Source organism: Manis javanica, chromosome 11 (genome assembly GCF_040802235.1).
Source record: "Manis javanica isolate MJ-LG chromosome 11, MJ_LKY, whole genome shotgun sequence".
Classification (NCBI taxonomy): domain Eukaryota; kingdom Metazoa; phylum Chordata; class Mammalia; order Pholidota; family Manidae; genus Manis; species Manis javanica.
This window is the reverse complement of record NC_133166.1, coordinates 116,948,740-117,010,916: the sequence shown is the minus strand read 5'-3', so window position 1 is coordinate 117,010,916 and position 62,177 is coordinate 116,948,740. Positions and strand designations below refer to the sequence as shown.

The 62,177-nt window shown below is 53.0% G+C and overlaps 2 protein-coding genes and 1 long non-coding RNA gene across 12 annotated transcripts in view; 2 read left to right on the top strand and 1 right to left on the bottom strand.

Annotated features, from left to right (window-relative positions):
* The first annotated feature begins 3,063 nt into the window (after positions 1 to 3,063).
* On the top strand, positions 3,064 to 16,737 carry CCDC88B (coiled-coil domain containing 88B). Of its 6 annotated transcripts, none has more exons than XM_036995579.2 (27): positions 3,064 to 3,187; positions 3,495 to 3,637; positions 3,795 to 3,906; positions 3,990 to 4,059; positions 4,136 to 4,194; positions 4,282 to 4,365; positions 4,450 to 4,593; positions 4,785 to 4,930; positions 5,078 to 5,159; positions 5,309 to 5,467; positions 5,943 to 6,089; positions 6,268 to 6,379; positions 6,571 to 6,707; positions 6,791 to 7,924; positions 10,197 to 10,324; positions 10,403 to 10,520; positions 11,316 to 11,405; positions 11,501 to 11,641; positions 12,435 to 12,691; positions 13,004 to 13,147; positions 13,285 to 13,471; positions 13,597 to 13,742; positions 13,992 to 14,090; positions 14,280 to 14,304; positions 14,974 to 15,180; positions 15,343 to 15,411; positions 16,258 to 16,737. In XM_036995579.2, the coding sequence occupies exons 1-27, from the start codon at positions 3,128 to 3,130 to the stop codon at positions 16,552 to 16,554; spliced, it is 4,497 nt and encodes a 1,498-aa protein (XP_036851474.2). In that variant the 5' UTR covers positions 3,064 to 3,127; the 3' UTR covers positions 16,555 to 16,737. The 6 variants fall into 6 exon arrangements, 2 of the variants coding, with proteins under 2 accessions (XP_036851474.2, XP_017532506.3); XM_017677017.3 differs by having other exon boundaries at positions 14,280 to 14,446; positions 16,258 to 16,525; XR_005055164.2 differs by lacking the exons at positions 14,280 to 14,304; positions 16,258 to 16,737 and having other exon boundaries at positions 15,343 to 15,412.
* Positions 16,738 to 18,452: 1,715 nt separating this feature from the next.
* RPS6KA4 (ribosomal protein S6 kinase A4) lies at positions 18,453 to 28,895 on the top strand. 3 transcript variants are annotated; one of them, XM_036995580.2, is made up of 17 exons: positions 18,453 to 18,605; positions 18,711 to 18,782; positions 19,469 to 19,687; positions 19,781 to 19,896; positions 20,461 to 20,568; positions 20,790 to 20,870; positions 20,946 to 21,049; positions 21,142 to 21,292; positions 23,581 to 23,745; positions 25,463 to 25,591; positions 25,763 to 25,896; positions 25,992 to 26,085; positions 26,480 to 26,653; positions 26,731 to 26,925; positions 27,229 to 27,388; positions 27,551 to 27,714; positions 27,971 to 28,895. In XM_036995580.2, exons 1-17 carry the CDS (start codon positions 18,551 to 18,553, stop codon positions 28,163 to 28,165), a joined length of 2,316 nt encoding a protein of 771 aa, XP_036851475.1. In that variant the 5' UTR covers positions 18,453 to 18,550; the 3' UTR covers positions 28,166 to 28,895. The 3 variants fall into 3 exon arrangements, with proteins under 3 accessions (XP_036851475.1, XP_036851478.1, XP_036851479.1); XM_036995583.2 differs by having other exon boundaries at positions 18,491 to 18,605; positions 18,711 to 18,736; XM_036995584.2 differs by lacking the exon at positions 19,781 to 19,896 and having other exon boundaries at positions 18,491 to 18,605; positions 18,711 to 18,736.
* An 18,773-nt stretch (positions 28,896 to 47,668) lies between these two features.
* LOC140844317 (uncharacterized) overlaps positions 47,669 to 62,177 on the bottom strand; it is a 24,850-nt gene continuing 10,341 nt past the window's right edge. For 2 of the 3 annotated variants that reach the window (XR_012122472.1, XR_012122471.1), the window contains exons 4-5: positions 48,447 to 48,706; positions 47,669 to 47,893 (exon numbers count right to left, since the gene is read on the bottom strand). This is a non-coding gene — a long non-coding RNA (uncharacterized lncRNA). The remainder of the gene's footprint in view (positions 47,894 to 48,446; positions 48,707 to 62,177) is intronic. The other variant, XR_012122474.1, reaches the window with a different exon arrangement.

The window sequence follows — 62,177 nt, the reverse complement described above, 5'->3', positions numbered from 1 at the left end:
GCATTTGAACCCTCTTAAAAACTGCCAGAAAAAGATACCTGAGAAGGGTAGTCTTTATAGGACTGTACTAATGGCAAAAAATGCAAGTATTTAAAATATCTGTTGACAAGAGACAGGTTCAATAATGATGGGAGAGCAACACAGTAGAATACCACCCAGCCATTAAAAAGGGCAAGGCCGATGGTTCTGAACGGAAATCTGAAGCAGACTGCAAAATACTGTGTGGAGCATGGAGGTGCACAGTTCTGTGTGTGGCTGCAGTCACCTGCTATAGGCACTTGCATCTCAGCAAGGACACAGAAAATGCTAACATAGGGACTGGTGACTCGGGGTTGGGAGCAATGAAGGGAGACTTGATTTTTTTCTCTATACCCTCTGCAGTCTTGACATTTTTTGATCCTGTATCTGGAACACTTTTTTAAAGGAAAAATCTAGCTGAAGAGACCACTGCCAGATTCCAATAAACATCCATCAACAGCTAACTGAGCCTTGAAATCCCAGGATCTCTGTGTCAGCTGCTGAGGGAGCCCCTCCCCTGCTTCCCTGTTCCCCCAGCGCCCCTCTGTCTGACTCAGCTGAATCAAGTCAGAGAACTAGATTGAGGTGCAGCTGGGCATGTCTGGGGTGACAGATGTAAGAGCAATTGCCAACATGGCCCCTGCCTCTGAGGCTGGAGGAAGGGTGTGACTCAGATGTTGAGCAAGGCAGGGGCCCTTGGTCACCAAGAGATGAAGCCAGTCATCACACTTGGCTAAACCAGAGAAGGTGACTGAAAGACTTTCTGGGCTAGAATCCTTAGGGGATGCAAATAGGAAAAAGATTTGCAGAGGGCCAAATCTGGAGGGACCCTTGACATTATTAATACTAAAGATAATAACCACCCCAGGGACCATTTAATGTGCGCTTACACTAGGCACCAGCTTTGGAATCCTCTAACAACTCTCTGGGAGGATTAGCTACATTTCCAGATGTGTCTCAGGAGAGTTAAACAAGCAGATGTGCTCTTCTGCTAATAACCCTGCCTGGCTGCCCATTGTCTGGTCAGACGCAGCTCACCTTGACCATGAGTGAGCAAGCTCAGTCTTGCTCTTTGCACTCTGGCTGCATCACCTTCATTCAGTTGGTTCGACCAGTTAAAGCTGTGTGACTTTGGGTGAGTTATTAACATCTCTGAGTCTCCGTTTCCTCCTCTGTAAATTGGAGATAATCTATAGTCTTTATTTCATAGACTAGTCCATGAAAATCATAAGTATAAAGCACTTGTGACCATAACAGGCTCATGGTAAGCCTGTGTTTGCCATGATTGTTGTTATGATTTACCCCATGCTTCATCAAATCTAAGATGTCACCGATCATAAAATGTACTAAGGAAAAAAAGAATGTTGCCAGTTAACTCTGTCCCAAGTCTGTTCCATCACTAGAATATTTATCTTATACTTCCCAAAGGAGCTTTTTTAAATTCAGACATAGATTCTCATCATATATAATTCTGATGCACACATAAAAAGGAAAATAGAAGCAGAATAAACTGTTTATTGTGTCTGGAAACTTCCTTCACATTCAGAGCTCAACAGAGGGGTGATGTCTCTGGGCTTCGCTGCTGCCTTTCCATGTGAGCCGTCAGGAGTTCTGGAGAGCAGCCCACCCCGAACACTCATCCCTATGACAGTATAAAACCACCAGCAGCCACTAGATTGCAATCGGCCCCTAAGCCGGCTTTGCAATTGACTTCTGCTTTGGGGGTGTTACTGGGAAGTGTGCTTCCCTTTCCTGGGGGCTCCCACCGTTTGGGTTCTGAGGTTAAAAGGGCACTCCACTCTTGCCTCTGGGCTTTTCTTCCAAGCTGCTGACGCCCTTTTGGCAGGGTTTAGTGCTTTTGAAGTGTGGGCACGTGCAGGTAATGACAATTATGTCAGGACCGCAGCCAGCCAGACAGCAGCTCTATGGTGAAACCTGACTTCAGAGATTTAAATGTGAGAAATAAAGTGTCTTGGAATCAATGAAACATGAATAATCTCTGAAATTAACACTGGTCATGCTTCCAGATGCCACAGAGTCCTTGCATATTCTGTTCCCGCTGCCTAGAATGCCCTTCCTTCCTCCCCGCTTGCCTAGTTAACCCGATCATCTCTGTTCTCAGCATCATCTATAGCCCCTTGGGGACGCTTCTCCAACCATCTGTTCAAGGTCAAATCCCTTCCCCATTAATGCAGGTGGTATAGCTGCCACATTACTTTCTGAGTATATGTGTGGGTTTTTAGGTAGCTGTCCCCCCAGTTACTGTTCAGCCCAGCGGGGCAGGGACTATGTGGCTTTTTACTACCAGCAGTGTCCAGCATGGAGCCAGAATGAAGGAATGAATGGAGGCCCCCAACACTGAGCAGCAGTGGGGGGTGGGGGTGGGGAGGGTGAAGGTGGGGCATGGGGACCTGGAATGTCCTCCTGGCCTGTGGGTCTACAAGACACATGCTGCTGGTCTGCGCGCTTCACTGCTTTCCCGGAGGCGGCCCGCTTCTTTTACAGAAAGGAAGCCAAGGCCCATGAAGTCACTCGCCCACGGCCCAGGTGTCCTGTCTCAGGCCAGTGTGCAGAGTATGGGGAGGGTAGGGGCAGAGCCGAGTGCTTGCTTCTGGCTTTGGTTCAGAGGAGGCTTGCTGGTGAGGCAGCATCTGACTCAGGCATCACAGGTTGCGAGGGCAGTTCGGGTAGGTTTGAGAAACATCAAGGGAGAGAGAAGCTGGTCAAATTGGAAGATGCAGGCATGGGTACCAGCCTTCCCACACAAGGCTCAGAATCCCATCAGGGGCCCTGGAAGGGGCAAGGCTTAGGCCACCCTCCATGCTTTCCGGTTGGGAAATTGAGGCCCCAAGAGGCGAAGACTCACCCACCATTGTCCTTTGAGCCAGGAGGGCTGTGGGCCTTGCTCCTGCTGGGGATGCTGGGAGGACGCGGGGTGGCGAGGTATGGGCTGAGGCAGGACTCTGGGGGTGCACTGCCTGCCTGCATCCGGAAGGAGGAAGCTGCACAGGGTGCCTGTGGCTGGGCTCGGGATCCCCCACCCAGGGACTTCCTCTTCCTCTCAGGGCAGGTGTAGCTGCCACAGCGGGACCAACACTCTGACCCCGCCATGGATGGCAGCAAGGAGCCCAGGCTCAGAGACTTCCTGAGTGGGAGCCTGGCCACCTGGGTGAGGGGCAAGCAGGCGGGTGGGGGTGGGACTGGAGAGGGGAAGTGAGCAGCAGGGAGGGGCTAGTGCTGGGGTGTGGGGTAGGCAAAACCGGGGGCCTAGGGTGAGGGGTGGCCTCCAGTGGGGCTCTGGAGGAGTCCAGGCTGTGGGGCAGGAAAAGGGTCAAGACCCCGGGCTGGAGGTATTCATGGAGTTGGTGAGGAGGGGGCTGCGCGGGCTCAGGGGGCAGGTCAGAGGGGCTCAGGAGTGACTCTGCTGGTGGGGGCTTTCCACGCAGGGCCAGCTGACCCATCTCCCCTTCCCACAGGCGCTGGGACTGGCTGGGCTGGTGGGAGAGGCTGAGGAGCCTGAGGAGGAAGAGGAGGAGGAGGTAGAGGGGCCCTTGTGCCCCGAGAGGAGGTTCTTGCATCTCAGCAGCGGGGCCCTGCTCCTCCGGGTGCTGGGCATGATGTAAGGGGCATTGGGGATGAATCTAGGCATCCGTGGGGGGGTGGGGGGGTGTACTGGGACAGCTGGTGGGGCCAGCCTAGGGCCGCTGGGCAGGGCCTGGTTGGGGGGACGCTGGTCCCAGATTACCCCACCCACCTATCACCCCCTGTGCCCACAGTGCCCCCAGTTCCCGAGGGGGACCTCAAATGGTCAGGGGCCACTGTGGTCCCGCAGCCACAAGGGTGCGGAACCTGAGCCACCTGTGGGGCTGCCTGAGGGACTTCTACCAGGTGAGGAGCTAGTGTGGGAGGCTGAGCGCGGGGGTCCCCTGAGGGAAGTGCCCTTGTATATCTCCGGACCCCTCCACCCACAGGAGGAGCTCCAGCTGCTGATCCTGTCGCCGCCCCCAGACCTGCAGGCCCTGGGATTCGACCCCTTCTCAGGTGCTCTCTCTCACGACCCCTTCCTGCTTCCACCCTCTCCCCTCACCTGTTAACCCCCGTGGCTTGTGCCCTTCAGAGGAGGCGGTGGGGGAGCTGGAAGGCGTCCTTCGGCTGTTGTTGGGGGCATCAGTGCAGGTGAGCAGGGGAGGGAAGGATGGGTCCAGCTTTGGGTGCAGAGGTGGGGGCCTCCTGTGCCAGCTTCCCTGCCACATCTCCCTGCAGTGTGAGCACCGAGAGCTCTTCATCCGGCACATCCAGGGCCTCAGCCTCGAGGTCCAGAGTGAGCTGGCTGCTGCCATCCAGGAGGTACAACTTTGGACTTGCAGTGCTACCCGGGGACACCTTGTCCTCCACCTTCATTGGCTGAACTGCTCTCCCTGTGCCCCCCAGGTGACCCAGCCTGGAGCTGGCCTGGTGCTGGCACTGGCTGGGCCTGAGCCCGGGGAGCTGGCGTCTCCTGAGCTGGAGATGCTGTTCCGGAGCCTGATGGGGACCCTGCTGAGGCTGGCGAGAGAGCGTGATGCGGAGGCCCAGGTGAGGGGTGGCAGGGGCATCACGGATCTGGTGGGGATGGGAGGACCGTGGGGTACCCAGATGTGTGGGTGAGATGGGGGTTGGGAGTCTTGGGCCAGGAGGGCTGCAGCAGCCAGATTCATCTTGTGGTTGGTGCAGATGTGGGGGACTTGGATGGGTTACTCCTGACCCCTGACCCTTGACCTCCATAGCGACTGGCTGAACTGCTGCTGGAGCGAGAGCCAGCCCCTGTATTGCCTCAGGCTCCTGCTAGGACTCCCCCGGAGGGCCCTTCACACCATCTGGCCTTGCAGCTAGCCAACACCAAGGGCCAGCTGCGGCGTCTGCGGCAGGAGCTGTGAGTACCGCAGGCTGGGAAGTGGACACGGGCGGAGGGCGACGGATTAGGAATGGGGGGGTCCAGCCCCAGTGGGGATGTCAGCTCAGGCCTGGTAAGGGTTGGGGGTTACGGTCCTCAGACTCCTCCAGCGTCCCTTCCCTCCAGGGAGGAGAAGGCCGAGCTGCTGCTGGACTCCCAGGCAGAGGTGCAGGGCTTGGAGGCCGAAGTTCGAAGGCTCCGCCAGGAGGTGCGCGCAGAGGATGCTCCCGCCATTGCGGCATTCCCTAACCCTCCCCCGCAGCCCCCCGTCCTGTTGCCTTCTGCGGCCCGCTCTTTCCCACCCCTAATTCCGCTGGCCCGCGCTGGCTGTTCCCAGCCCCGCATCGTCTGGCCCAGGCCCAGGCGCTGTCAGGACAGGCCAGGCGGGCCGAGCTGTACCGCGAGGAGGCAGAGGCGTTGCGGGAGCGGGCCGGCCGCCTGTCCCGCCTGCCGGAGGAGCTGCGACGCTGCCGGGAGCGGCTGCAGGCTGCAGAGGCCTGCAAGGGCCAGTTGGAGGTGCGGCGCGGCGGGGCTGCGAAGGCTGGGGGTGGGCCAGGAGGAGGAGCGAATTTGAGCCTTAATGGAGGGAGGTCACCTCTGGGAGAAATGGGTGGGGTGGTATCTGGGGAAAGGCCCTCTGGAGGGTGGGGAGGATGTGGGGGGCGGGGGGAAGAGGTACAGGCTGTAGGTACGATCGGTCAGGGAGAAGAGGGTGGGGCCAAATGCAGGGGACGTGGGGTCTGGAGAGAGCCCTCGGGCGTTGGGGCTGATAAATAGCGCCTAGAGGGATACCACCTAAGACGCAGTTGCTGGGGAGAAGGGGCGGGACCTAATAGAAGAGGAGCCTGCCCGGGGTTAGGGAGGTGGTACCTGGGGGGTGGGGCTGATGGAGGGGAGAGGTGGCGCCTAGAACGCCATGGGCGTGCAGGGTCAGAAGGAAAAGGGCAGGCGGGGTCTGTGGCACCTCGGCTTCTCTTTGCTTCCTCACCAGGAGGAGCGGGTGCTCTCCGGGGCCCTGGAAGCCTCGAAGGCTCTGCTGGAGGAGCAGCTGGAGGCTGCTCAAGAGCGCTGTGCTCGGCTGCATGAGACCCAGCGTGAGAACCTGCTGCTTCGGACTCGGTTGGGCGAGGCCCATGCGGTGAGATTGACAGAGAGATCCTTGGTTACTTTGAAATCTGTGAGCCCCAGCGACCCCAGTGGTCCCCCAGGGTTCCGTAGTGACCCTGTGGCCCCTAGCCTTCTTTTAGTGACCCTCTAGGCTACACACTTGGACTGGCCTTGGTGGGGAGGGCTCGTCTGATCCTGCTTCCCACCAGGAGCTGGATTCTCTGCGGCATCAGGTGGACCGGCTGGCACAGGAGAACGTGGAGCTGGAGCTGGAGCTTCAGCGGAGCCTGGAGCCACCACCCCCGCTCTCTCCTGGGGAGGGTGAGTAGGGCCTCAGTGGAGGGGCTGGGGCTGGGGGCTGCCTGTGTTTTCCTGCAGTTATAGTGGGTTCGGCTTCTGACGTCATCCTCTTCTCCCAGGCGTTAGGGGATGGGGGGGTGCATGTGAGGAGCCGGGGAGCAGGGCGAGACCTAGCATTGGGAGGGGTCCTGACCTCATCTCACACGCCCCAGAACCCCTGCCAGGAGCTGCCCCCTCGCTGCATGATGAAGTGAGGGAGGCAGAGGCTGGGCGACTGCGGGTTCTGGAGCTGGAGAATCAGGAGCTTCGAGGTCTGCTCCAGGTGTTACAGGGGCAGCCAGATGGCCAGGTGAGTCCCCTCCCCCAACCTTCCTAGTAGGTCCTTTTTGGCATCCTCCTCTGGGCTTGAGCATCCCTCTCATGTGCCCTCAGCACCCCCTGCTGGAGGAGCAGAATGAGGACTCCTTGGTTCCAGAGCTGGACCCGGCTCCCCAGACTTGCCTGGCCTCGGACCATGACACCCATGGCTTGGCTGGCCTGGTGGGGGATGAATGCCCCGAGGCCTCGGATCTGGCTCCCTTGGTATCAGGCTCAGTCCCTGAAGGACTTGCTGAGTGTTCCCAGGCATCAGATTCAGACCCACAGGGGATGGAGAGATCCCTTCAGACGGCTGCCATGGCCCCCCAGACCTCAGACTTGACCCCCCAGGAGTCGGGTCCTGCTGCGGAGACAAAGGAGTCCTTGGAGAAGGCTGGCCATGGAGCCCCTCTCCAGACCTCTGCCTCTGTGGCTCCACTTCAGGATCCAGAGATCAAAATCCAGGCCCACCTGATGCCGGGAGGAGAGACTGGGGAGTCCGGGCCTGAGGCCCAGGGGCTGAGACAGGCAGGCCCCAAGAACAAGCCCGGACCCTGGGGACTCAGCCTCCGTGTTCAGCAGAGGAAGCAGGAGACCCCAGGCCAGGGGCTGGACCCACCCAAGGGGCAAACAGAGGCCAGAGAGCACGAACAGGGGCTGGAGGGGACGGTTGGAGGCCCAGACCAGCAAAAACGACAGTGGAAGCTGGAAGGGGCTCCTGAGACCCAGGCCTGGGAGAAGCCCACCCCAGAGGAGACCCTGGCCAGTGGTGTCCCACAGCAGGGGGCTCTCAGGGAGGAGGTGGCACGGCTGAGGAGGGAGGCTGAGGCCTGTCAAGCTGAGCTGGAGGCCCTGGCCCGGAGGCTGGAGGCCCGAGGCACGGAGGCCACCCGCCTCTCTGAGGAACTGGCTCAGGCACGGAGCGCAGAGGCTGAGGCTCACCAAGAGGTGGAGGCCCAGGCCCAGGAGCAGGCCCGGCTACGGGAGGCAGTGGAGGCAGCTGGCCAGGAGCTGGAGGCTGTGTCGCGGGAGCGGGAGGCGCTGGCAGAGGCACTGGCAGCAACCGGCCGAGAGCGGAGGCAGTGGGAGCGTGAGGGGCCCAGGCTGCGGGCCCGGGCTGAGGCAGCTGAGGAGCGGCTGCAAGTGCTGGAGGCTGAGAGCTGCCGGCATCAGCAGGAGGCCAACAGGGAGAGGCAGGCCCTCAGGGAGGTAAGTAGGGGCCTCAGGGTGTGAAGAGCCTGGTTCATGCTGGGCAGAGGCTCAGGACACACCGGTTATTGAGAGCCAAGCGTGCTGGGAGCCCCTGGAGAGGGAGCTGATGCCAGGGTGCGGGAGAGCAGGCTTCGGTGGGGGGATTCTGAGGAATGGTAAGATTTCAGTCAGCGTAGGAAGATGTTCCAGAGGCTGCAGCACACGCAAAGATTTAAAGGCCTTAAAGATGCTCAGGGACCCTGGGAGGAATAGGGAAACAGAGGGGTGTGTGGGGCCAGCTTTGTGGGTTTTACTGCCGCATCCCCAGGTGGGGAAAGCCATCCAAGGGTGTTTGCAGACCCGAGTTTGAGGAGGGTCCCCTAGGTGTGCAGGGAAGCCTGGGACCATTAGGAGGCAGCGCCAGTGGTCCAGGTAGCAGGTGAGGCTCTCTGGGGCTGGGATGGGGGATGGAAGAGAGAGACCTGGACACGCCTTCATTCATTTATTTAAGCATGTTGACGGTCAGCTCCTTGGTGCCAGGAGCTCTTTGGTGCCAGGCAGCCAGCACACCTGTCTGTGGGGAGGGGCTCACAGTCTGGGGTGGAGACAGGACAGTGTAGGGAGCCGTGGGGGTCCAGGAAGCACACTGGACTCAGGCTGGAGCGTGGCAGGGAAGGCTGCCTGGAGGAGGGGAGGGAATGGGAAGGGTGTTTGGGCCAGTGGGGCCCAGGGCTTTGGGGGAGGGTGTGCCAAAGACGAGGAATCAAATCTACAAGTTTGTAGTTTCATCCCTGTGAAACTCAGGGAGGAGGAGTCATTGCTCAGATACCCTGGGATGGAAGGAGTGAGGAACACACCACTGGGTGGACACAGGGTTATGCATCATTCAGGGCAGGCCTGGGGAATGGGAGAATGGGCGTTGTGGGTGCCAGGGTGGGCTGAGAGGTTGGGTCCACTCTGTAGGATGTGACTGAGAGATACTATTAAGCAGACCTGGGTTGTGTCCCAGATCCCCTACTTATCAGCTGTGTGGCTTGGGGCAAGTTACTTAACCTCTCTAAATCTTGGTTTCCTTACCTGTAAAACTGGAATAAAAACTACCTGCCCCACAGGATTCTGCAAGATAATGAATATAGAGAGCTTAGAACAGTCGTGGAGAGGGAATGCCAACAGGTGGCAGAGAAGGTGAGGGTGGGGCTGGCTGGCTGGGAGAGTAGCTCTGAGGACTGAGAGGGTGAGAGAGGCTGAGGACAAAGGGGAATTTGGGGAAATTTCCTGGTTAGAGCAGTTCCTGGTGATAGCTGGGTGTGGCTGGGGGAGGTCAGGGAAGCAAGGGCTGAGAGAGCTATCCCTGTTGGCTGGGGCAGGGCAGAAGGTGTGATGTGGGGGCACTGAGGCTGTGGCCAGGGCCTGGAGGGGGCCAGCGTAGGGTCTGGCCCAAGGTCAAGTCTTCATCTGTGCCACCATTTTTCCTAACCCTTAGCCCTTAGGTTGTAGTGGCTACTGGCCAATGGGCAGCAGGGTCTCATGAGACTTGTCATTCAAGTGAGACAGTGGCCAAGGGTGTCCAGGAGTGAGGTGACCCCAGGAGGAAGCTCGGGTGGGGTTGCTACACCAGGAAGATCAGAGCAAAGGCTGTAGATCTGGTTTCCAGAGGCAGGATTTTGCAGTGGCTGGTCAGCCTTGGCCCTTCCATGTGGGGGCCCCCGCAACTCAGAATGGTTTGGTCTACTTCCCTTTGGGGCCCACAGACCAGAGTGGGCCTCTTAACCCCTTCTACAGTGGTACGGCTCAACTGCCACAGGATGCCTGGCTAGCAGCATCCCAACCAAACGCCTCCCAGCCCCCACTGTGGTTAGGCCTGGCATTCACTAAGTTCCTGCCCTGGGCCAGGACTGCTCTCCAGACCTGTCTCTTTCCCTCACATGTCCAGGGTGGCCTCAGCACACAGAACGGGTCTAGCTGTCACTAGGCACATGGGGAAGTATGGGCTCAGAGAGGTAAAGACACTTTCCCAGCATATGTCTCTGACTCTTGGCCCACGGGCCATACCCACACTCTGCCAGCTCTTCCATAGCCACTCTGCAAGGTGACCAGGCTTTACTCCCATTTTACAGATGGGGGAATAGAGGCCCAAAGGGTTAAAGATATTTGCCCAGGATGACAGAGCCAAGACAGAAAGCCAGGTCTCCTGAGGTTTCTCAGCCCTCTGTATCCAGCTCTCCCCTGCCCCCTGGGTGAGGGCGGTGGTCTGCTGTTCTGGCTCTGAGCCTGTTCTGCTTGCCCTCAGGAACTTGAAAAGGCTGTGGTGCGGGGCCAGGAGCTGGGGGCCCGGCTGGAGCGTCTGCAGAGGGAGCTGCAACAGGCGGCTCAGGAGCGGCATGAATTTGTGCAGGACCAAGAGTTCCAGCAGCAGAGGTGGGGACATTGCCGGAGGGGCAGAGAGAGGCAGGCAGGGTCTTGGGGAAGGGTAGGTGCCACAGCTTCTCGTGGTAGGTACCAGGCCCTGGAGCAGCGACTGGAAGCTGAGCTGCAGGCGGCGGCCACCGGCAAAGAGGAGGCACTGATGGAGCTCGAGACGAGGGCCTTGCAGCTGGAAGAAGAGCTGCTCCAGGTGAGTCCCCGGCCCTGGGAGCTGGGGGCCTCCTCTCAGCCCTCCCAGCACCCTGCATGCAGGTAGCCAGACCTGCACAGACGCCCATCCCACCAGAGCTAGTGTTGTTCCCTGATTCTTGGCCAGTTGCTTGCCTTGTGTGTGTGGGATGGTTAGAGGGAGCACTGTGCTGAGAGTCAGGCCAACTGCCCTGGCCACGTGGTCTTCTCAGGACCTCATCTCCCCCATTCCTTAAATGGACAGAACCTGGTGGCTCTGCTCTGAGGTGACTGATGTGTCTCTCGCTTGGACCCCACAACTTCCTAGTGGGCTCAGTTACTGTCATCGGTAATGGTTTCTGATGGCTCTGCTGCATGCGGGCTCACTGCCCAGTGCTCTCTCAAGGTTGCTGGGGGTAATACAGGCCACTGCCCTCAGGGAGCTCACAGTCCACCTGGGACAGAGGCAAGGTCACAGGGTGCTGGGGATGGTGGGCACCCAGCTGACCAACTAGCTGGCTATGTGGGCTTGGTGGCAGAGGTTTTTTGGGGAAAGTGGCCCACAAACCTGGGACAGAAAGAGTGCTCTGTGCAGAAGCTGTGGCACGGGCCGAGGCCAGAACTGAGGGAAGTCCAGACGGGTGGGATGGAGGGTGCTGGCCTGCAGGGGTCAGGACCCAGGGGTAGGGGCGTGGGTGGGGGAGAGTGGACAGTGTCAAATGCTGACGAAGGGGTGAGGGTCTGTTGGTTTAGGTCCCTGCGCTGCCCCAGGCCTCCTGTACTGCCCCAAGTGACCTCCCAGGGCCTCTCCCTGCAGCTGCGAGAGGGCCCTGTGGGGCTCAAGGAGCACACCGATCCCAGGATCACGGGGGCCCAGAGCGGGCGGCTCATCGAGGTGGAGCGCAGTGTGAGTGTGGGCCCGGGTGGGCCCCGGGAGGGGTGGGGTTGTCCGATCTGCCTGGCCCCTCCTAGCCAACTCCCCACCCCACCCCTTCTTGGCAGAATGCAACGCTGGTGGCTGAGAAGGCAGCTCTGCAGGGGCAGCTGCAGCACCTGGAGGGGCAGCTGGGAAGCCTGCAGGGACACGCACAGGAGCTGCTGCTGCAGAGCCAGCGGGCGCAGGAGCGCAGCAGCCGCCTGCAGGTGGGTGGCGGCCTGGTGCCCAGCCTCTGCCCCTGCCCCTTGTGTATCCTTCCCTGCTCCTGCTCCTGTCCAGCTGCCCAGCCCTGTTCCCTGGTCACATGTATCCATGCCCGCTGACCGCAGCCACCCTGTTCTGCACCTGTCGTCTGCAGCCACCTTCCCACATCTCCCCTTAACCCCTCCTCCTTCCCCTGTTCCTTCCTCTTCCCCCTGCGTCCAGCCCCCACTGTGCCCCTTTTTGCCCCATCTCCAGCCCTCTCCTCCGCAACCAGCCATTTGTCCCTACCCGCTTCCTGCTCCTGCCTGCAGACCCGTCTGTCCCATCCCTGCCCTGGGTCTCCTGCCCCCCACTCCACAGCACCTGCCTCTGTGATACCTCTCTGCTCTCCTTGCACATTAACTTCTTTTCTTTTTGCCTTAATTTTAAAAAATTGAAATATAGTTGACATGTAGTATTATGGTTTAAGTGTACAACATAGTGGCTCAACAATTATGTATATTGCAAAATGCTCAGCATGATAAGTGTAAATACCAGCTGTTGTCACACTAAGACTTGACGATATTACAATCAACTTTACTATGTTCCCCGTGCTGCACTTTCCATGCCATTTTAACTTCAGCCCCTGCCTTCGGCTCCCTGCTGCCCCCACCCCAGCCCTCTGCCTCCTCCACAGATCTCTCTCCTTGTTCTCTGCCCTGCGCTCTGTCTTTTGTCCCCATCCCTTGCCCCCTTTCCGCCCCTTTCCGGCCGGGGATTCCACCCCGGTGGTCCCTGCTCTCTCCTCTGCCCTAGGCTGAGAAGTCTATACTGGAGATGCAGGGCCAGGAGCTGCACAGGAAGCTGGGGGTGCTGGAGGAGGAGGTGAGGGTGGCACGGCGGTCCCAGGAGGAGACCCGAGGACAGCAGCAGGCCCTGCTGCGGGACCACGAGGCCCTGGCACAGCTGCAGCGGCGGCAGGAGACCGAGCTAGAGGGACTGTTGGTCCGGCACCGTGACCTCAAGGCCAATATGCGGGCACTGGAGCTGGCCCACCGTGAGCTGCAGGGCCGGTGAGCCTCCCTCAGACACCCAGCTCCTCTCCTGGGCACCCAGAGCAAACTCCCTTGGTGGGTCTGACCCACCAGGGAGGCACCACTGCCCAGCAAACCCATCTCTGCCCCTTTTCCCTCTCGTGGGGCTGGAGTGTGCTCACCCTGTGGCTCATCTGTTGTTGGGAATGGTGGGCATCTGGCATGGCATTCTCTGTATGGCTTTGCCTGGGGGCCTCTGCTTAGGAGGCAGACCCCCAGGTCTGAACAGTGCAGCCACTCGTTGCCCTGGCCCCAGGTCTTTGCAGCCCTCTGAGCCCCTGTCCATCCCAGGCATGATCAGCTGCAGGCCCAGAGGGCCAGTGTGGAGGCACAGGAGGTGGCCTTGCTGGCAGAGCGTGAACGCCTGATGCAGGATGGGCAGCGGCAGCGGGGCCTGGAGGAGGAGCTGCGGAGGCTCCAGAGTGAGCACGACAGGTACCAGCCCTCTCCTTGCAAGCCAGACCTCAGTGCTCCCATCTGTGAAGTGGGTCGGTGGTGACAGTCACTGTCCCTGTGGGGGTCTGGGATGGGCGGCAAGTCCTTTTGGAGAGCAGCTCTCCTCGCCTCCTCAGAGCGCAGTCACTGCTGGCCGAGGTGTCCCGGGAGCGCGGGGAGCTGCAGGGTGAACGCGGGGAGCTCAGGGGTCGGCTGGCACGGCTGGAGCTGGAGCGGGCACAGCTGGAGGTGCAGAGCCAGCAGCTGCGGGAGTTCAACCAGCAGCTGGACCTGAGCACCTGCCGGCTGACCACCCAGTGTGAGGTGTGCTGAGGGTGGGCAGCGGCCGGTGGCAGGTGGAGTGGGGGAGGCGGTGGGGGCAGCGGGGGGAGAGGACGGTAGCCACCGGCCCCAGTAACCCCTCCTGTTCTGCTGCCGGCCCCCCCCAGCTGCTGACAGAGCTGAGGAGCGCCCAGGAAGAGGAGAACCGGCAGCTGCTGGCTGAGGTGCAGGCGCTGAGCCGGGAGAACCGGGAGCTCCTGGAGCGCAGCCTGGAGAGCCGCGACCACCTGCACCGGGAGCAGCGGCAGTACCTGTGAGCAGGCCGTGGGCGGGCTCGCTGCCGACTGGGAGCTGCAGCTCTGGGGACCCCGAGCTCGTGGGGAGACGGCCGGAGGTCCAGGGGCAAGGGCTGGGGCTGGCCACCAGGGTGCGCTCATCAGCGCAGGCCGTGTATGTCAGGGTGGGAACCATCAGCAGGGTTGCACCAGTGCGCACCTGCTGTGACCTGAGCCTCGCTGCCGCCCCAGCCGCGTGCCTGCCTCCTCTCTGCCCATCCTTCCAGGGACCAGCTCAATGCCCTGCGCCGTGAGAAGCAGAAGCTGGTGGAAAAGATCATGGACCAGTACCGTGTGCTGGAGCCTGGGCCCCTGCCCCGGACCAAGTGAGCGGCCCTTCCACCCCTTGGGCTAGGGATCCCCACAACCTCTGCCCCTGCACTGCCCTCTGACCCCTGGCCCAGTTCAGCTCTGGTCTCATTGAGGGTTTGCCTGGCTTTTGCCATCTCTGACGTGGCTCTCAGGCCCTTCCTTCCTCCCTGGCCTTACCCCTTCTTATGCCCTCTTGCCCCCAGGAAGGGCAGCTGGCTGGCAGACAAGGTGAAGAGGCTGATGCGGCCCCGGCGGGAGGGGGTACTCCACGGGGGGCCACGCCTGGGGGCCGATGGGGCTGGCAGCACCGAGAGCCTGGGGGCCCCCGCTGAGACGGAGCTCTCCGAGGGCAGGGAGGCGGATGGGACAGGTGGGTCTGGGGGCCGGGTGACCAGGATAGTCCCTACCCCATGTCCTCTACCCCTACCCTGGTGTCTGTCAATGCCTCTGGTCTCTCCCTGCGCCGCTTGCGCACGTACCTCTGGCCTTCCCTGCTGCAGCCCTACCCTGCCCACATGCTTCGAGTGGCTCTCTGTCCTGCATCCCTGCCACATCCCTCTCAGCCCGCACCTCCCTCCTGCCTAGGCTGCCCATCCGCAGCTGCACCTAGAACCTTGGAGCAGCAGGGGACTTTAGTGAGAGGTCATTTATCCCAGTCAGCAGATGAGGAAGCTGAGGCCCAAGGAGGGAAAGCACCTTGCCCAAGGTTACACAGTGAGTTAGTATCAGAGCCAGCACAGGGCCCAGCCTCCGTTGCCACAGCCATTCACCCAGACCCCCTTCCCACCTCCGCAGCCTTTTCTCCCTGCCTTGCGCCGCCTCACCCTGCCGGCTTCCCCTCTGTGCCCGGCCCCGCCCCGTGCTGCTCTAACACGCTCCCTGCCTGTGCCTCTGCAGGGTGCCCTTCACCAGCACCCGTGCGCCGGGCCCAAAGCTCCCTGTGCCTACGGGATGAGACCCTGGCAGGTGGGCAGCGACGGAAACTCAGCTCACGATTCCCTGTGGGGCGAAGCTCTGAGTCATTCAGTCCCGGAGATACGCCCCGACAGCGATTCCGACAGCGCCGGCCAGGTCCCCTGGGCGCACTCAACTCCCATGGCAAAGGTGAGGGACAAGGGTCCCTGCCCCCAATAGCACTAACTCCCTACGGACCCACCAACTCCTTGGTTGGGGGAGCTTCTCTCCTGTCCCCTGTGTCTCCCCACAAGCCCTGCCGATCTCTGCACTGGTCCCTGTGGCCCAGTAGGCTGCTTGTACCTCCTCCAGGACCTGGCGTGGGATGGGATGGCTCTGTTGAGACCCTGGCCGAACACGAAACAGATGTTAACCGAGAGGGTGAGTGAGGGTATTTGCCCTACCCGGGTCGCTGACAGACCTCATTCATCCATTCACTCATTGGCAATGAGCCTTTACTAAGTGCCAGGTGACATGCTAGCTGGGGTTATAGCAGAGAATGTACTGGTATGGGAGGCAAACAGTAAACAATATGCATAAAAATAATAATTATCGATAACAGTTCTGTCCAATAGAAACGTGATGAGAGCTACATGTGTCACTTAAATTTTTCTAGTTGCCTCATCAGGAAAAGTAAAAAGAGACAGGCAAAATAAACATTTTATTTAACTCAATATGCCTGAACTATTGCTGTTTCCAACATGTAGTTGGTGTGAAAAGTCACTAATGAGATATTTTATATTATCCTTTTCATATTAAGTCTCAGAAGTCCAGTGGGTATTTTATACTACAGCACAAGTATGTAGCCACATCTCGTGTGCTCAGTCCTGGGCTGGGCAGCTCAGCCCCAGGACATTAGGAGGCAGTAATGCTCGGGCACAAAGAACAGGCTGGGGGCGATCAGCACTGGGCGGGCAGCTGCAGTTTTAATTGGGGTGTTCAGGGTAGGCCTGAGAGAGGAGGTGAGCTTGGAGCAAAGACTTGGAGGTGAGAGGTTGGCGTCAGCATTATCTGGGAGCAGTATTCCAGCCCAAGGGAGCGTCTAAAGCAAAAGCCTGGTGTGTTTGTGGACTGGCAAGGTGGCTGGTGCAGCTGGAGTGAGGAGGGGGAGAGCCGAGAGGTGAGAAGGGCATGGGGGGTCACAGAAGGCGTTGGGCCCTGTGAACCACCCTGAGCCCTGGCAGTCCCCCACCGAGGAGCAGGCCTGAGCTGAGCCCTTCCTTCCAGGCCTCAAGGTGCAAGAACCGGAGAAACGCGCTCTGGCCCCTTCCCTCAGCCAGTGAGACCAAGACGACAGGGAGCTTGGGAGTGGATTCTTCTCACTGCTGGAGTCTCAGTGGGGGCCCCAGGCAGGCCAGGATTGTTGGAGTTAAGGACACCTGTGGTCAGTTCTTGGACAAGGAAGCCTGGGCCTCTGGATCCCCCAAGGTCTGCACTAGGGTCTTGAGATGGAGCTGGGGTGAACCTGTGGACCGGGAGATGGCTGGCACCCACAGACAGCTCCTTGCCGCAGCACGGGGATGAGGCCCTCGCTGAGGAGGTGGGCCATGGGGGACCCCCCCAGGAGGCAGGCCCGAGTGGGTAAGAGAGCTCCCTGCCCCGTCTAGGTGGGGAGCTGAGGACCATTCCATGGAGACAGTGGCCTGGGCCCGTCCCTGAGCCTTATCTGGGTTGTGAGGCACAGGAGAATAAAGCTGGGATACATTAGTCTGCGTTGTCTGTCTACTGGCTGCATCAGGAGCCTTGAGGTGCCAGAGACACACGTGGCCTGGAGTCATCCTCTGCTGGCAGGGGTCTGGGCCCTTGCCTTCCTGGCCCTCCACACGGCAGCACAGGGCTTTCTGCAGAGGAGAGACCCAGTGGGCTTGTCTGGATGTCCCAGGGGTGTGGGGAGGTGGGGGCTCTGGGTAGCCAGCAGTGGGTGGGGCCCAAGTCTAGGCTCAGCCTTTGCTTAAAAAACGGGGTCTGGGCTATGGGGCAGGGGGCAGTGAAGCCTCAGAAGCCCCGCCTCCCCCTTCTCTCTGTCATTTCCTGCCTCCTCATCCTCTCTCCTCCGCCCCTTCAACAGTGCACCCCTTCCCAGGGAGTTCACAGTTCTGTGGGGTGGGGGCCGTTTTGAAGGGACATGAGAGGTAGGAGGGACACGGGGTCTCTCACCAGGGCTCTAGGATGACAGTCAGGAAGGGGGCAATTAGACTGGGTGGCAGGACAGACGTGAGTCAAAGCACCTGGGGCCACCCAGGAGAGGGCAGGGCTCCCTGCCCTGTGAGGCATCCTGAATCTGGGGGTGGGCCAGGCCACCTGAAGCTGGGAGGGGTGGTTAGGCCAGCCTCCCAAGGTGACCTGTAGCACCTGACTCATGGGATTGCCACGGCCCACCTTGGGAATAGTCCACCCTCTGCCCTCTCCGGTCAGTCCAAGCCCCAGAGGCCGGGACTGCCTGGCCTCCAGCTGTGCTGAGCCACTGAAAGTTCCCTCCTTTGGCCTTAGGGTGGGGCTCTGATGGCTGCCCTACCTGCCGGTGGCCCTTGTCAGGCGTTGGGGAAGGGGGATGAGGCTCCAGAGGACAGGTCAGCCAAGGGCTCTGGGCCTGACTGGGAGAGTAGGCCACCCCTCTGCTTGGGGACCGCAGGGGCCAGAACCATGTGAGGACTGTGGCACTGAGCAGGCTATGAAGGGTGCCTGGGTCCGTGTGTTAGCGGGTCCACTCTAAAGAGATTTATTGGAATCTCTTGGGCCTGGTTCCTGCACCCTCTCCGCTCTCTGTGGGTAGGGAAGTCCAGAGACAGGGCTTGGTCCTCAGGGGGGCTGAGCCCATGCCCTCCCCTGCAAAGGCGAGTCCACACTGAATGAGAGGTGCAGGGTTGTGCTGGCAGCGGCTGGACAGGGCTGCTGTTGAGGCTTCAGGCCACTCATCGGTCAAGGGGACCTACAGATGCCCTCCCCGATTTGCCCTGGTTAAGGAGGGATTGATCACAAACCACCTGAGTGGGTTGATGTTTATAAAATTCCTCACGCGTGCTGGTGGTTAAGAATTGCACAGAGATGCTTGCCTGCCCTTCCCGCTTGCACCCTGGAGGGCAGGCCTCTAGCGCCTGTGTGTGGGCCCCCTCCCTACTTGGAGGGCGGCTCGGGTGTCTCACCACCACCGGCCTCAGCGGGTACCTGGCTTTGAGGGTATCCGCCCAGTAGAGGCCCCAGGTTATTCATGGACTCCAGGCATGGATCCCAAGGGGTGTTCCCAGGTCCCTAGGAGGGTCGCACGGGGCCCCGGAGCGCACAGCCTTGATGTCCGCCACGCGCGCCCGCGGGAAACCGACAGCCCCCGCTCGCCCGAGCGGCCGGGCGCTGTCACGTTCCAGCCTCCTGACTCAGGCCGCGCGGGGCGGGAGCGGGAGGCGGCGCCGGCGCCCGCCTCGGCCCCGGAGGCGGCACCAGGAAGCGCCCGCCCCGGCAGGAGCCGCCATGTAACCGGCGCCACCCGGAGCCGAGTCGCGCGGGCTCCGGCGACCCGCCCGCCATGGGGGACGAGGACGAGGAGGAGGGCTGCGCGGTGGAGCTGCGGATCACGGAAGGTAGGGCGGAGGCGGCCCGCGGCTGCGGGGCCGGGTGATGGCTGCCCAGGCTAGGCCTGGAGGGGGCATGCAGCGGCTGGACTTACTTGCCTCTTGTGCCCACAGCCAACCTGACCGGGCATGAGGAGAAGGTGAGCGTGGAGAACTTCGAGCTGCTCAAGGTGCTGGGCACGGGAGGTGAGGACCCCTACCCTGCAGGCAGGTGTCCCGGGCTTCCGGCCTGCACACCGTCCTGGGCCTGGGACAGGGCCAGGCCATTAGCAATGCCCCCAACCCGTTCCCGGCACAGCCCGCCTTGCCTGCCCCGCCCTGCCCTGTCAGGGTTTGCATGCCCAGTCCCGGGGACATGCCCACTCTAGGGCTGTTCCACCTTGACATCACTCCTCCCTGCGAGGTCTTCCTGCATATTCTAACACCCTCCGGGGGCTTGTAGTACTCTCAAGTGATTTGCACAGCTCCTTCCCTTGTGCAGTAAGAGAGCCCTGTCCCTGCTTTGCACACTCCCCAGTACAGGCGTCTGCACATCCCTGTACCTCTGCCACCCTTCCTTGGATCTGCATCCTTCGCATATCTCTGACTGTCCTCAGGTTTGCATATGCCCCGCCCCTGCTTTGAGCTGCAGGCTTCCTGGAGTTGCATTCCCCCAGCGTGGTTTGCACATTCTCCCGGTTTTGCTGAGCATCACCTGGGGTGTGCACACCTTTTCCTTAGAGGGCTCTGCCAGCTTTTTTGCATATCTGCCTCCCAAGCCCAGCTCCTTCCCCAATTTGTACACCCTCCTGGTTGGCATCACCCCCACCCCCACCAGTCTGCACCACCCTTCTGTTCACGGCCTACCCTCCGCCCACTTGCTGTTCCCACAGCCTACGGGAAGGTGTTCCTGGTGCGGAAGGCGGGTGGGCACGATGCGGGGAAGCTGTATGCCATGAAGGTGCTGCGCAAGGCAGCGCTGGTGCAGCGCGCCAAGACGCAGGAGCACACACGCACCGAGCGCTCAGTGCTGGAGCTGGTGCGCCAGGCGCCCTTCCTGGTCACGCTGCACTATGCCTTCCAGACAGATGCCAAACTGCACCTCATCCTGGGTAAGGGCAGGCACCTGCCAACCTTGGGGGCTGTGAAGGTAGGTGGGGCTGTCCAATGGGAGGCTGCTTGCCAACCTCCATTCCACTGCTCAGACTATGTGAACGGTGGAGAGATGTTCACCCACCTCTACCAGCGCCAGCACTTCAAGGAAGCTGAGGTGCGAGTATATGGGGGTGAGATTGTTCTGGCCCTGGAACACCTGCACAAGGTGGGTGAAGACCTGGCCACCTGGCTGTTGAAGTGGGGACTGAGCCTGGGTCTTATAAGGGGTCTCCAAACATGGCAGCCTAGGGGTCTCTCTCCCTAGGCATCCTGGGGGTGGGGGGTGGCCTTTGTGGGGACTGGAGATGCTTCCCCAGGCTTCCTGAATGGGGGGATCGCCCCCCAGCACCTCCTCGAAGGGGCTTTCCTTTCACAGGGAACTCAGGGCTGCCTCCCGGGGCCACGTTCACAGAACTTCCTCAAATGGAGACTTAACGCCGTGGCTCCTGAGGCCTTTTCACAGTGGGGCTCTTCGCACGGCTTCTCTCTCTCTGAGACGTTGGAGCCTCCCCAGGGTGCCTGTCTACAGAGTCCTCATTGGTTGTTTTTCCATCTGAAATAGCCCTTCCAATTGAATGGCCCAGTTCCACCCCAGGCCTCCTCCTGCACTGGTGACCCCCTTCTCCAGGGTCCCCCTTATCCTGAGCAGGGCCTGGTTCTGGGGGCATAGCTGTAGGCGGTGGGGCGGTGTGCAGGGAGGAAGCCTCAGTACCCCTCTTGCTCCTGCTAGCTGGGCATCATCTACCGAGATCTGAAACTGGAGAATGTGCTGCTTGACTCCGAGGGCCACATTGTCCTCACAGACTTTGGGCTTAGCAAGGAGTTCCTGACGGAAGAGGTGAGTGAAGGGCGAGCATTCTGCCTACCACACCCCGACTGGAGTCTTCTCCTGCCTCCTCCTGCTCTGTGCCTGGCTCTGCGTTTCTCGGGGGTACAGAGGTAAATAGATCCAGGCTCTGCCTTCAGGAAGTTCCCACTGCTCCAGTCCTACCGAGTCCAGCAAGTTCTCTCAGCCTTGGGGGCTGCTGGGTATCCACATGGGTCCTCTTGCCCTCCCAGAAAGAGCGAACCTTCTCCTTCTGTGGCACTATTGAGTACATGGCCCCCGAAATCATCCGCAGCAAGTCGGGGCATGGCAAGGTGGGTTGGCAGGGGAGTGGGGGGTGGGGGGAAGGCAGAGCAGCTGCAGGCCCTCACCCTGCTCTGCCCCGACAGGCCGTGGACTGGTGGAGCCTGGGCATCCTGCTCTTCGAGCTGCTGACGGGGGCCTCGCCCTTCACACTGGAGGGCGAGAGGAACACACAGGCAGAGGTGTCCCGGTGAGCGGGGCTGGATGTGGAGGGTGGCAGAAGGGCCTGGGCAGGGTTATGGGGGGGGCTCGCTGCCCCTGACGCCCCCCCAATCCTCCCAGACGGATCCTGAAGTGCTCCCCTCCCTTCCCCCCCCGGATTGGGCCAGTGGCGCAGGACCTGCTGCAGCGGCTACTTTGCAAGGACCCCAAGAAGCGGCTGGGTGCGGGCCCCCAGGGGGCACAGGAAGTCAAGAACCACCCCTTCTTTCAGGTGAGGCTCATGACTCACCGCTGTTCTTCTCTGCACACACCCAGGCTGGGCTGCTGCTCTGGGCTGGGGGACACTAGGGATGGCATGAGATAGGCTGCTTTCACTTGATTTGGACAACCCCCCAGATAAAGACAGCAGGCCTGTCTTCTCATCCATCTCTACTGAAACTTGGAAGATGCTCCTGAGGGAAAGAATTCTAGGTTCATTGGCTGTCAGGACTGGCAGGGACTTGAGAATGGACTCATTCGGTCTTTCACTGGATGGGTTCAGAGAAGGCAGGTGACCTGCCCCAAATGGCATGGTAAATGATGTAGACCTGGGAACAGACCCAGGTCTCCTGTAGGTCCACATCAGTACTGAAAGTCACATGGCTCTTAGCATCTGTCCAGGTGCTTTGTTCTTTGTCCCTGTATTTGTGCTTTTAATTCTGAAGGACAGTTGGCTAGCCACTTGGGTTTTGTCCACTTGTTAAGAGCACGCACAGATAACAGTGCCATGCAAAGTGAATTCTGTCTCCCTGTGAGGTCTTGCGGCTCAGGTGCTGTGCCTGGTCAGTGTCATTGCCTGGCAGGATGTTGTAACAGTGAATACTTACTGTGTGTTGACTCTTTGTTTGCATTATTTCATAACCTTCAGAAACATTCTGATTATCGCCATCTTAACAGATGAGGAAACTGAGGTTCAGAGAGGTTAAGTAATTTGCCCAGGATCACCCAGCCAAAAATGATGCTCACATTCAAACCCAGGACTGGGTCACTTGAAGGCCCACACTCTTGACTGCTATGTTCTATTTACATGTGGGTATCAGATTTTCCACTTGTCTGACATTGTAAATAAATACCCATTTATGGCACATTTGTGCCTATAAGTGGGCATTTTTGTGGGCCAGGCACTCAGTTACTCTTGCTGTGAGTGCCATCTCCTTGAATTTTCCCAGCAAGTACCTGCCTGGAAGGGATCTTGGAGATGCTTTCTCAGACAGGAATCTCGGTCTCTATGGTGAAGGTGCCCCTTTGTTGGGGAAGGGGCTGAGCAGTGTCAGTTTCTTTAAGTGAATTCCTCCAGCCTGACCTATATGCATGCCAGGCCCTGGGTGCTGGGAGTGGGTTGACCTGTAGCCATACTGGAGAGGCCCAAGGTCTTCAAGGCCTGATGCTCAGGAGTGTTTCCCTCATTTCCCTTTCTCTTGGGACAGACTCTTTGGTGATAGCAATGCTGAGGTCCCTAGTGCCAGCACTGGGGCCTTTAAGCCCAAGGCAGGCCTCTTGGCTGCAACTAATATAAAGTCCAACAAATCAAAATGGAGATTTTAGTGGAATAGTTTGGTTGCTAAGAACAGAGATCAGAATGAACAGGGGTCTAAACAAGATTCACTTACTTATTTTTCCACATACAACAAGTCCAGGCGTTGGCAGGCCAGAGCTACTGTGGTTTTCGTGAATCCAAGCTCCCCCCCTTTTTTTAAAATAAAAAGCTCCTCCATTAGCATGTAGCCTCCATTCATAGGCTTGCCTCACAATCCAAGATGACTGCTGAAGCTCTTGCCATCTTAGCTGCTGTCTAGGGAGGAAGCAGGAGGAAGAAGGAGGGGAAGGGCAAAAAGGCAGTTGCCAACTGTTCACCCACCTCTTAAGGCTCTTTTCCCTGGTCCTACCTCACAATTTTTACTTACAAGTTACTGGTCACCCCTAACCACGAGGAAGCTTGTGAAGTATCGTTTTGTAGTTGTGTATATTGCTTCCTGGAATAAAATTGGGGCTGTGGTACTAAGAAAGATGGAGGATGTTGGCAGTTAATGAACAGGCTCTGCCCCACTAGCTTACACATAAAAAGGCATCTTCTGTAAGTGAAAGTCCAAGGAAGAGTGGTCTGACTTCAGGCAAGGGTGCATCCAGGTGCCGAATCTGTCATTAGGAATTTATTTCTTTGTCTTTTGGTTCTGCTTCTCTGCATGGGGATCTCATTATTAGACCCTGAGGGGTTTCTCAGCAGTTGTAGGCCCATGTCCTCCCAGTTTTAAGTCCAGTGGGAGAAAGAGATTTGTTTGTTGTGTATGCCAATCTATTAAAAGTCCTGAATTGACTGCCTGGGGTGGAGGGGTGGTTCTCCAAAGTTGAAAGGGACTCTGTTATCAGAGGGAGAGAGAAACAGAAGCTGAGGAGGCAGGAAGAACAGCCAGATAGATCCTTGCCTCACTGAGGAGCTGCCCAGTGAAGGTGGCCTGCCTGAGTGATAGGGGTTTTTACTTCTTGCCCTTTGACCCCCATTCTTGAATTCCTTTTCTACAGGGTCTGGATTGGGCTGCTCTGGCTGCCAGGAAGATTCCAGCCCCATTCCGACCGCATATCCGCTCAGAGCTGGATGTAGGCAACTTTGCAGAGGAATTTACTCGGCTAGAGCCTGTCTACTCACCTCCTGGTAGCCCCCCGCCTGGGGACCCTCGTGTCTTCCAGGTGAGTGAGAGGTCATGGAACCGCAGATACGGGAGAAGCAGGATGCTGCTGCCACCCTCTGCCCTGGCTGACCCATGGGCACTGTATACGCCCTGTGTCCTGATCAGTACTCAGCATCTCCCCCACACCTCTCAACTCTTGGGGTGCCAGGAGTTGTAAGTCATAGAGACCACCAAGGTGGACATATCTTTGAATTTCATGGCTTATCTTTAAATTCATGTTAATTTTCCTTCTACTTCATCATATTTCTTTACTATTATGTACAAATACTGTTTTATGTTATTTACTTCCTTAAGTGGACACCTAGGAAGAGATGTCATGTTTATATTGTCCCTTGGCATATATCATAATCACATTCCTGGGGGCACAGGCCCCTTCCAGCCGGTTTAGAAGTTTAGGTCTGTTGGACAAGTCCACACTCCTTTTCTCGGGATTCAACGCCTTGCATGATGTGATCCTTGCTCAGCACCCTAGCTTCGGTGCTCACTATTATTCCACTTGGTGCTCTAGCACCTCTGAACTGCTCAGAGGTTCCAGAACACCTCTGTACCTTTGCACATGTAGTTCCCTCCACCTGGAGTGTTCTTCCCACAGCTGCCCACCTAGAAAGCTCCCACTCATCTTTCAAGCCTTATCATTCAGTGCTGCCCCATGTGAAGTCTGTCCAGGCTCTCTGGCCTTTGGCTGCCCTTTCCTGGTTTATCAGCTGTCTGCAGACAGCACTTCCTTCAGGGCCGTTTGTCAGGTTGAATCCTGATGGCCGACTGAGACTGCCTCCCTGGCCTGGAGGATCCCAGAGGGCAGGGATCATGTGTTCAATTTTTGAATCCCTCTGCCCAGTGTGAGGGCCTGGTTTGTAGGACATGGTCCATAAATATAAAATAAGAATAGGCCATATAGATCAAGTGTGGATAGATCAGTCCCCTGTATGAAGCTCTCATAAGTAACAGCTCTGTGCTGAACTGCATCCCTCTATCCACTGTGTCACAGTCCTAATGAGAAAGTTCTTTCTTATGAATCAGTGGTTATTTTCATTCAGTCATTAAATGGTTCAAAAATATTAATTGAGTGCCTATAATGTGCCAGGCACTTGTCTGGACACTGAGAAAGTATCAATGAACCTAACAGATAAAAGTCCTGCCTACATGGAGCTTGCATTCTACTGCACAGTGGGGCTGCATTTTTAGGAGAAAATAACACAACGTTAAAATTACCCTTGAGAATCCCTTGACTTGCCAGGACATGGATCCTTAGGAAAGGCAAATAATTAACATTGGTTTCTCTTTACATTTCCTTAATAGTTCCCTTTGCAGAAAATACCAGTGTTTGATCTGAAAGGAGGGAATAAAGGCTTTTTGTCCTCAGTGGGTAGAATGGAATTCTCACAAACTTAGCATGTGTGACACTGGGTCAGAGTCCTTTTATGGAGTTGGCTCATCATTTTCCGGGCTACTACACTGTGCCAGATGATGTCCTTGGTACTTGTGTGTGGGGAGGTCACAGACTGGGAGGGGACAGGCAGGGCCCCAGATGATGGTGCAACGAGGTGGGATAAAGTGTCCATCCATCCTGTGTGCACCAGATGCAAAAGGTACCCCACCCCTCACTTTCCCTCTGCCCACCCTCCTGGGGAGGTCTGGGCCCTCCAGTCTCTCCATCTGCACCTCCAGCCCCCACACCCTTCCACCCCTGATAACATCCCCCGCCTCCCCGGCAGGGATACTCCTTCGTGGCACCATCCATCCTGTTTGACCACAACAATGCAGTGATGACAGATGTGCTGCAAGCATCTGGCACTGGAGACCGTCCTGGCAGGGCGGCGGTGGCCAGGAGCGCCATGATGCAGGTGGGCTGGGCCGGGTTGACTTGGGGGCATCTGGGTTGTAGGATTACAGAATTGATTTCACCAGGCAACCCTGGGGTAACTTCCCTGTGGTCTGAAGCCTCCCTGAGGGGGGGACTGGTGTGGCTGCAAGGCTCCCAGGTAGGACCTCTGACGCTCCCCCTTTGCACCTAGGACTCGCCCTTCTTCCAGCAGTACGAGCTGGACCTGCGGGAGCCTGCGCTGGGCCAGGGCAGCTTCTCCGTGTGCCGACGCTGCCGCCAGCGCCAGGGCGGCCAGGAATTCGCGGTCAAGATCCTCAGCCGCAGGTGGGCTGGCGGGAGTGGGTGGGGCCTTGACGGGCAGAGTCTTGGAGGGCGGGGCCGGAGCTCAGCCGTCGGGACCTTGCCTGCCCCGTCCCTAGGCTGGAAACGAACACTCAGCGCGAAGTGACCGCCCTGCGTCTGTGCCAGTCGCACCCCAACGTGGTGAAGTTGCATGATGTACATCAAGACCAGGTGACGCCTTCCAGGGCTGGGGCGGAACGCAGGGACACAGGAGGCGGCCGGTGGAGGGCAGGGAGGCGGGTAGGAGGCGGGGCCTGAGGGCTGGGTGGGTGGAGCCTGAGGGGACCCGCGAGGTCTGGGAGGTGGGACTTGGAGTAGGGCCGGAGGACTGGACCGCGGAGCTGTGTATATCCAAGGGACCGGAATTTGAGGGGGGCGTGGAGGGTGGGTGGAATTTAAGAGGGCCGAAGGGGCGGGTATCTGGAAGACTTGTGGCTGTAGAACCTGAGGTGCAGCCTAAGGGCAATTCTTGCGTGGTCTTGAGGTTGGGGCTCAACGTGGGCAGGGCCTGAGGCTGGATGACGGTGACCCAGGTGGTGACCATGGCCTGCCGCGTCGCCCGCAGCTGCACACGTACCTGGTTCTGGAGTTGCTGCAGGGTGGGGAGCTGCTGGAGCACATCCGCAAGAAGCGGCACTTCAGCGAGTCCGAGGCGAGCCAGATCCTGCGCAGCCTTGTGTCAGCCGTGAGCTTCATGCACGAGGAGGCGGGCGTAGTGCACCGCGACCTCAAGCCCGAGGTGGGCTACGGGCCTCGTCGGCCGGGTGGGGGCTGCGGCGCGGAGGACCGGTCTCTGACGCCCCCCGCCTCCCTCAGAATATCCTATACGCCGATGACACGCCCGGTGCTCCAGTGAAGATCATCGATTTCGGGTTCGCGCGGCTGCGCCCGCAGAGCCCTGCGGGACCCATGCAGACGCCCTGCTTCACACTGCAGTACGCCGCCCCTGAGCTGCTGGCGCAGCAGGGCTATGACGAGTCCTGCGACCTCTGGAGTCTTGGCGTCATTCTGGTATGGGACGGGGTCCCTGGGGAGGGTTCAGAGTTGGGGTCAAAGGTCTTCCTCATTTGGGGCAGCAGGATGGTCAGAAGACGGAGGTCACAGTTGGGGTGGCAGCATTCGGTCTGTGGCTGGGGTCAGCGTCATTCTAATACAGAAGCAGGGGCGCCCTAGTGCTGGGGTGGGGCATCTGAGAATTAGGGGTTGGAGGTCAGGGTTCATCACACATGGCTGTAGGTGCGCTGGAAAGTCAGCCTCCTGGCTACCCCTAGGCCCCGCAGCCAGACCGGTCTCACTCCTCCCCCACCCCCCTAGTACATGATGCTGTCGGGGCAGGTCCCCTTCCAGGGGGCCTCAGGCCAGGGCGGGCAGAGCCAGGCGGCCGAGATCATGTGCAAGATTCGCGAGGGGCGCTTCTCCCTTGACGGGGAGGCCTGGCAGGGCGTGTCTGAGGAAGCCAAGGAGCTTGTCCGAGGTGAGAAGCCTGAGGTCACAGGTTATGGGAGGGGTGGGGAGGCCATGGGGTCATTGTGTGTCCCGGATTGTCACTGGGTTAGGTGTTCTGGCTGGGGGGACTGGTGGGAGAGGCAGCCTGCACACGTGGGCCCTCCCCAACGCTTGCCTGTCCGGCCCCTAGGGCTCCTGACCGTTGACCCGGCCAAGCGGCTGAAGCTCGAGGGGCTGCGAGGCAGCTCGTGGCTGCAGGATGGCAGCGCGCGCTCCTCGCCCCCACTCCGGACGCCAGACGTGCTGGAGTCCTCCGGGCCTGCTGTGCGCTCTGGACTCAACGCTACCTTCATGGTGAGGGGCGGGGCCTGGCGGTGGGCGGGTCACGGGAGGCGGGGCCTCTGGGAGGTGGTGTCCTCAGAGCGCGGAAAGGTGAGGTGACCCGCGCCACCCGGCTTCTGGCCCTTAGGCGCCCTGGGAGACAGGAGGCCAAGGACCTGTTGGCCTTGACCCAGTTGGGGGACGGAGGGTTCAGGATGGGAGCCAAAGCTAAGATCTGGAAGTCGAGGCCAGGCTGAGCGGTGGGAATTCACCCCCTCCCTTCCAACAGGCGTTCAACCGGGGCAAGCGCGAGGGTTTCTTCTTGAAGAGCGTGGAGAATGCGCCGCTGGCCAAGCGGCGGAAACAAAAGCTTCGGAGTGCAGCCGCCTCCCGCCGTGTCTCTCCCGCGCCGGCCGCCCCGGGCCGGGCCCCCGCCGCCAAAGGAACCCCGCGACGAGCCAATGGTCCGCTGCCCCCTTCCTAGCCCCGCCACTGTGACCCACCTTCCCCTCGAGGGGCTGTGACCTGGGAGTCAGGCCCGCTGCCCCCAGGTCTCCACCGTCAGCCTGGCCCTGTACCCAGGGACTGCCCCTCTTTCCCTCTCCCCCTACTCCACTCCCAGACAGAGCAGAAGTATTTTTATAAGAAGAGAATTTTTTATGTCTTATCAGATAGAGATGCGGGGAGGGGAGGGGACCCGCTGCGGAATGGAGTGTGGGGAGTTTCTCTGCCAAGACACTGCCTCATCTGGCTGGAAGCGTTTCTCCCCAGGGGGCTGCTCCAGCAGAGAAGGGCTCCCCCCCATTTCTAAGCACTGAATTGCCGCAGGGAGAAACTGGGATCTCTCCCCCGCCCCCTCCTGAGGCCCTGCTTTTGGGAGGGGGCTCCCCCCAAGCTGTCACTTTATGGACTGTTTGTGCAATTATGTCCACCAAAGACCTGTGTTGGGGGATTGAGGGAGAGGCCCTGGGGGACCCATGAAGCATTTCTGCCTCACTTTATGTCACCTGCTTCTCCCCTATGGGGGCAAAGGAAGGAAATAGGTGACTCCCTAAAAGGGGAGCCCCTCTTCTCACCCACTCCCTCCCCTTTGGGACAACTGCTCCTGGCTGGGGGCAGGGCCTTGGGGGTCTGAGCTGGGTAGCCACAGTCACTGCCTCAGCCCTTTTGGGCTGTGCCTTTGACTTTAAAATAAAAGTCCACCCAGTGCTGTGCATGGCCTCTATCTGTGGAGGGTTGGTGTGCGGGTGGTGGGGTAGGCCTTGGGGAGACAAACTTCTGCTCAATGGGGCCTGGGGCCTCAGGAGGAACAGGGCAGACCCTTCTGGGTAAGGTGATACTCTTTGTATTTGGCTTTTGACTTGAGCAGTAGAAGGGCCAAACACTCATCCTGGATGCGTGTCCGGACAGCTGTGCCATGTATCATTTCGAATTCTCTTGGTTGTGAGTACTAGAACACCCAACCTTAACTAGCTTCTGCAAAACAGACTTTTCAGATTCTTGTAACTACACATTCCAGGTGGAGCTTCAGGCAAGGCCTGATCCAGACACAAACACATGATCAGGATTCAGTTCCCCAGTCTCGCCTTTTCGTTCTGCTTTTTTTGGGGGGGGTGTTGCAGTAAAGAGAATTCTCCTTTTGACTGGGTACTGGGTTCTCTAAGGGCTATAGCTGAAGTACGGTGACCGAGTCTTGGTTTTAGCATTCCCTACGGAAATCCTGAAATGTATTCCGATTGGATCCACACAGATCATGTGCCTACCTTGAACCACTGTGGCCTGGGATTGTGGGCTGCCCTCTGGAAGCCCACTGGGTGGAGAGCAGGAGAAAGGGTTGGCCCCTAGGGAGAGATCAGTTGGGCATTGCTTGGTGCCTGTCAGTGGGGGGAGCAGCCCATACTCTGACCGTCACTGTGATCATACGGTGGGCCCTCGGGGAGAGTGGGAACTCCTCCCCCTTTCCCCCACTATGATCCCCCCAGGTCAGGCTATTTGTCAAAATAGTACAGATGTCCTGAGAGTCCCACCCCAGGCCTGCCTGGACACCTCTCTGGGCTGCCTCCAGGCCTCTCCCTGTGGAGTCATCTCATGGTGGATCTTCCCCTCCTGTCCTGAGGTTTGCCTCTTAGAGGAGGTGACACCAGGAGGCCTGGGGATCTGAACCTAAGAGTTGCTGAAGTCAGGGCAAAGCCAGGCAGGCTTGGTGGGTGGGTGGGGCCCCATGGCTGTGGGTCATGGGCAGTCGGGTGGTGCAGGGACACCCAACTGTATCTTACCCTGCATGTCTGAGAGAGGAGGAAGAGACCCAGGAGAAGGCCCCCAGGAGGCGGAGGGGGAGGGGATAGTATCCCTCATTCTGATTCCTGTTTTATGGACTGTGATCTGAACAAGTCACCTAACAGCCCCAGGCTTCCCCATTTGTCAAAAGGGGGTTGGGTCCCTGTTAGGATAAACTAGAAAATGAACAGACATGACAGTGTCTGTATTCACAGAGGTCTTCTAATGTCCTGAACAGTCTCCACGGGTTATCTCATTGACTCCTCACAATTAGCTTCTGAGAAAAGCATCACCTGCATTTAAGAGATGAGTAAACAGCCTCAGAGAAGGTCAGCACCTTGCTCAAGGTCACTCAGCATTTGATCCCAGCAGTCTGCTTCGAAACTTGTAGGTGTGCCATGGTAAGGAAGGGCTTTAATTTTACCCCAATGCTGGATCTTTGGATTGTTTGAAATTTGTTTCTATTATAAGTGATGCTGAGACAAACAAGTTTGTACATAAATACGTGCATTTAAAAATTAACTTTATTGAGATATAATTCATATACCCCATTATTCACCTACTTAAGAGTACAATTCAACAATTTTTAGTATATTCAGAGTTGTGCAACCATCCCTACAATCTAATTTTAGAGCAGCGTTTTCACCCCCAAAAGAAACTCTATACCCACTGGCCGGCAAGCCTCATTTCCCCCAGCTCTCCAGCCCTAGGCAACCACTCATCCAAGCCCTGTCTCTGTAGATTTGCCTACATACTTTGACACACCCTTTGCAATATACTTTCAAATAACCCCACATAAATATTGTACTGGCATACAGTCTCTGAAGCAGGATATGAAAATGTCTCACTGCATCATCTCATCAGCACCAAGTATTATCAATTAAAAACCTTTGCTAATTTGAAGGTTTAAAAAATAGTCTCTCCATCTTCAATTTCCTCACCCTTCATCCCATGTAATTCACAGCCCCTGGAAGAAAGAGTTCTTCTGAGCCTCATTTCTTGGGTGAAGGAACTGAGGCTCAGAGCATGGGGGTAACCCTGATGAAGGAGCCAGTTGGGGTGGAAAGGGCTGGGCTTCAGAGGAGTGAGCCAGCCGTGCTTTGAATCCCACCTCTGCCCTGTGTGGGAGCCTGCAGAGGAGGCAGATGTGACTTGGGCTATAGGCTGGGTAGCTTGTGAACCAGCAGAGTGGATGGGAGAGGGTGGCTGCCTACAGGCAGGAAGGCAGGGAGGCCAGAGGCAAGTGAGGTGGGCTTACACTCTGGCAGCTTGTTTCTATCCTGACCAGCCCAGGTTTCCATGGAGGCTGCGTCTGAGCTGGGAGGGCTCACCCTTCTGCATTGGGCTTCTGACTTCATTCTTAAAGTGGCATCAGAGAGCAGGCTTGGGCTCTCCTAAATGGCTCTGTTGAAACGCTGACGTCCCTGAGAGGGTCTGACAGCCCTTAACCATTCACCTCCCTCCACTCATTGTCAACACTAAGTACTGTTGAAACTGATAGATGTAGGCTTTTTTAGTCTGTGTCGTGGGCAACCACCATTTGACTCTAGGCAAGCTGCCCCTCCCTAATGTCCTTGGGGCTCTTAACAAGAATATTCTACAGTAAAATAGTAGGGCTGCAAACTCGCTGCCTGTGTCTAGCCTGCAGAGCCTTGTGCTTGGGGGGTGTCAGCCCATTTTTAAAAAGAGAAAATGTATATGTAAGTCTGGATTTTTAAATTTTCATTGACCAATTGAAAGGGCTGGCAGCCCTGGGGCATTCTTCCTGCCTGGCCTCCTCAGCCAGAGCAGAATCATGTTGCCACCACTAAGAGGACCTCTGCTTTCTAGTTTGCCACAGACCCCACCACTCCTTATTGTCACTCCAGCACTGTCCCTTATTTATCTCCCTGGCCCCTCTAGGTATTTGAGTTTGCAACTTTGAGAATAGTCTCCTTCCACATTCCCTGCCACACAAAAATGGGCTTTGTGAGATGTCAAACATGTTCCTTAAACCTTTTTTCTTGTTTATTTCAAAATTTAAATGTAGTTTATATTTGTGAAGAGATACGAACTCATATAATTCAAAATTCAAAGGATACAAATAGAGCACATAGTGCAAAAAATTTCCTCCCCCTGGTCCTGGCCATTAGCTACCCCACCTTCAGTCACCAGCGATGCCGGTGTTTCCCGTTCTTGTGTGACCCATCAGGCATGCTGTATGTTCCATCAAACCCATGCCATAATATGCACATATGATTGGAAAGCACTCACCTTCATTGAATGTCAATTTTAGGGAAAATAATCAGAAAATCAAAAAGGAAAAAACAGAATCATTAGTGTCATTATTCTCCATAGGTAATCTGTGTGTGTTAACATTTAGAGGCATTCATTTGCAGATTTTCCTTTATTCATAGAGATTTTGAATGCAAATGACATCAAAATATGAATAAGTTATTATCACCTGTCTGAGACTCAGAAACAGATTGTGACTATGTCAGTAATTATATTAATTTTTTGTAGCCACATAATATCCCCACTGTATGGGGATATTATGCTTTATTTACATTGTTCTCTATTTTTGGGTACTAGGGCTGTTTTTGACTTCTTACTATTTTAAATAGTGGTGCACTGAGAACCTTGTGCCTCTATCTTTGTTCACCTGTCCAAATATTTCCTTAGGATACATTTCCTAGAAATGAATTAATGGCCTACAGGATGTGCCCATGCATGCATATTTTAAAGGCTTTCAGTATAATGATCAAACCGCCCTTCAGAAAGATCCTATCATTTTATATGACTTGCAGCGGCATGGGTGAGATCCAAGATGCGATGTCTCCTTGAAAATGAAACGATGCATCTCACCAGCTGAGTGTGTCCTTGCGCGCCTTCCTGAGTTTTTCTTGGCAAAGCTCCTGGAGGTCCGGAGGCCTTTCTTTCCCCCGCCTGGAGTCTGGCTGGGTCTTGGTGGTGGTGGGGGTGTAGCTCATGAGAGGGATGGGAAGTCCTCTCTCTGTGTCTGGCTGGGCTGGGCGTCTGTATGGAGAAGGTGGAGCCCCCAGGGAGTTGGCCTGCAGCGAGGGCGGACTTGTGTGGCTGGGACATCTGGGAGCTGAGTGGCTCTGTGAATGTAACCAGTTGTCTTGCCAATGGGTTTCAGCCCTGGGCAAGTTCACTATGGATTCAATGTGACCAAAGAAATGACAGTAGAATGTTCTTGGGGTGAAAGGGTTTATACCCAACTTTATTTCCATGGTGGCAGGTCATTCACTAAAATCTCGTCCACTCAGAGCGAGTCTGCAGGCAGCAAGCCCGTCTCTGCCTCTGGGCCTCTCTGCCCGCACAGCCGTCCTCTGGGCCTCTGTTCTGGGTGCTGCCACCACTCCAGCTCTGCTTTGCTCTCCTGCAGCCTTGCAGCTGTGCCACCACGTCACTCAGAGCACTGGGCAGGGCTCTTTCTTTAGAGTCAGTAATGACATATTGCCCACCCCTGGGTAGTGAGCTGGCCAACTGGGGCCAGGTGGGAATCCTGGCCCCAGGAACCTTTATTTTACCCGCACAGTTCACTGGGGCTTGGGCCTCTGTTGCCTCCTGAGTGAAGTGGGGATAGAACAGCAGTCACCTTAGAAGGCCGGAGGGTGTCCAGGAGGCCCCTGCAAGGTGCCTGGCGTGCTGTGGGCGCTCCACAAAGGGCAGCTTAAATTGAAAAAAAAAAAGAATCCAGGGAAAATCAGGACTGGCCTGGGCATGCTGGTGACAAGCACCCTTGTCTAGGCAAGACAGCGGGGGTGCACTTCCCACTGTCCGCCTCTTAGCAGCCTCCTGCCTGGCCGCCCTCTGGGGGGCCCCCCTCCAGCTCCCGCCTCCCTGGGGGGTGAGGAGCAGACGGGCGCCCCTCCCCTGCTACCCTCACACACATGTGAGCCGGGCTCTCAGCTTTCCCGACTTGAAGTGGCGTCAGCTGCTCGAGAACAAACCAGCTGGGAGTGGGTGGTGGTGGGAACACGCCCTCGTGGGTATGAGTACATGAGCGTGTGTGCACGTGAATAAATACGTGTGTGAGCACGAGAATGTGTGAGTGTGCTGATATGTGAGCACAGAGTGTGAATGTGCAAGCTTGTCACACAGACGTGTGGGTGTGTAGGTAAACGTGCCTTGGGTCATGAATGTGAGTTTGTGTAAGAGCATGTGTATGAGTGCATGTGAGCAACGCAGGTGTGGTGTGTGTGAGTTTGATTGAGTATACGTAGTGACAACATGCATGTATGACCCCAGCCACCAGGCCCAGATTCCTGCCTGGACTTATTAACAACAAGGATTTGTGGGATCAGCGCATGACTGGGGTGAATGGCCTCTTGGCCCTGGCTGGGGCCAGCCACCTTCCTTGAGGCTGCGGACATGATCTAGAAGTGGAAGCAGGTCTCAGAGCTCAGCGTCTGGGAGCCTCACTGCTCAAGTACAAAGCCTGGCTCCACCAGTTCTTAGCTGGGTCACCTTGGGCAAATTATTGAACCACTCTGTGCTTTAGTAACCCTGTTCCTGAAATGGAGACAGTTATCTTGGTTACAGCATAGAATTCTTGTAAGGATTAGATGGGGTAAAACATTCAGAGCCTTGGAACACCAATCAGGTGTGACTAATGCTGGTGAGGGAGCAGAGGAGGTTGGGGAAGCAGCAGAGGGCAGAAGGGTCCCCAGGGTGTGCGAGGAGATTGCTGCCATTCAAGCCGCTGCCTCCCACAGGATGGTGCACACCTGTGTGTGAGTGTCAGTCTTGCACCACATTTGTAGAAAGAAAACTCTTGCTTCCTTGCTTAGAGGGTCCATGGAGTCCAGCCAACTATTTCTTTCAGATTTTTGAAAACCTCAAAGGTAAGGACTTTTCAGTAGGAAAAGCGAGGAGGCCAATTTCCAAGGTGCCTCTCCCCACAGTGCCTGCACCTGGGAGCTGCCCTGCTGGTGCTGGGGAAGGTGGGCGGGTGGGACTCAGTTGGCTATTGGGTCTGCCTGGGGTGTTCAGACAGCGGCCACCAGCCACCAGGCCAGGACCCTTGGGGCGCCCTGCTTTCCACCTGCTCCCCTCTTGGGCCCTCTGCTCCTTCTGACTCTCCCTGGGGCCTGGGAGACAGTCATGCTCAGAGAGACTCTGGGATGCCTGTTGAGTGACAGCCAGGGCGCCGCATCTCCTGGGAGGGGGTGCAGGTGGGCTCCTCTGTGTCCAGCTGAGTCAGTTTCCAGATGGCGTCTGGGAATCTGCCTTTGTAATAAGCTTCCCTGACGCATGTGCAGTGTTGAGAGCCATGGATTTCACCAACTCCCTCATTGACCTTGGGGAGACGGAGACACCCAGAGGGGAAGGGACTTGCTCATCGTCACAGAGCTGCAGAATGCCAAGTCAGTCTCCTGATGCTCCCAGCTTGAGTTTTCCTTCTCACAGGGCCATGCTTTCCAAAATGTAGAATTTTCCATAGGGCTACAGATGCAATTTTATGGTAGGAGCTTTCAGAAACCAGTATTCTTTGCCAGGAATTCAGGCCTTTACCACTTACTAGAAGGAGGGTATTCTGTGGAATAAGGAGTGTCCTCCATGCCCCCCTCTCCCTGCCTAAATCCTCTGCATGTTACTTTCTTGCCCAGTGGGGGCCAACAGGTGCCTGGCAGGGCCTGCTTGCTGACAGATGTCCCTGCAAACCTGTCACAAAGCAGCCTGTTAGAAGAACGCTGGACAGAGACGGGAGCAGGAGAAGCTGCCTCCGAACCCATGAGCCCAGATGGGCACCCCCCCGACAGTGGGGGAGTGTCTCTTCCCCAAGGGAGTCCCCCATGCCAAGCAGCCTCTGCAGCCCAGAGCTCTTGCTCACAGGGGCTTCCGTGTCCTGCCTGTCTTCCTGCTGGGGCTGGAGGCTCCCACCAAAAGGCTCTTCTTGTCGGAGGGAGCCCATCCAGGGAAGCATCGGTAGTTGTCTGTGGAAAGAGGACATACGTTCTGGATATTTCCCTCAGCAGCAACAAGAATAACAATGGTGTCGATCTCATTTATTGGGTCTTACGCACCAGGCCCTGCGCTAACCCCTTTCACGCCATACAAATACAGGTCAGTACCACTATTATCACTGCTGTTAGACAAAAATAGTGATTGCTAATGTTATTGGGCACTTGCCTGGGCCAGCAACCAGGCACTAGCCCAGGCCCTGTCCACGGAGGGTTTCATTTCATGACTAGGTTCTACATTATTATCTTCTGTATTGTCTCATTTTATGCAGAAGGAGAATAAAGTTTAGAGAGGTAAATTGTCCAAGGTCGCACAGTGACATCCAGGGAACCAGGTCTCTCTACTCTAGACCTTTAGACCTTTGATGACCATGTTACACTGTCTCTCTGCTACCTCCCGCCTTTAAGCTCTGTCTCCCAGAATGGCATGCCAGAAGTGTGCCATCTGCCGTCCTCTGCCGTAAATTTTAGCTCTCTTTGCTCCTAAGGTCTGGTTCTCGCCTCGACTTGCAGAGCCTGGAGCATGATAAATGCCGGCTCTGGGCTTCCTTTATTGGAGGCAGACATGCCAGCTCAAAAACGGCAGACATGTCAGCAGGCATTTCTGAAATAAGTCATGCCAGTTATCGCATGACATTGCAGTGTCCCTCATCTTAGCACGCTCCCCAGTCTGATCAGCTACCTGGTGCCACAGTGTGAAGACTGTGCCTCAGAGAAACTGAAAGCAGGGTTCTAGAGTAAATTGTTTCAAGGAGAAAAGCAAACAACATGAACAAAAGATGGACGAGGGGAAACAAAGTCTGTGAAAACTCAGGAGACGAAGACGCTGAGGTCCCAGTAGACCACAAGCTGAGCATCAGTCTGTCAGCTGCTCTTTTAAATACCGACCTAGCAGTGGAATATGGTAGTGGGCTTGTTCAGGTGAACACCACAAACCAGTGTTGCCTTGGGAGCATAGAATGGGCTGAGAATACCTGACACAGACTCTTATTTTGGTGCCATAATCACTGCTCATGGGCTTGCATCATTCTCATTTTGTGAGTGCTCCCCTGCCTCTAAGTAAGAAATTAGTTTGAGCCTCTTTTCCCTTTTGTTCAGTTCTCAAGAAAGTGTGTCCAAGGCTGCTATTTGCCCACTCAGTCACACCTGTCTTCCTTAACAATAGTGTTGGGTGTGTCAATGGGCTTTTTATACAACATTTCTTAACCTTTCAGAAAGAGACTGATAGATATAAGCAAGAGTTGGTGGGTGGGGTTTCTGGGAAATCTCTTCAAAGGAGACTGACTCAATAGGAAAGCATGCCCTTTCACCCTTGCCCCTTTCTACTCCCTGCTGCCTGAGATATGGATGTGATGTCTGGAACTGAAGTAACTATTTTGGGATCATGAGGACAGGAGCTAAGCCTCATGTTAATGATGATAGCAGGATAGAGGAGCCTGGGTTGTTGATGGCTGTGGAGCTATTGTGTTTACTCTAGACTGGCTGTCTCTAGACTTCTTTTTATACGAGAGAAAAATTTAATCTTTATCTTATTCTAGCCATTGTTATTTTGGTCTTTGTTTACTTGTAGCTAGGTGCAATTGAGTATAACCGGTGCATCCTTCCCATATCTATTCATGAGTAAAGAGGAGTTTGATGGGGAGATAGCAGGGTGTCCCTGAGGTGTTCCTACCAGGAGGTAGAGCCTTCTGTTTGTAGGCTGGGGGCCTTGTGTTGGCCTGGCCCTCTTTGCAGGAATGTGACACATGGTGGTTTCATCTCTTAGAACTGGACGAGGAGAACGGAAGTGTTTGGCGCAGAAGTGCCCAGGGAGAGGAAGGGGAGGCAGGAATGGTGGAGGGGAGAGAGAGGGCTAGAGGTTAGGATTAGAGACCGGCAGAGCTGTTTCCTCTGCGCTTGCGCAGCATCCTTTCCAGGCCCACGTGACAAAGGACAGCACAGCTGTGGGTGGGCACAGGGCACTGCATGTTTGCTGCAACCCCAGCCTGACCCTGATTCTCTGGGATGGGCAGCTTGGGGGCACTAGGGGTAGTCCTGATGGCTGGGGATGCGGGTGGGGCTGCTTTCTTGGAGGCAGGTCAGCAAAAGCAGGGGACACAGATAGGACAAGGCCAGAGCGGAAGGCAAGTTTGTACCTGAGCACAAGCGAAATACCCCAGAGGACGTGAGATGGGCTGAGGCCCTGTGGGTGTGCAGCTGGGCACTAAGGAACTTGGCGATTTGGACATGGGTATGGATGAGACCTTATTTGTAGCTCCAGAGAGCTGAGCGTGTTACACAGGGAGTCAGAATATGATGAACTTAATTAACCTCATAAATCCCACAGGCTTGCAATGCAGGGGGTCTTCTCATTACCTGGTGGGCACTCATCCCTTCACAGAACCAGTCTCTGCACCTGCTCCATAAGCATCCTTGAAGTTCACAGCCCTCTTTGCTGTCTTGGAGCTTAAACCAGATTTTCTCACTCTGTTCAATATTTGCTTATTTAGTAAGCAATTTAGCCACATGGATTTAAAGATATATACACCCTTTTTTGTAGTTTGTTTAAAGCAAAACTCTCTACCGCAGTCCAAGTAGCTGTCTGGCCTACTGTTTGCCAAAGGACTCCATTCTCAGAAAACCTTTTGCCAACTGGTGCTCGTAAGAAAGATCTGAAACATGCAGCGAGGATCAGAAGTGAAAATGCCAGCATTTCTGTGCTTTAGGAAGCATAGTTTCTCATCTGAGCTAGGTGGCGAGATATTTTAACCCTCATTTTACAGCCTGAGAATCATAAGTGAGGTCTTGTGATAATGTGGTCAGTAACTGGCGGAGAATTTAAGGTTCTTTTTATGTTGTCCACCACCTTCCAAACTGTTAGCATCAAAAGTCAAATGAGCTCATTATTAGCCAAAATATTTGTTTAACAGAATAAGTAAAAATGTTAGCTAATGTATGAGCATCACCTCTGAGCCTGGCTCAGTGCCAAGTGCCTGCCATCCGTGATTTCATTCAGTATGTACAGCTGACTTAGCGTCCTTTCCTCCCACCGACACCTTAAAAACTCCCAATTTTTTTGTAGTATCCACCCTGTCCCTCCATAGCCCGAGCTCACTCTAGGTAACACCTTGGCCAAAGACACTGGAATGCATGGAGGGCACACTCCCCTCTTCCCAGTGGCAGGGACAAGGAAACACATAGCCCACCGTTGTCTATCTACAGCCCCTAGACAACATTATGTCAGTTAAGGAAAAGTCCCGAGTGGGCAGATGTGGGTGGCTGGCAGAGAAAGCAGGCTCAGGGAGGGCAGAGCTTCCAAGGAAGCCTGGCCCAGCTGTGGGATGGGATGCGGGCACTGCCTGGCAGAGAGGCCCAGAGCCCCACTTTTGAATAGCTGATGCCAGGGTGGGCTGTGCTCCTTCCACTGCACCCAGCTGTCCTCAGGTGCCCTGAACAGGTCTGGGGAAGGTGTTGGGGCTTCCGAGGGGGGCTGAGATCTTCATTTACCAGCCGTCGGTGGGTGCTGCAGAGGGCCTTCCTGTGGCCTGCAGGGGGCAGGGCAAGGATGGGAGAGTGGCCTGCGTCACTGCAAGGAGGAGGAATGTTGGGGGTGGCTGTGGACCCTGGGGCACTCTGCTTTGCTGGCCTCACTGGAGCTAAGGGGGTGAAGGAGAGAGGCCTCCAGGGAGGAGGCAGAGGCTCAGCCACTTCACGCCCAGGTCTGCGTTTCAGCTCAGAGAGGCCTCAGAAATTCATGCCATTAGAGAGCGCCTCAGGGTGGGGAGAACAGGCTGGCTGCCATTGCTCCCAGCAGGAGGGGGACCTCAGTGTCCTCAGCTGGGAGGTGGTAGGGCACTGGCTTGAATGAGCATTTTGTAAACCATGATCCATGGAGCTCAAGGTATTTGCAAATGTAATAGATGCTTTGTAGAAAGATTTTGTAATCTGCTGTCCGCTTTGCTGCCTCTTGGAATCCTAAAGCCCATTAGTATATCGGAGGGTCTGAGAAGTCCTGCATCACAATGCCTGTTTGACTCAGGCCTTCCTACCGCAAGCCCAGGCACACCTATGCAGTACCAGGGTTCCCTGGAATGCAGTTTGGGAAACCACACTGGATGAGGCCCACTCTGAGGCTGGACATTCTCTTGGGTACAGGCCAGGCTTGTCACAGGAAGTGATTTATGAGCTGGAAAGCCAATTCATTAATTTGCAGGAAAGCCATATTTGCCTGTGTAATCGATTGATGGCAGCAATTTGCTCAAGACGGTCCCTGTTGGCCAGGAATTGAGTGTGGAGGCCAGCAGTGGCTTGCAAGTTGACTGGGGGAGCCCCAGGAGGATGAAGGGGCTGGGTGTTCTCTGTAGAGCCCATTTCTTCCCAGGCAGGCAGTGGCTAAACAGGCTCTTCATGGCAAGATTTTCCTATGTCTTTCTTCACGTGGCACCCTCTGGGGAGCTCAAAGCAGTAAGAGCACCTGCTGTGTGCTAAGCACCTCACAGGTGTCATCTGCTTTACGCCTGCGGTGGGTCTCCTGGGAGCCCCCTTACAGATGAGAATATTGAGGACAGGGAGGTTTCATCTCTTGCAGCATAGGTTGGGGCTGGAGCCAAGCTGGGTCTGTTGGATGCCAGGGCCTGTGTGCACCCCCGTCGCATGCCACTGAGGTCCTGGCTAGCACCCCCTGCTCCTCCACGTAAGCCTGGGAAGCCAGCCTTTCTGCCAGAAGCAGCTGTTCCTACTTGGTTGGATTTTTTTTCAGGAGGGAGACTGTTGTCTCTGAGGTCTCAGTCCTCTGCGGTTCCTGCCAGTCACTGGATGATGGAGGGGAGTTCAGTGGGACAGAGGGCCCTGCATCTCAGCTTTTCTTTTCGTAAGTTCTTTTTAATGAAATGTAATTCACATGCCAATTCAAGTCACCCTTTTGAAGTATGCAATCATGTGGTTTCACTAGCATTAATGCTTTCATAGTTTGCCTAGGTTGTATCAGTACTTCATCCCTCTTTAGGGCTGCATAATATGCCATTGTATGGATCTACCGCATTCTGTGTATCTGTTCATCAACTGATGGACATGTGGACTGTTTCCAACTTTTGGCTACTATGAAGAATGCATCTGTGAATATTCTTGTACAAGTTTTTGTGTGATACATGTTTTCAGTTCTCTTAGGATACACCTATAAGTGGAATTTCTGGGTCATGTGGTAATTCTATGTTTAATAACTTTTTAAGGAACTGTCAAATGACTTTCCAGAGCAGCTGTACCATTTTACATTCCCACCAGCAGTGAATTTCTCCACATCTTGTCAACACTTGTTATTGTCCATCTTTTTGATTATAGCCACCTTTGTGGGTGTGGAGTGGTATCTCATTGTGGTTTTGATTTGCATTTCTCTGATGAGTAGTGGTGTTGAACATCTTTCATTTGCCTTTGGCCATCTGTATGTCTTCTTTGAAAAAATGTCTGTTGAGTCTTCTGCCCATTTTCTAATTGGGTTGTTTGCTTTTTATATTACATTGTGTAAGTTTTTATGTATTTCAGATATTATCTTCTTATTGGATATATGATTTGCAAATATCTTTTCCCATTCAGGAGGTTACCTTTTTGTTTTGTTTCTTTCGCTGTGCAAAAGCTTTGATATAATTCCTGGTTGGCGATACTTTGTACATGTCACGTGTAGCTGCTGGGAGAATTAAACTGTGTGAAGGACTCCCTTGGGAGAGGACAACTGGGAGCTCACAATGGGCTCTCCTCGACTCTGCCCTATACAGCTTTACCTGTTGCTGATTTTTTTCTGTATCTTTTTTTCCGTACTAGAGCATAATTGTGAGCATAGCGGTTTTTCTGTGTCCTGTGAGTCCTTCTAGCAAATCATCAAACCTGTGGGTGGTCCTGCAGACCCCTGACATAAGCCCCATTCCTTTTTATCTGCTCATTGATAAGATTCACCGCCTTCCATATGCCCTGACCTTTCCCGCATGGAACCTAGCTCTACCACATGCCCCTCCCTAGTCTTTGGAGGTGGCCCACTCAAGCAGTTGGCTTTGGGGTAAATCTTGTCCCTGCCACAGGCCAGACACTATGTCAATTTAAATTCCAAATTTGCTGAGCTAGTTTAGTAATCCAGGAAAGGGAAACAAATGGGCAAGTGAAAATCCAGTTTATTCCGGCTGCTTTGGAGGCCTGGCATTCCATAAAACTTGACCCCTTGAGGCTGGCTACTGGTCATCACGTCCACAGCCTGAGCTCTGTCTTAGCTCAGCGTCTGTCTGTGTCGTGGAGTTTGAGCTCCTGGACAATCCTTGACTTGTCCTGAGATGAAACCCGTCCCCTATGTGTGTTTTTCCCTCCTGAATCCTTCCTTGTCCCAGACTTTATCAGCTGGGGCACACCCTTCCGTATTGGTAGTCACTGCAATAAAAGCTGGTGACATCCTACACAGACTTCAGGCTGGTGGGTGGCTAGAAACGCGGTCCTTCCACCTGGTTCCCGGGACCTCGAATGCCAGTCCCTTTTAGGGTTTTCAAGGTGCTTCTGGGTCATCGTGCCGAGAGGTAGAGGCCCGGGTGGTGGTCACTGCGTACCCCCTCCTCCCTGAGAACGCAGGGATCTAAATGAGGCCACAGCTGATTGACAGAAGGGTGGTAGCTTCTGGAGTGTCAGGCTTCCACACTGCTGACTGTAGGGTTTCTGGCAGCCGCCCTCCTGTCCCCAGACGTGTGCAGACTGCCCTCCTGGAGCTCAGGCCAGTCCAAGCACGGCCGAGAGCAGAACCAGGACTTCCACTGGGCAGTGCTGGTCCTGGGCAACTGGGCCTGGGCCGCCAGACTCCCAGTTTGCCACCAGACTAGTCACTGCCTCTTTCTGGGGTGGAGGGAATGTGGGACCAGGCAGCCCACCAAGGCTTTATGAGGGGAGGGGGTGGGAATCCGCTCACCTGTGGCTGAGCTCCCCCTACCCCCCAAACTACTCACCCACTGGCTCTCTCTCTCTCTGTTTGCTAACCAGTCCTTCCACCTTGGGACCCTTCCTCCAGCTCTTGGTCTATTAAACTCCTGCTGACCCTTCAAGAGTCTGCTGAGGTACTGCCTCCTCCGAGAAGCCTTCCCCCTTCTAGGCTGCCTTGGTGTCCCCCTCTCCATTCTTATCTCCCCCTTTTCTGGCTCATTCCATGCTGTGTCCATTTATTTTATTTCTCCTTCCACCCCCTTTTGCAGTCTATGTTTTCTTGTTGCATTGTTTATATCTTCATCAAGCCTCCTCAGACCCCATCAGGAACGAGGTGGGGGCAGCTGCTGGCTTGACAGACAACCTCATGCCCATGTCCTCGGACTGGCAGGCCTTGCGGTTGATTCTCCGGGCTCCACCTGTGCCCGGCCTCTGCAGGCTTGAGGAGCAGGCGACCAGCAGCCTAGGAAATGTGAACCTTCTCAAGCTGCCACTGTGAAATAATTGTCCACAAAGACATCTTTTACGGGGGCAGCAGACTTCAGTTCTGAAACAGAACCTGCCCCTGAGCTGGGGTCACAGGTATAGCACACCTGGAATTGGCCAAGAGGAAGCTCTGGCCGGAGGGCTGGGCTGGGGTGGGGCAAGTGGTGTCCAGGCCGGGACACTTGAGGAGGCGCTCACCCTCGGGAACGCCAGGGCCCTGCCCCACAGGGGGCCTCACTCCTGCCCACGCTCTGCTTATCTCAGGTAGACGGCGGTGAGACATCGCCTCCCTTCAAGGCAGGTGCTGTGAGCAAATGGAATATTCCTCGAGCCTGAGTTATCTGTCTTTGAGTAACGCCCCTTGCGGACACTCTGACCCAGACCAGCTCCTTTTACGCAGGCACACCTCCTTGGGGGCAAACCTTCCCACCTTCCAATCTTTCTACCTCCCAAGAGCGACTGTTTGGCACACACACACCTCCACAAAACAAATACAGTTAGACGGGCTTAATGAATTTTAATCCATGCATTCATCTGACACATGTTTATCCGGTGTGCTCTGTATGCTGCATGGAGCTCTGTCCCATGTGTTGAGGATGTAGCGGGGGACAAAAAAGGGAAAGATCCTGTCTTCAGGGAGCTTACATTTTAGTGGAGGAGACAGACTACATACAAAGTTAAGAGGCAAACAACACAGCAGGGGAGACAGGGATGGCTGTCAGGGGTGTTGGATGTGGGGCTGAAATTTTAGGAAGGCCTGAACATGTGAAGGAAATGAGGGGTAAGCCACGCAGATCCAGGGAGAGATCACTGGGGCTGCAGAAGCTGGGGCGGAGGCTGCTGGCATGTTGCGGGCAGCAGGGGGCGGGTGTGGCTGGAGTGGCAGAGATGGGGGTGGGGGAGGGCAAGAAGCTGCCTTGGACTTTTGGATCTTGGCAAGGACTCTGGCTTTGACTCTGAGTGTGATGCTGGCCCTTGGTGGGTTTAGAGTGGGCAGGTCATGTTGGGAGGCTCCTGCAGTCCTCTGGTGAGAGGTGACGGTGGCCAGGATCAGGTGGCAGGAGCAAGGGGGTGGGAAATGGCAGGTTTTGATGGCAGAGCTGATTTGGATGGATTGGCCGAGTGGTTGGATGTGGGGTGCAGGAGGAGAGGAACTGAGATTGGTTGTTTGGTTGATTTATTGGGGTAAAATTCACGAACTGCAAAATTAACCATTTTAAAGCCCACAATTCAATGACCTTTAATACATTCACAATGTTGTGCAATGAAATCTATCTAGTTCCAAAACATGTTTGTCACCTCACAAGGAACGTCCTGCATGCATTCACCAGCTGCTCCCATTCTCCCTCCCCTCAGCCTCTGATAACCATGAATCTATCTTTTGTCCCCATGAATTCACCTGTTCTGAATGTTTCATAGAAATGGAAACAATACGTCATCTTTTGTGGCTTATTTCACTGAGCATAATGTCTTCAAGGCTCATCCATTTTGTAGTCTGTGTCACAGTTTTCTTCCTTTTAAGGCTGAATAGTATTCCATTAGATGGCTAGACCACGTTCTGTCTATCTATTCATCTACTGATTGACATTTGGGTTACTTCTGCATATTGGCATTTGTGACTAGCGCTGCTATGAAGATTTATGTACAAGTTTAGTTTGAACATCTGTTTTTAATTCTCTTGGGTGTTTACCTAGGAGTGGAATTGCTGGATCATATGGTAACTCTGTGCAACTTTCTGAGGAACTGCCAACCTATTTCCCCTGCTGGCCACACCATTTTGCATTCCCACCAGCAACGTATGAGGGGTCCACTTTCTCCACATCCTCGTCAACACTTGTTATTGTCTGTTTAGTCATAGCCACCCTAATGGGTGTGAAGTGGCATCTTGTTGTGGCCTTGATTTCCCTGGTGACTAATGATGTTTGACTGCCTTTCGTGTCCCTGTGGGCCATTTTCAGAGCCAAGGCTTTGGCCTGAGCAACCCTGTGTTGTCAGTTAATGAGATGTGGAAGGTGGTGGGAGAGAAACTCACTCAGTTTGGCATGTTGAGTGTGATGTTGTTGCTTGACTCCCCCGCTCCCCTACCGCCCCCGTGGAGATGGGGAACTGGCAGTTGGCTGTGAGTCAGGGTCCAGAGGGATGTCTGGGCCGAGCTGTAAATTTAGATGGCATCAGCATATGGCAACATTTAAACCCACTAGGTGCGAGGACTGCTGAGCACACCCCCGGCAGAGGCCGGGCTGTGAGTAAGCAGACTGAAAGGGCGCGGCCAGTGGGGGAAGTTCTGAGATTTAAGTTAAGAGATTGAAGAGCTGATGGGAATGCTGGAAAAGAGAGGAGAGACACTGTGGTGCCAGAGGAGGTGGAGGCCTACCAGGAGGCTGTCCTTGAGCTCGACAGAGGGGCGGCTTCAGGAGCAGCAGAGCAGGTGCTTTCAGGACCCGGAGAGAAGGCCGAGGGTGAAGATGCTGGTGGAAGTTGAGGAAGTTCTCCGGGAAGAGGAAGCGAGGCCGCCAGCTGAAGGGAGGTGGAGGAGGAGCCCTGAAGGGGGACAAGGTGCCCCCCACCTCCCCAGGGAGCGAGGCCTGCTCGCAGGCAGCACTAATGGCCCACTTGAGGTTGGCACAGGAATCCAGATTTAGAAAAGACACATTTGTCTTAAACAGCATAATCTGCAGAGACGCAGCTCTACCCACTGTAAAGCCAATTGTTTACATTTGTAAAAGGGACACTTAAATTCCTCAGAAAAGCCACTGTAACCCTATCCCTCCTCGAAGGCCTTTGTGCCCCATTTACCTAAGTCAGAGTTTCTAACCTGGGTCCATGACTCCCTGGAGTCCTCAGACATATTTTCAAGAGTCACGAGTTCTTCATAAGCATTCTTAAATTCGGGGGTTTCATGTCAATAATAACATTCACACTTGATTCTGGCCTACCTGGAGAACCACGTGTGAGTGCACATTGCCATGTGGTTTCACGCTCGCCATGTGTGTGTTTGTGTTTGTACCACCCTGAAGTATTTATCTCAGCTAATGAAACAAAACAGAGGTGGACTGATGGGGGCAGATATATCCAGGCAGTGGTTCCAATGGAGACCCAGGGCAGACAGCAGATGGAAACTGCCACGCTACGTCTGAGCCGCAATGAACTGGTTTTAGCAAAATAATGTCATCCTTTCTGTTTAAAATTAGTGCTGCTTGAATGTCCCTTGTCATTTGTTTTGCTTCTGTTTAAACTATATATGTATTTTGGCTTATAGTTCCATCTGCTGTCTGCCCTGGGTCTCCATTGGAACCACTGCCTGGATGTATCTGCCCCCATCAGTCCACCTCTGTTTTGTTCCATTAGCTGAGATAAATACTTCAGGGTGGTACAAACACAAACACACACATGGCGAGCGTGAAACCACATGGCAATGTGCATTCACACGTGGTTCTCCAGGTAGGCCAGAATCAAGTGTGAATGTTATTATTGACATGAAACCCCCGAATTTAAGAATGCTTATGAAGAACTCGTGACTCTTGAAACTTATAGTTCTGTAAGAACTATAAGTCTAGCTTTTGTGTTTATCCATATAAAAAATAATTTGTTTAACAAGTGGTGCTAAGAAAACTGGATATCCACATGCAAAAGAATGAGGTTGGACCCTTACCTCACATCATATACAAAAATTAACTCAATTAAAAAATGGGCAAAGGACTTTAACAGATATTTTTGTGAAGAGCATAAACAAATGGCTAATAAGAATATGAAAAGATGCTCAATATCACTAATTATCAGGAAAATGCAAATCAAGATAAAATTAGATGCCACTTCAAACCCATTTGGATGCCTATATTTAAAAAAAAGGGAAAATAACACATGTGGGTGAGGATGTGGAGAAACTCAAGGGAATGGGGTGAGGGAACACCTGGAAACCTCCCTGCCTCCCCTCAGGTCAAAATGATCACTAGGAACTATTGTTCATAGAGTATCTACTACACGCCTGTTTGAATCCTTACTGACAAGCTTGTGACGTATAGAAAATAACTAACCTATCTGAGCCTCAGTTCCCTCTGCTGTAAAATGTGCATGTTAATATTGATCCTGCAGAATGGTTGTGAGTTGGATTGTGCCTAACATCGATTGGCATACAGCCATTCATCATTTCTTTCCTTAATTCTGCCTCATTGCCTAGCATGTCAACTTATCTCTAATTTGTACCTTTGAATCTGCTGTGGGCTTGGCAACCATATCACCAAACTCATTAAGTTGTAGGTTAAGAAGTTTAATTAGGCTCTGAGGACATTAAAGGCTGCCCTAAGGGTCAAGTTCACAAGCCTCAGAGTGTGGACTCTTGACGTCCTTTTGGTCCCTGGAGACATTCTTCTCTAGCTATGTGGGAGGTTTCTGTTTCCAGACTGTGAGGTTGCCAGAGAGCACTTTTCCAAGTTCCAGGAAACTGTGAAATGGTTGTGTGACACTCAGATCTGGGAGGATGAGGCTTCTGTGCTCTGGGCTGCTCAGACTCCAGCGTGGTGAGCCTTGGGAGGAAAAGTAATGATCCAGGAAGCATTCTGAGGAAAAAAGCCAGGATAAAGAAGTCTCAGAAAATAGCATCCCATGAGACATGGATGCAGTGTGACACTATCAGTCAGCTTTTGCTGGGTTATGCTGAATAACAAGCACCACCAAAACTTGGTGGTTATAATAACAGGGTTTTGTTCTTGCTAATGGTTCATGTTGCCTGTTGCTGAAGGATCAGCTAGGAAAGTGCTGTTTTTGAGGCGGAGGGAAGAGTGATGGTAGAATCATGACATAGCTCTAATGCCTCTGCTTAGATTGACATATATCACTTCTGCTCATACTTTATTAGTCAAAGAAAATCATATGACCAAGTCTGTCATTAGTGGGGGTGGGGAGATACAATTCTCCTGCATGGATAGGTGGTGACTGTTTGGCTGGCATAGAATAGATACTCAGTAAGTGTTGAATGAATGAAAAAATGAATTCTCTGATCCTGGAAGGATTTAAGTAAAGGATGGATGCTCATTTGTGGTAGTTATCTACTGATGCATAACAAAATATGGACAAAATTAGTAGCTTAATGCAACAATAGGCATTTATTACCTCACATAGTTTCTGTGGGTCAGAAGTTCAGTGGTTTAGCTGGATGGTTTAGGTTTAAGGTTTCTCATTATGTTGTAGCCAAGGTGTTGGTGAGGGCTGCAGTTATCTACAGGCTTCACAAGACTGGAAACTGCTTCCAAGATGGGTCACCAAAATATATGGTGAACTGGGCTGGCTGTTGGCAGGAGGCCTCAGTTCCTCACCACGTTGACTTATCCATGGTGCTGCTTGAGTGTTCTTACAACATGGTGGCTGGATTCCTCCAGAGTGAAGGATTCAAGAGAGAGAAAAGCATAAAAGCATGTATTTTATGACTTAGAATCAGGAGTCACACACCAAGGTTTCTACAATATCCTATCAGTTACACAGGTGGTAAGTGTGGTAGTGTGAACACCGGGAGGGGGATAGAATGGGGCCATCTATCATAGTCTGCCCTCTGGTCTACAATAGCTCATGTCCCTCCCACATGTGAATATTCTTATCTCCTTCCAAGGTCCTCAAAAGTCTCATATTATAGCTCAAAGTCCAGAATCTTTATCAGGTAAATTAGGTACAGTGAAGCTTCTTGGGTAAGTTTCCTCAATTATTGCTTTTTGAGTACAGTTCCTCTTGATCTTAAGATATGTGAACTAAAGAGACAGTTATCTATAACACCTCCCCCCCCTACTACATATATGATATGAGAAAAATAAGATAATCATCATGGACATTCCCAATTCAAAAAGGAGGCATTCAGGAGTCACTAGTCAATAGCAATTCTGAAACACATCAGAACGTCCCATGTTAGGAGTTCTTTCATTAGGAGTTAAAGATTTAAGGGCTGGAAACAATTCTCCATGGCTCTACCCTAGGGGATCTTGGTTTTGCATTTTAAGTCATCTTTCTTTTTCCATGAAAAGTAGCTTATGTTAGCAGTTGATTGATTTTCTCAGTCTTCTTCCTACCTGTCGAAGTTTGGGAGTTCAAACACTTCCTTTCATTTTGTACTATTTAAGTTGGCAGTTTCTGCCAATACAATTCTCCTAAAACCTTTTTGGATTTCCTATGAATCTCATTAGAATTTACTCCATTGGACCCAGATAAACTGTTCTCTACTTTGGGATTCTGCTGATCTGGTTGAGGGATAATTCCTTTAAGCTTTTTAAGAAGACTTATTAAGTAAATGGTTCTTTGAAGTACTCCTTCACATTTTCTGAGGACTTAATAACAGATTTTACAGTCATACCATCAGGTTCATCTTTAGATCATATTTTCCTGGAGTTTCCCTTGATTTGCTATTTCCCCAGGAACTACTTCTTAATTTTAGCATCATTTGCCATCTAGAGAAGCTAATGATGTCCAAAACCAGAAAGTCCTGTTCCTTTGTGTTTATAAGAGCTTCTTTTAACTTATTTCTCTCTTATCTCATTTTACTAAAGCAGGAAAGAAGAAATGAGGTAGAACCTTAAATACTGTGCTTGGAAATCTCCTTAGCTAGATCACCTAGCTCATTAAGTACATTTTCTATTTTCCACATTCCACATCCACCATAGGTGAAGCTAAACTTTCTGACACTATATAACAAGAATATCCTTTCCCAGTTTCTCATCACATCTTTCTCATTTTCCCTTAAGTCCTCACCACAGCATCCTCCAAGGCCCCTGGGTGGATAATAGAATGGCTATGGGTTGGTTGCTCCTTTGTGCCCAATTTCCCCACTTTCCTCTAAAATGCAAGCCTACTTCCTACTCAGGGCATTTGAATTTGCTTTTCTCTTGATTTATACTGCTCTTCTTCCAGTGAGCATAATGACTTGCTCTCTTGCTTAATTCCGACTGCTGCTTAAAGGTTACCCCTTTAGAGAGGCTGTCTGTGACTACTGTATGTATATAAAATAGCATCCCCATTCTCTCTTTATACCTTTACACTGATTTATTTTTCCTCACAGCATTTTAAACCACCTGATGTTATATTATGCATCTATTTGTTTATTATCTGTCACCCCACTACAGTGCAAGCTCAAGTGGAAAGGGACCTTGTCTATTTTATGCACTGTTAAAACCCTAGTGCCTGGAACAGTGCTTGGCATGTTGTAGGTACCCAATAAATACTTGTGGAATGAATGAATCAAGTGGCATCTGCAGAGGCAGATGAGGCTCATACTGGGATTCAGGAACCAGTTCTTTTAAGGCCAGTCTGAGGAAGAGGTTCATTCAAAGTAACTGGCAGCAGGGATCCAAAGCAGGTTCTAAAACAAGTTGGTTGATGGCAGGTCTCAGACTTAAAACAGGGTCTGCTCTGTCAAATCTGGCTTTTAGTTTTCTTGGAAGAGCTGAAACCTTGAGTGGATCAAGGGATATGAGCCTTTTTCCTGATGTGGGGAGGCAGAGGGTATTTCCTTTTTCAAAAGATCTCACTGGTGCCCATTTGGTTCATGGCTCAGCCTAAACAGGGTTCATATATAAGAACTTTCTGAGATAAGGGTTGGTCAGAAGGTTAGAGATGGACTCCAAGTACCAAGCTTTTTCAGTCCCACTAAGGCTGAGAACATAGGCTGGGACTACAGAATGTGGTACAGACAGGCTTTTGTATGGAAAGATGGGAGATGGAAATGGTTGTGGTTGATGTTTCAAGAGCTTATGTGGGGAGGGGACAGTGGAGGCAAAGAGTGCAGAGGCCTCAAAGCAGACATAAGCCCTGGTTAGAGACCCAACGCTGCAGAATGTGATCTGAGCTGATGAAAGGCTATTTATAGTTTTTATTGATTTCACTCAATGTGAATATTCATACACCTTGATGTGGTAATATTAATACAATTGATTGCACGGTGATCCCTAGGCCTACTGGGGATGTTACATAATACACAGTGTATGTACCACATTACCTTTCTAAAATTTGAAGAAATCTGATTTCTGCAATACATCTGGCCTCAGGACTTTTGGAGAAAAAAGGTTTGTGGATTTATAGAAACACTAACCTCCCAGGATACTGTAGGAGTACATGAGAAATATCAGGAACCAAGCACAGATACAGGAAAAGACTATACAGGGAGATGGCCAGGCTGAGAGGTGGCAGAGGGAAAAATGAAATCACTCTCAGGAAGGATCTGGGAGGCTAATGGCCCCAGAAACAAGGAATTATTTCTCAATGAATGGATGATCTCCTTTGGAAGCCAAGGAGAAAAGACCTGGGGCTTTCTTAGAATTGCCAATTTCTTCCCAGTTGTAGCTCTGAGTCAGGCCTGCTGGATCTTTGGCTTTTGAGAGGTTTGGGATGCAGTGAGGCTGTATCTAAGAATTGGGGTACTAGGTTAGATGGTGTTGCCCTCTGCAAGGGAAGCTAATTAGTGTAGATATATGCTCTCATTTCTCTTGGGTATGTGTCTAGTACTGGAATTTCTGGATTATATGGTAACTGTCTGTATAACCTTTTGAGGAACTTCTTGAAGTAGGTGCACCTTTTTACATTTCCATCAGCAACATTTGAATGTTCCAGTTTCTCCACATCTTTGTCAACACTTGTTATTGTCTGTCTTTTTTATTATAGCCATCCTAGTGGGTGTTAAATGGTATCTCATGGTGATTTTATTAACATTTCCTAAATGACTAATGATGTTGAGTATCTTTTCATATGTTAGCTGGTCATTTTATATCTTTGGAGAAATGTACATTTCTCCATTTGCGCACTTTTCAATTGGGGCAACTTGCCATTTTTTATTAAGTTATAAGAGCTCTTTATATATTTTGGATACCAGCCCTTTATCAGATATATGATCTGAAAACATTTTTTCCCACTATGTGGATTGTCTTTTTACTTGCTTCCTGGTATCCTTTGAAACACAAAAGTTTTAAATTTTAATGTCTCATGTATCTATTTTTTTCTTTTGATTCTTGTACTTTTGTGTCATATCTAAGAAATCATTACCTAATCCAAGGTCAGGAAGATTTATGCCTATGTTTTCTCTAAGAGTTTGATAATTGTAGCTCTTACATTTAGGTCTTTGACCCTCTTTGAGTAAATTTTTATCTGTGGTGTGAGGTTATTCTTTTGCATGTGGATATCCAGTTGCCCAGCACCATTTGTTGACAAGACTGCTCTTCCCACATTGGTTGGTATTGACACACAATTGCTGGCAATCAGTTGACCATAAATGTGAGGATTTATTTATGGACTCTCAATTCTCTTCCCTTGCTCTATATGTCTATCTTAATGCCAGTACCACACTGTCTTGATTACTGTTACTTCGTAGTGAGTTTTGAAAATGGGAAGTTGTGGATCCTGCAACTTTTTCTTCTTTCTAAAGATTATTTTGGCTATTCTGGGTCCCTTGAGTTTACATATGGATTTTAGAATCAACTTATTGATTCTTGCAAATATACCAGCTGGAATTTTGTTAGAGACTGTGTTAAACCTGTAGATCAATTGGGGGAGTATAGCCACCTTACCAACATTAACTGTTCCAATCCATGAATATGGTTGTCTTTCTAGTTATTTAAGTCTTCTTTAATTTCTTTCAACAATATTTTACAGTTTTCAGAGTATGAATTTTGAACTTTCTTTGCTAAATTTATTATGAAGTATTCTATTCTTCTTGATGCAATTATAAATAGGGTTGTTCTTTAAATTTCATTTTTGGATTATTCATTGCAAATGCCCAGAAATACTATTCATTTTTATATATGATCATGTATCCTGCAAATTTGCTGAACTTGTTTGTTGGTTCTAATAGTTTAAATTTATTTTTTATTTTTTAAAATTTTGGTATCATTAATCTACAATTATATGAGGAACATTATATTTACTAGACTCCCCCCTTCACCAAGTCCCCCCCACAAAGCCCATTACAGTCACTGTCCATCAGCATAGTAAGATGCTGAAGAATCACTACTCGTCTTCTCTGTGTTGCACAGCCCTCCCCATGCCCCCCCATATTATACATGCTAATCATAATGCTCCCTTTCTTTTACCCACCCCTCATCCCTCCCTTTCCACCCATCCTCCCCAGTCCCTTTCCCTTTGGTAACTGTTAGTCCATTCTTGGGTTCTGTGATTCTGCTGCTGTTTTGTTCCTTCAGTTTTTCTTTGTTCTTATACTCCACATATAAGTGAAATCATTTGGTACTTGTCTTTCTCTGCCTGGCTTATTTTACTGAGCATAATACCCTCTAGCTCCATCCATGTTGTTGCAAATGGTAGGATTTGTTTTCTTCTTATGGCTGAACAATATTCCATTGTGTATATGTACCACATCTTCTTTATCCATTCATCTACTGATGGACACTTAGGTTGCTTCCATTTCTTGGCTATTGTAAATAGTGCTGTGATAAACATAGGGGTGCATCTGTCTTTTTCAAACTGGGCTGCTGCATTCTTAGGGTAAATTCCTAGAAGTGGAATTCCTGGGTCAAATGGTATTTCCATTTTGAGCTTTTTGACAAACCTCCATACTGTTTTCCACAATGGTTGAACTAGTTTACATTCCCACCAGCAGTGCAGGAGGGTTCCCCTTTCTCCACAACCTCGCCAACATTTGTTGTTGTTTGTCTTTTGGATGGTGGCGATCCTTACTGGTGTGAGGTGATATCTCATTGTGGTTTTAATTTGCATTTCTCTGATGACAAGCGATATGGAGCACCTTTTCATGTGTCTGTTGGCCATCTGAATTTCTTCTTTAGAGAACTGTCTATTCAGCTCCTCTGCCCATTTTTAAATTGGATTATTTGCTTTTTGTTTGTTGAGGTGCATGAGCTCTTTATATATTTTGGATGTCAACTCTTTATCAGATCTGTCATTTATGAATATATTCTCCCATACTGTAGGATGCCTTTTTGTTTTATTGATGGTGTCCTTTGCTGTACAGAAGCTTTTCAGCTTGATATAGTCCCACTTGTTCATTTTTGCTTTTGTTTCCCTTGCCCAGGGAGATATGTTCATGAAGAAGTCGCTCATGTTTACATCCAAGAGATTTTTGCCTATGTTTTTCTCTAAGAGTTTTATGGTTTCATGACTTACATTCAGGTCTTTGATCCATTTTGAGTTTACTTTTGTATATGGAGTTAGACAATGATCCAGTTTCATTCTCTTACATGTAGCTGTCCAGTTTTGCCCACACCATCTGTTGAAGAGACTGTTATTTCCCCACTGTGTGTCTATGGCTCCTTTATTGAATATTAATTGACCATATATGTTTGAGTTAATATCTGGAGTCTCTATTCTGTTCCACTGGTCTGTGGCTCTGTTCTTGTGCCAGTACCAAATTGTCTTGATTACTGTGGCTTTGTAGTAGAGCTTGAAGTTGGGGAGCGAGATCCACCCCCACTTTATTCTTCCTTCTCAGGATTACTTTGGCTATTCGGGGTCTTTGGTGGTTCCGTATGAATTTTAGAACTATTTGTTCTAGTTCATTGAAGAATGCTGTTGATAATTTGATAAGGATTGCATTGAATCTATAGATTGCTTTGGACAGGATGGCCATTTTGACAATATTAATTCTTCCTAGCCAAGAGCATGGGATGAGTTTCCATTTGTTAGTGTCCTCTTTAATTTCTCTTAAGAATGTCTTGTAGTTTTCAGGGTAGTTTTTACTTCCTTGGTTAGGTTTATTTCTAGGTATTTTATTCTTGTTGATGCAATTGTGAATGGGATTCTTTTCCTGATTTCTCTTTCTGTTAGTTCATTGTTAGTGTATAGGAAAGCCACAGATTTCTGTATATTAATTTTGTATCCCACGACTTTGCTGAATTCTGATATTAGTTCTAGTGGTTTTGGAGTGGAGTCTTTAGGGTTTTTTATGTACAATATCATGTCATCTGCAAATAGTGACAGTTTGACTTCTTCTTTACCAATCTGGATTCCTTGTATTTCTTTGTTTTGTCTGATCGCCGTGGCTAGGACCTCCAGTACTATGTTAAATAACAGTGGGGAGAGTGGGCATCCCCGTCTTGTTCCCGATCTCAGAGGAAAAGCTTTCAGCTTCTCGCTGTTAAGTATGATGTTGGCTGTGGGTTTAGCATATATGGCCTTTATTATGTTGAGGTACTTGCCCTCTATACCCATTGTTTTGAGAGTTTTTATCATGAATGGATGTTGAATTTTGTCGAATGCTTTTTCAGCATCTATGGAGATGATCATGTGGTTTTTGTCCTTTTTGTTTATGTGGTGGATGATGCTGATGGATTTTTGAATGCTGTACCTAATAGTTTTTTATTAGTGAATTTCTTAGGATATTTTTATTTACAAGATCATGTCACTCTCAAATAGAAATAGTTTCATTTCTTTCTTTCCAGTATAGATACCTTTTATTTCATTTTGTTGTCCAATTGCCCTGGCTAGAACTCCAGTATAACAGAAGTGGTGAAAACAAACATCCTTGTCTTATTCCTGGTTTCAGGGGGAAAGCATCTAGTCTTTCACCAATTAGTACAGTGTTAGCTGTGGGGTGTTCACAGAGTCTCTAGGTTGAGAGAACTCCTCTTTATTCCTTGTTTGTTGAATGTTTGCATCATGAAGGATGTTGAATTTTGTCAATGGCTTTTCCTGCATCTGTTTAGATGATCATGTGGTTTTCCTCCTTTATTCTACTGATAGGATGTATCACATTAATTGATTTTTGTATGTTAAAACAACATTGCATTCCTGGGCCTCTGTGCCATCACACCTTGAACCCATGTGTCTCCCTTATAAAGCTCCTTGTGTCGTGTGCCCAGGTGAGACATGGGACTCAGTTGACATCTCTGAGGGAAGACCCTAGCTGGGCCTGGGTTCTCCTTGGAGAGGCAGCAGATATCAGATTCAGGCCTGCATGTGAAAAATCAAACTCAGTTGTGTTGCTGCATGGTGAACAAACCATCAGCCTTGGCCTGGTGAACAGGTGGACAGGTGGACAGGTGGACAGGTGGTCAGTATTTTACTCCTCACCCTTTCACAGTGTGTAGACTCTCAGAGGCTGGGCCTTGGCCCAGCATCCAGCTTTGTTCCCGTCTCCAGATGAGGCCCAGAGAAGCGGTGAGTCTCCCAGCGGTGCTCAGCTGGGGCTGAGCCTGGGCTCCCGATCCTCAGCCAGCAGCCGTCCCTGTACCCTCCTTGCCCTTCAGGAGGTCTGGTTGGCCCGTCTGAGTCCAGCGGGAGCCCTGGGAGCCCTGAACGCTGATCTGAGGTCATGATGTCGAAATCAGCAAGGAATTTCAAAACAGGCAGTTTCCAAAGTTGCAGAAGAGACATTGCTGGGGACGGGCCGGGAGGGGCGCTGCTGATGTAGCCCCTCTTTTCAGAGGAAGAAGCATCACCCAGCCTGAAGAAGGGAACCACAGCCAATGAACCCCACGGAGTCTCTCTCTCTCTCATCGGGGACATGCACATGTGGCCTTCTATGTGCTGCGCATTCGACCTTCTTCCCTTTGTCAGCTTCAGACCTTCCCGGATGCACCGTGAGACACGCAGGATCCATTTGATGCCCATGTCACCACCCCCACCCTGCCCGAAGGGGACGGAACACTGATCGCAAAGGGCGATCCTGAGGTGGGGGCCCCGCTGTTTTCTAGGAGCTGAACTTGCTGTCTGCTGAGCAGAACCCCCGCTTAACAACAGGAGGGGCGGAAGGCCACAGCTCAGAAACTCGGCCTCTGCCTCTCCAAAAGGTGACTTTGAATCGCTGCATTTGTTCTTGACAGGGTCTGGGCAGCTGAGCTTTGCTGTGACAAATGATTCCAGTGTGCGGCACGCTGTCAGGAGCAGGGGGGGATAAAAGGCTCCTTCTCAATGGCTCCCCTTAAAAATTTTTCTTTTTATTATGAACGATTTCCCGCATACACACCAGTGGGGAAGTAGTTGTACAATAAGGCGCCATATGCACCCCCCAACCTAGATTTGCTAATTAGCAAGGTTTTGCCACATTTACTTCATCTGCTCCTCTCCTCTTTCTCTTTTTCTTTCTTTCTGTTAAAGTATTTAAAATAAATCTCAATCATAATGTGCCTTCACTTCTATATATTTCTCTGAACACACACACACACATACACATTTTCATACATAACTGCAAAGCCATGATCGCACCTAACAAAATAAATAATAACCCCTTGGGATCATCTAATAGCCAGTCTGTAATCAGATTCCCCCTTTTGCCTCAAAAGTGTCTTTCTACGTTACGGTTGGTTTGGTGGTATCTGGATCTGGAAAAGGCCCCTGTGCCTCGTAAGGCCTCTCCCATCTAGGACTGACCCTCTCCCTCCCCTGTTTTAACATAATGTCTTGGACTTACGGTAGCAGCCGAGTCCTTTCTCCCGGGGACAGGCGGCGTTCCGGACTCCTCCACTGATGACCTCTTCCCCATACTTTCTGGAAATGGATGCTAGCATTGGAGGTTCGATCAGAAATAGGTTCCACTTTTCTTCCTACAAGCGCACTCCATCCTGGGCTTCCTGCTGCACAGCGGGAGGCACGCACAGTCAGCTGGTCCCTCTTTTACTGACGTTAGAAATGACCTATAGGGCCCGGAGGTGGGTTCCAGTCGTGGGTCCCAGTCCGCCCCACCCCAGTGGGGTTCCTCACGGTTAGCTAGTCTCCACGTGAACCACGTCTCCCAGTATTCATGCCCTCATGCAGTCCCCACACCTTGAGTCTTGCTGACTCTGTGACCTACTTTCTGCCTGAGAAGAAGGTGGTGAGAGTGACACTGTGACATCCGAGGTCATGAGAGCACAGCTTCCCCCTTAGTCTTTCAGAACTCTTATTCTGGGGGAAGCCCGCTGCCATGCAAGAAGCTGACTACCCTGAGCCTGCCGTTCTGGGAGGAAGCCCAAGCTAGCTGCGGAGAGGTCACACGCCGAGAGGGTGATCCCCCGCCAGTCTGCGCTGTTCTTGTCATCTCCGCTGAGGCACGGTTCCTGACGATGGTGGATGGAGGTGATGAGGAGTGACTCCAGCCCCAGCTCCGTCTGACCCCAGCTGTCTGAGACCCCAAGTGGGCTCTGTCCAGCCGAGCCTGCCAAGTCTGTGAGACACCAGTGGGATTTTGTTGCCCCTACACTTTGGGGAGGCTTGTTATTGACCGAACACCTGTCAACTTTCCCCCTAAATGTTTGATTCGTCAGTAAGCATGGCCTGAATGAATTATTTTATGAGAAGTTCCAAAAGGGTGCTTTTCTAAGTCTGTCATTGTCCCACATTTATTCTCAGGATTTCTTTCTGTCAGCAACTAGGGGTCCTTGGTGATCCTGAAGTAGGGCCCCTACACAAAAGATGGAAAGTGTGGGGTTCTTTCCCCTTCGTGGGCGGCCCCCTTTGAGGTGATCTGGCTCTTCTTGGATTCATGACTCAGATCGAGGCTGGAGACAGAAGCAGCCTGAGGACGGTGAGCAGGGGACTTGGTTTCCAAGGAAACCACAGGTGATCGTCAGGTCCTCTGGGCATCATTATTTCTTTGTCCTGCTAAAAGCCAGACGCTGTCACCTTCTAAGCCAGCCCGGAGGCCTGAGCGCACTGAAATGGGCCCCAGGGCAGGAGATAAGGGGCTCGGAGAGCAAGCATGTGGCAGGTGGCTGCTCCCTTCCCTAGGCCCCGGCTTCCTCTCATGAGGCCTCCCCTTCCTCTCAAAGACACGTGTCCTGCCCCCAGAACTCCTTAGGCCATGAGGAAAGGTGTCTTTCCTGAAGTTTCGAGGGACAGGATGTCTGCTCAGAGTCTGTCCTGGGCCTTCGTCCGTGGGGATTTGATTCTGACAACCCTGCTGGCCCCAGGGGGGAGGGGCGGAACATCTGTGTTCTGAACCCTCTGGAAGAAGAACAAGGGTTGAGCCTGTGCCCACTGATCAGACACGGCGACGTGAGGTGGCCAGGGCACAAGATCTGCCTGGGGCTGTCAAGAGCCACCACCTAACGAGCACTTACTTCATGCCAGACATAGCAGGAGCTTAGAGCTGCAGGCACAGAACCTCATAGATCCTCCCCAGAACTCCCCGAAGTGGGTGCTGTCTTCACCTGCATTTTAAAGGTGTAGGAAAGGAGGGCCAGCAAGATTGGGTGTTTGTCTAAGGTCATCCAAAGCTGTTTACCCGTAGAACTGGCCCCAGGTGGTCTGACCTTGCCAAGGTCCCCTTCCTGGGAGACATTCTGGTGATGGGTATAACCTCGTTGTTTTATGCACCACCAGCTGTGCGCATCTGACTCTTTCAGTTGGCCCATGATGTGTATAGGGGGTCTGCTTGTGTCATACCCTGGGGTGGTGGCCGAATTCCTGCTGTGGCCGAGACAGACACCAGCATGCTGGGCCGGAGGCTGAGGGCGCTGAGTTCTGATGGCTGTAGACCTGGCCTGCCGCACATTCAACTAAGTGCTGGGCAGTGAGCAGGGCCTGAGTCTGACATTTTCCTCTGTGTAAGGCAGAGGTTATTTGTTCTAGAATAATCCAACAGCATCCAGTTCGCAGATCCATGGGCATGTCCCTGAACACAAGGTCTCCCTCTACAGAAAGGCATTTCAGTGGGGATGTTGCTGGGGACACTGCCACCCACACGTCCCAGCTCTCTGGTTAGGAGGGCAGGGGCCCGGGGCGGCTCCTCGAGGTTCTCTTCCTGTGCAGTGGTTCTCAGTGGGCTGGGTCGCCGCTGCCCCAGGGACTGCCGAGGACTGCTTATGCAGGTTCCTGGGGGGCTCTGATGCTCCCGCAGACTCCCCAGCCCCGTCCTCATTCCCAGTGGCAGACGAATGCCTCTGGCGGCCAGAAGTCTGCTGCCGCGTTGGAGGCCCTCCGCTGCAGAAGCCTGGCCTGTGAGCGCCTTGCAGTGCGGGTGGGAGCCGCTTTCACTGGTCGCCACTTCTCTGCCGCTGAACTTCTTGGGGAGCTGGGCCGCCGGGAGCCTGCCTCTGTGAGTCTCACTTTGTCATCTGTAAAATGGGTACAATGATTCCTCGCAGGACAGGGCGCATGTGGTAACAGGGAAGAATCATATTTCACAGACCTAAGTTGGTGTTCGCCCTCACAGGGCTTTGTTCACACCCACTCGGGTCTGCTCCGGGTGGGAGGGAGTGTGGCCCTCGCACCAGTGGGTTCTGCTCTCCAGACCCTGCCACGGGGACCCCGCACAGTTCAAATCTGTGAGCATCAGTCTCTGCTCCACGTGGTCACCACAGAGATGCCGCCTGCCATGTCCTGCGGTCTCCTGGAGTCCTGTGGCTTCCGTTGCCCCTTGGGGCCACTCTGCAGACGGCACGCCACCCCCTACCCTGGGTTCTGTGAGTCAGAGGCCTGGGTGCCCGCTCCCCAGAGCACCTGGGGGCGCCGCCCTTCCCCAGCTCTGGGGGTCCTTGCTTTCCTCTGCCTCCAGGACGCCCAATCTTCCCCTGTGTTTGGCTGTTTACAGAAAGAGACTGTCTGGGGGAAACTTCAGCTTTGGCTCAGTCACAATGGCCTCCCAGAGGCAAGAGAGCTGATGCCTGGCTTCCGTCCAGGACTCGGGAGCCGGAAATACAGAACACACACAGCTGACTGTCTAGTGGCCCTGCCTCGTGGGCGGTGTGGGGGCCGCTCTCCTCTGCTTCATGGACGCGTCCTGCCCCATTCACCCCACCGCAGGGCAGGGAACTCACTGATGGCCTCCCGCCAATCTGGATCAGCTCTGGGTGCTTTTGCTGGGCTATTTCGTCTCGTCCCCCAGTAACCCCGACAGAGAGAGGGGCCTTTATCGTGCCCATTTCCCAGGTGGGGAAGCCAAGGCTTGGGGCCTTTTGCTCATTCAAAGTCACACAGCTTGTTTGCTAAATTGAACCAGGGTTTACATTACGGTCTTGGAACTCTGTACTCTTTCACCCTGACAAGGAAACCTTAGCATAACTGATTAACTAAGATCTTAGACTATAATTTGATCACAAAAAGTAATACCTACTTAAATAGAGACTTCTAGAAAATACAGAGAAAATGAAAACCATAAGTCACTGTCCCCCCATCTGGTATATTCTTAGACCAGCTGTTCTCAACCTGGAGCAGGCGTTAACATCACCCAGAAGGCTTGTGAAAAGCACATCTCCTAGGCCCACCTTCAGGGTGTCTGATTCAGTGGATCTGGAAAGGGGCCAAGAATAGGCACTTCTAACGGGTTCTCAAGTGACCCAGTATTGCTCCTCCAAGGACCCCATTTTGGGGCACCGCTCTAGATCAGAGTCTCTCAACTTCAGTGCTGTTAACATTTGGGATGATCATTCTCTGAAGTGGGGGCTGTCCTGTGCACCGTAGGGTGACTAGCAGCATCCCTGGTCCCTACCCACTAGATGCCAATAGCGTCCCCACTCCAACAGGACAACCAAAAATGTCTCCAGACATTGCCAGATGTCCCCTGGAGGCAAAATTGCCCCCAGTGAGACCCTTTCCTATGTCTGTTTCTATTCACACAGAGAGGTACCCCCAGCATACACAGACACACACTCTCACAGTTGCACACATATTTCCTTTTCCTCTAGAACAATGTCAAACTATAAATACAGTTTTATAACTTGCTTTTTTTTAGCTAACAACACATTGCCAATTAACTCAGCGATCAGCTTTGCTGGCAGCCAAGAGACACGGCTTTCTGTACAGACGATGCTGAAGCACCACTTGGAGCCCAGCACATGCTCTGGGTCAGGACGATGGCAGTGGACAGGGGCTTTCAGATCCTCAGCCTCAGTCTGGGGTAGGTACTGGAAACTCTGACCTGGGGGACGAGTTAGGGCTGGTGTCAGTGTCCTACAAAGCTGTCTGGCTTCCCAAAGTCCCAGGTATGCT

Coding starts and splice junctions, on each gene's coding strand:
- CCDC88B (XM_036995579.2), top strand. CDS start 3,128: ATGGATGGCAGCAAGGAGCCCAGGCTCAGAGACTTCCTGAGTGGGAGC. Junction 10,521..11,315: donor TGGAAGAAGAGCTGCTCCAG/GTGAGTCCCCGG, acceptor CTCTCCCTGCAG/CTGCGAGAGGGCCCTGTGGG. Junction 15,412..16,257: donor AACAGATGTTAACCGAGAGG/GTGAGTGAGGGT, acceptor CCTTCCTTCCAG/GCCTCAAGGTGCAAGAACCG.
- RPS6KA4 (XM_036995580.2), top strand. CDS start 18,551: ATGGGGGACGAGGACGAGGAGGAGGGCTGCGCGGTGGAGCTGCGGATC. Junction 26,086..26,479: donor ATGATGTACATCAAGACCAG/GTGACGCCTTCC, acceptor CGTCGCCCGCAG/CTGCACACGTACCTGGTTCT. Junction 27,715..27,970: donor GACTCAACGCTACCTTCATG/GTGAGGGGCGGG, acceptor CCCTTCCAACAG/GCGTTCAACCGGGGCAAGCG.